Source organism: Peromyscus leucopus, chromosome 1 (assembly GCF_004664715.2).
Source record: "Peromyscus leucopus breed LL Stock chromosome 1, UCI_PerLeu_2.1, whole genome shotgun sequence".
NCBI classification, from domain to species: domain Eukaryota; kingdom Metazoa; phylum Chordata; class Mammalia; order Rodentia; family Cricetidae; genus Peromyscus; species Peromyscus leucopus.
This window is the reverse complement of record NC_051063.1, coordinates 46,372,543-46,437,852: the sequence shown is the minus strand read 5'-3', so window position 1 is coordinate 46,437,852 and position 65,310 is coordinate 46,372,543. Positions and strand designations below refer to the sequence as shown.

The following is a 65,310-nucleotide window of genomic DNA, read 5'->3' as shown; positions in this document are numbered from 1 at the left end:
TCAAATTTCCATCACAATTCTATACAGACTTTGAAAGAACAATTCACAAATTCATATAAAAAAACTCAATAAACTCAAGATAGCAAAAACAATTCTGTACAATAAAAGAACTTCAGGAGATATCACCGTCCTTGATTTCAAGCTATACTATAGAGCTGTAGTAATATAAACTGCATGAAATTGTCATAAAACTAGACAGGCCAATCAATGGATTTGAATTGAAGACACAACAATAAATCCACATATTTATGGATACCCAATTTCTGATAAAGAAGCCAGAAATATACAATGGAAAAAAGAAAACATCTTCAATAAGCAGTGCTGGTCCAATTGGATGTCTGTATGTAGAAGAATGCAAATAGATCCACATCTATCACCCTGAACAAAATTCAAGTCCAAGTGGATCAAGGGCCTCAACATAAAACCATGGTAAATGAAGACCATATGAGAATAGGAAGAAGCAAAGTGCTAGAGAGGCCCACAGAAATCCACAAAGATGCCCCCACAATAGACTGCTGGCAATTTCGAGAGACAGCCCTAACTGACCTACTCTGGTGATAAGAGGGCCAAACACCCTAATTGTCATGCTAGAAACCCCATCCAATGACTGAGGGAACTGGAAGCAGAGATCCATGGCTAGGCCCTGTGTGGAGCTCTGGGAGTCCAATTGGCGAGAAAGAGGAGGGTTTATTTGAGCGAGAATTGTTGAGACCAAAGTTGGATAAAGCACAGGGATTGTTGCTGGAGGGCTTCTCTCCATGTTCCCCAAGCCCCGCAGTTCCACAATCCACTTATAAAATAATCACTCAGATGCTTATATCACTTATAAACTGTATGGCCGTGGCAGGCTTCTTGCTAACTGTTCTTTTATCTTAAATTAACCCATTTTTATAAATCTATACCTTGCCACGTGGCTGGTGGCTTACCAGAGTCTTTACATGCTGCTTGTCCTGGCGGTGGCTGCAGAATCTCCCTCTTCAGCCTTCTGCTTCCCAGCATTCTCCTCTCTCCTTGTCCCACCTACTTCCTGCCTGGTCACTGGCCATCAGTGTTTTATTTATATAGAGCAATATCCACAGCAAGGGACAAATAGCCAAACGAATGGAAACACATGAACTATGAACCAATGGATGAACCAACTGGATCAGGCCCTCTGAATAGGTGAGACAGTTGATTGGCTTGATCTGTTTGGGAGGCATCCAGGCAGTGGGACCAGGTCCTATGCTCAGTGCACGAGTTGGCTGTTTGAAACCTGGGGCTTATGCAGGGACGCTTGGCTCAACCTGGGAGGAGGGGACTACCAGGAGTCTACCAGGTTGATCTCAATTCTCGGGGGAGTCTTTGCCCTGGAGGAGATGGGAATGGAGGGTGGGCTGGGGAGAAGGGGAGGGGGACAGGATGGGGAAAACAAGGGAATCTGTGGCTGATATGTAGAATTAAATTATATTGTAAAATAAAATAAAATAAAATTAAAAAAAACCCAGATACACTGAACCTGAGAAAAGAGAAATTGGGGAATTGCCTTGAATGCATTGGTACAGGAGACAACTTCTTGAACAGCACACATATAGTGCAGGAACTAAGATCAACAATTAGTAAATAAGATGTCATGAAAGTGAAAAGCTTCTGCAAGGCAAAGGACACTGCCAATAGGATAAAGTGGCATCCCATAGACTGGAAAAAGATTTTCTACAATTTTCAGAGAGCTAATATCCAAAATATATGAAGAAAGAAACTAGACCTCAACAAACTAAATAATTCAATTAAAAATTGGAGTACAGTTCTAGACAGAGAATTCTCAACCGAGGAAATCAAAATGTCTGAGAAATACTTAAAGAAGTGGTCAACATCCATAGCCATCAGGGAAATGCTAATCAAAACTACTTCTAGATTCCATCTTATACCAATCAGAAGGTCTAAGATAAAAAACAAAACAAAACAACACAGTGACAATTCATGCTCTCGAGGATGTGAAGCAAGGGAAACCCTGCTCCACTGCTGGTGGGAATGCAAACTTGTACAGCCACTTTGGTAATCAATATGGTATTTTTTCAGGAATAGAACTACCCCAAGACCCTGGCATATCACTCTTGGGCATATACCCAAAGGACACTCCATCCTATCACAAAGACACTTGTTCAGCTATATTCATAGCAGCCTTACTCATAATAACCATAACAACCTAGATGTACCTCAACTGAAGAATGGATAAAGAAAATATGGTACATTTACACAATGGAGTATTACTCAGATGTTAAAAAACAATGGCATCATGAAATGTATTGGCAAATGGATGGAACTACTAAAAATCATCCTGAGTTAGGTAACCCAGATCCAGAAAGAAAAACTTAGTATGTGTTCACCAACAGGTGGATATGAGCTGTAAAATAAAAGATAATCACACTGCAATCCACAGACCCAGAGAGACTAAGTAACAAGGAGGGCTTAAGGGGGGATTCAAGTATCTCCCTGGGTGGATTGGATCAGGTGGGGCTGGAAAAACAAAAGGACCAACTGTGTGGTGGGAGGTAAAAATACTGGAGGAAATGACTGGAATTGAGGAGCATTTGGGAGGTGAAATGGAAACCTAGTGCAAAGAGTCTAGAGTTTTTGAGAGTAACCCTAGAAAAGACTCCTAGTAATGGTGGACATGGACCCTGAACCAGCCTTTTCTGTAACCAGGCAAGGCCTCAAGTGGAGGGATTGGGACACTAACCCAGTTAAACCTTCAACCAACTGTTTTTCATGTCTGCAGAGTGTTCTGGAACAGGAGCCTAGCAGAATTGTCATCAAAGAGACCAGAGAGACTTGATCCAGCAACTGATGGGAACAGATGCAGAGCCCCACAGCCAAACATTAGGTGGACTTTGGGGAGTCTACCCAAAGGGGATGGGAGCAGGAAGGATGGGAAGGAACCAGAGGGATCAGGCACACCATGAGAACATGTCCAACAGAATCAACTGACTGGTACTTATAGGGTCTCACAGACATCAGGGAGTGTGAAAGAGTATGATCCAGATCCTCTACATTTATATTAATGCTGAGTAGCTTGGTGTTTTTGTGGGATTCCTAACAGTGGGAGTGGGTGTTGTCACTATTTTGTCTGCTTGTGATATCCCTTTTTCTCACACTGGGTTGCCTTGTTCAGCCTTGATATGATGGTATTTGCCTTGTCTTATATAGCTTATTATGCTATGTTTGGTTGATGTTCAAGGGAGGCCTGCTCTTTTCTGAGGGGAAATGGAGAGAGGATGGATCTAAGGGTGAGGGGAGGTGGGGGAGAAACTGGGGGAGGTGAAGGGGGGAAACTGTGGTCAGGAAGTAACATGAAAGAAGAATAAATAATATACTAATAATAAAATTAAAAAATATATAGGTCTGAAGTTATGACAGTCAAAAAATGTGTCTGAAGATATGAAAGCTTAAGTAAGCCATACAGGTCTGGGAAAGTCATTTATAGATCCCCAAAGTATTTTAAAGTATATTAAAAGTTGTTTCAGATTCCTTTCCTTCTCTATCTGCGAATGTGTGGGTCCCACTCACCCCTCTACCTCCCCCATAGAGAACTACACTCCTGCATCTCTCCTCCTCCTTTCTTCAGCATCCATTTGCATACTCTTTGACCCTCCAAAAGCCCAAACTCCTTCTTATCCTCTGTGTACTTCTTTAGTTAACCCCATTTTAGGGGAAACCACCTTCCCCTCTCTCAAGGACCCTGCTGCCTATATTTCAAACTCCAATACTCCTTACGCTTAGAAGCCTCAAACCATCTATACCCCACCTCTTCACCCTACATTGACCTCATATTAACAGCCAAACACCAAATGGAGCCTTCCAACTTGTCCAAGACCTTTGCTCCCTTAATCCTGCTGTTTTCTCTTGTATAGTCTTAAGTCTACAATTCTTAGGCTATCATCCCCATTATCCCTGACATCACTCACTTTTCAGTCATAAATCTTAAAAATGCTTTTTATCTCAATACCCCTAGATACTAATTTTCAAGATCTTTTTGCTGTTACTTGGACAGATCCTGATACTCAGTAAAACCGGACAGCTGATTTAGACTGTCTTTCCCTAGGGATTCAGAGACAGTCACCACCTTTTTGCCAGGTACACACCATTGTCTTGCCCTTCTTTCCCCCCTTTTCCTCTCATTGTTTCAGTATATAGATAACCTCTTCCTTTACAATCCTTCCTTCTCTGGTAGAGAACCTGAGTGAGACAACTGCCTCACTCCTCAGTTTCCTCAGGTCCAGAGGTTCAACTCTCCTCTCCTCAAGTCAACTATCTTAAATTCTCTCTCACACTAACCTATAGACACCTCACTTTAAACCACCTTGCCCATCTCCACTCCTTATCTCTGTCCTCATGGCCAGTTTCATCCACTAATGGGTCTCTGGATACCCAATATTAGACATTCCCTATACCATCCCTCCCATCTACAAACAATTCCTTAAACTTAAAATTTCCACAGTGGGCATCCCTGTCTTCAAGCTCTTGCCACAGTCCCTCTGCTCAACTCTAAATCTAACAAACAAACTCTGGGATCCCCTCTCACAACCTATTGATCTCCTCTCATAGTCTATTCCCACCACTCTATCTCCCTCAACTCCTACTTTACAAAGGACTCCAATGTTTGCTATTGACTCAGATTTTATTTGTCCAAACTTCTCTAATCAAAAGCTCACCACTCACATTTCTTACTTTTGCTCCCCTCAGTCCCTCCATGCTTAACCATTTACCCCAACAACATTCCTCAGATATCCACACCTGTTCAAAACTCTCAAAAACCTCTTACCCTACCCCTCTCATACACAGAAGAGTCCTCTAATTACTTCGCCTTACACTTTTTGTACTGATGACAGCTCCTTCCTGTCAGATGGCCACATCACACTGACTCCTCTATTATCAGGAAAGACAATAATTGTGCTGACATGACAGCCAGTCAAGCCACACTTTCACCCTACTTTTATGACTCACTCTACTTTTATCATTCATTCCACTTCTGTCCAATCTACCCTACTATGTAACCCAGATAACAATGTATCTAAACTTCCTTTAACACAAGTTACTCTCCTAGCCCCCACTTTGCATATTCGTCCTCACCCTCTTGTGCCTGTTACCCATTCCTTGCAAATCTCATCTCTTTCCTCACACTCATACTTTTCCTCTGCCCAAATGATTGCCAAACATCCACCAGCAACTGACTTCTCTAAATCTTATACTCCCAACTACAACTCATAACTACACCTAAGCCATCTCCTCTCCAACATACACACATATTCATAGCCAATCCCTCCCTTGGATCAAGGCCATCCAACAAACTCTCTTCTAAACTTCACTGATACCTCCTTCAATGACTTGCAGTACTTTATTTTCACATCTCTTCAAAGCCCTCCATTAGCCACAGTCCCCTTTACTGCTGATACCCCAGTTGCCAGTGCCCTACCCTCACAACTGACTGCTTGTCCCCTTGACAACTCAAGTCCTCCATTGAGAACCAAAGTCAAGTTCTCTCAACCTTTCCACACCAGTCCCCAAAACCTGTTATGGAAAATCCTTCTCACCATTTGCTAAGGACCTCTCCAATCATCCATGTTCCTAAAATATTTCAATTTTAGAACCTACATAAATACTCCAGGAAAGACTATTCTGATGTAGCAAAAGTGTCTCAAATTATATTCTCCCCAACAGGACCAAACTCTACTTTCAGACAATGATTTTTCCACATTTAACCTTATATAGCTAATCTAATTTTTCCTGGCTCCTCTAAAGAACTCGAAACAGACTCCAGATAAGTACTTCTGTCAACCAATAGCCTAAGTTTTTCTAACTTTGACTGTTCCTAAGGGTGAAATCTCTCCTCCATTTCCCCTGTCTTGGAATTCACTTCCCAACTGCCAGGACCATAAACTAAAAGTTTCAAATGTATATCCCAAATAAAACAATTTCTTTTCTAAACTCCTTAACTTTAACTTTCTCTCTAGTTTGTCTGTCCCAACAAATTTCAAGTCAACTACAGACTACTGCAGCAACTCCAGCCCAGCCCTAGATGTTTCATCTGAATTTCCATCCTGGTCCAGCCTTACAGCCTCAGACGGTACTGCAGAACCTGGACACTGACTGAAACAGCCTGTTCTTCTTTGCCTTGACCACCAACCCAGCTTCCTTGGTTGTCGACTTTTCAGCTGACCTATGCGGATCTTGTATGCTGGACCTGGGATCTGAGGACCTGACAGAATGGGATGGACTACAGTCTAAAGCTATAGACAATCTTACTTCAGTTTCAGTGTACTTTATACATGAATGAAACAGTGAAAACAATGATCCAAGGAAGGTTGTTTGAGTTCAGAAAAACATGATTGGAAAAACATGTAAATAAACGTTAGTGTGCACATACTAAATATTAACAGAGCAGCCCCTTCCCAGAACTTCTCAGAACAGACCAATTTAACCACAATTGCTTGACATGTACTATAGATCATGTCTGGAAAAGCATGAAAACAAGACAGAAGGCCATACCTGGATTCAGGTTACACTGACCAGATTGGTTTCTGTAAGTATATTCTAACACCCAACAAGAATAAACATGTCTTATAAATTCAATGTAAATGTTTGTCACAGGAGGCACAAAAACATGTCTAAGAACAATCCAGTGAAAAAATGCACCCAAGGTAAAAGGCTCTCTTCTTTTTTTTTTTTTTATTTATTTTCCCCCCTGGAGCCTCTCTCACAGTTCCTCAAGACATTGTTTGTGATGTATTATTCTTTTGATGGTGTTCTGACACTTGGGTCTCCCAATAATGATGCCCAAATGTCACCAGGAAACAATCAGAGGAATAATGCCCACTTACCTAACACCCAGTGACCTAATAATGAAAGAAAAGGGTGGAAACACAGGAACTCTAACCAGCCCAAGTATGGAAAACATGGCTCTGGCAACCTCGTCCTTCTCCCCCATTCCTCCTGCCTTGCTAAAAACCATTAGATTATATCCTTAAAGCTAGCCACCAAGGTTCACTCCCTTATTTGGCCACTTCCTCCTGAAGCTGACTACCAAGGTCCAGCTATAAAGGAATTGAAGTTCAGCAACCAGAAGCCCCTTTAGCTCACCTAATTAACATGCCCAATCAAAATTAAATACCTCATCCTAACATGGTGTTTCTCCTTTTACCTTTATAAACTGCTATTTTCATATAGGCCACCTCTGTCTCCTCTCTTTCCAGAGGCAGTCCTTTGTCTCCCTCCACCCCAGCCAAATACACCTCTCCCCTCTCTTTTCCTTCCCCCTTTTTCCTTCTCCTCTATCTCTTGCTTTTCTCTCTTTTCCCCGCCTTTCTACTTCTGGGGCAAATAAACCTCCTTTGTGCTGAGAACTTGGTCTTGGGAGTACTGGGCCAATACCATTCCCTTTCATACACCAGAAACCTGAGCAAGGGATCTGTTTTTAATTCCATGTGTTTCATTTCCAAGTTCCCTTAATTTTCTGCCTTTATGACTTGCCTCATTAGGATTTCCACTTTTCTGTTACCACTGTTTTCTGTACTCACTGGCTAACCTGCCTGTGCCCTTAGTTTACCCATCTCCACAAAGGTCAGGAATGAAGTTGGGAGCTGTTCTGCACTTTTGTGGGTGTTGCTTTTCTGCTCATCCATGCTGTTTAGTTTTCCAGTCACCCTTTTCTTAGTTTCTTACTTCTCTTCCTCATCTTAGAAAGTGGTTCTGCCTTTTTGTCCTGGAACTTCTCACCCCGAGTGGCTTGAAAGTGCCTTTGATTCTATCATATTGCCTTCTAAGTCTACCCATGCAATGCTAATGCATAGCATTAAGTGATATATTGAATGTTAGTTCAAAATTAATAACATAGCATGATTCATATTAACACTAAATATTGAAATTCTTAATTTTCAGTCTTAGTTATACCTCAAATATATACAAAAATTATCTTAGGAAATAATGAAGTCATACAAAATCTAACAAGAGAGATTTTCTTTTATGGGAATACAAAGGCTCGTGTTCATTGCCACTATTTCTCATTCAATCTACAGGCATATACACTCCAGACAGACTTAAAATTCTCATTTAATTTTCTTCCAAAAAAATAATGATTTTGTTGTGAGGAAAAACAAAAATACATACTGTTGCTAGATCCTAAAGTCTCTCTCGGGGGAGGGGATGAGAAGGCATGGCATCAATGGCACAGACACCAGGAGTCAGTTGAAGGCAAACAGCAGACTCATTTATTTAATAATGGGGAAAGTCTTATATACCTTCCTCCCAGCACCGAGTCTGTGTCCCAATCTGGTGGCACTGTGTCATTATCCCTCATTGGCTGTGCATGATCAGGAGCTCTGACAGTGATCAAGAACTCTGATAGCACTTGTTGCTAGGCTCTTAGGCAGACTCCAGTTTGGCTCAAAAGGAAGCATATTATATGTATGCCTTGGCAACTGGTTTGAGCCGATTTCCTTCATCCTATGGGCCTGGCCTACTACAACAAACAAAAGCAAAAGCAAAATAATGTTGAAGAGGAACAACATCATAGGACAATTTATCTGCCTTGATTTAAGACTTATCACAGAGCTAACAGTAATTAAGATGGTATGATATTAGTAAAAATGCTGTAAGATGAATGAAAAAATTGAAAAGCAAAAGTAGATTTTCAGAAATAATTAGCTGACCTTTGACCAGGAAGCAAAGGCAATGAAGTCGAGAAGAGATAGTTTTTTGAAGATGCTACAGTAGCTGAAAATTCATATGCAAAAAGGTGACTATAAAAGTAAACAATACACCCTTCAAAGAAGTTAACTCAGACTAGTTCAAGATCAATAGATACACATGCTTACTTTCTTACTTCTATATTCTCCATTATCTTCCATTGGGATATGTTTTTTATTCTTATTTATTTATTTATTTATTAATAAAGAAAAATATGTTGCTTTGATTTCTGTAGCTTTAATGTGTGCCTTACTTTATGTAATGTACTGTCTCATGCTTTGTAATTTTTTTTTTTTTACCTCATTTTGCTTTGAATATTTGGAGTTACTTTTGGGATTCCATATAATTTTGTTAAATTCTTTTTTCTCACTCTGTGAATAAGTCATTGGTAATTTTTTAGTTAGGTCTCACACTGTTTATATATCTAGAAATGAGCTCAAACTGGACTATAGAAGGATTTCTGATGGGTAAATAAAAGGGGGCATTCTCAGATATTTGTGAAATGGATGTTCGATCCTTCAATGGAATCTGTGATTCAGCTACATTTCCTTCTTATAATTCATGTGGTTTGTCCACCTAGCACTCTCTGGACTCTCTAGCTGTGCTCTATCTCTTGTTGTCTCCATTCTTCTCCCAAACTCTCCTGCATTCCTTGCTCTAGCCATATCCAGTGAACTTCTTTTTCTTTCTCCTCTAGACCCTTCCTGATGCCTCTGGATATTTTATCTCTCTTTTCACTATAAAATCCTTCTGCCTAATGAAGCAGTCATGCTGGTAGTTTCTGTACTGCACCCATCTCACAAAATAATTTTGATATAAATTTCTATCAATTGTTAAATATGTTTAGATATGGACATTTAAAATTGATCAAAATATTGATCAGTTCCCATAAATGCAGAATATGTTTTCACTTCTTCCTTCTTCACTTCACTTCATTTCCTAAGTACTTTATAATATCAATCATGGAAACATTTATCTTCTTTGGTTCAATTAATTCACAAGAATTTTGATTATTACACTGCATTATGAGTTGCTCATTCCTTAATTTCATATTAAATTTGGATTAGTTGTTCTGGGAGCTGTTCAGTTTTCAAGTTATTCCTGACTCTGATATTCTACTGGAGGAGACAGCCAGTCTGAAGCATCACCCATATGCAAGGTAGGAAAAGTAGAGGAAAGAGAAACATCTCTGAAGGAATAAAATTATTGCTTTCAAAACATTAACTGAATTTAATTCATGCAGAGTAAGATACTGATATTCTTTAAAAGTTGGACTGGAGATCATCTTAACACCCACCCCAAGCTGGAATTTTACAGGTGTTATGCTGGTAACCACAGATGCTGTGAGTTTGTAAGTGTACTATCCATACCATGTGCAGAAGGCAGCTTTCCATAGCTCTCCTCCTCAGTCTCTAGATCTTATATCCAACTTCCATGATGCTCACTAAGTCTTGAGGAAGGGGTTGACACAGATGTCTTATTTAAGGCTAAGCACTCATTTTCTACATTGACTGATTCTCCTTGCAAAAGGCTGAGACAACTTAGGTCTCCTGAAATAACCTCCTCATAACCATGCACATATGGGCAGCACTAATTGGATTTAGTGGATTATATACATTAAAAAAAAACCTTGAAGTTGGGAGTATGATTTCTTCAGGAGGACATGATAGAATTAGAGGTGGAAAATGGAGGTTAATATGATGATATTTCATTAATATATGTATTAAAATTCAAATAATAATTCAAAGAAGAATTTCTTGCTTTGTGAGTCATGTGGCAAATAATGCTTTTCTCTTCTGTACATAAAGATTTCACCAAAATGCAGATGCAATCAAATTCTTAATGTCATTCACTCTGATCAACATGTGCTCTAAATATTGTCTAATATTTACATTTAAGGATAATGTGGTAAAAATAAAACATTATGGTTCACAATTAATATTTCTGAATCCCATCAAAGTAAATGACTTGCTAGAAGGAAAGTTTAGAAGACTGAGCAGATATTATTTTTGGCTCAGATCTACCATGAGAAGTCTGTGTGTCATCAACCAAAAGACTGAATTTCTGAGTTCTTATTCGTAAACCATACACAGAGAATAGTTTTATTTTAGGAGAAGGTAATTGAGAGAATCCTAAATAATGTTACATGTGTAAAAATTTCCTGTAAGTTGTCAGATTACCCACTGAGAAGAGTGTTAAAATGTTTATATCTGTATCTTGACAAGATTTAATTTTTATCTCTTAAAAATGTATGAGTTGAGGGATTAGAAATAACTGGATTGATTGATGTAGCACACACCTAATAATATCTTTACAAAGTGCTGTTTTTTCTAAGTATTGCCATTGATGACATGGAAACTTGTATCAGAGAGATGCTTAGATCCTTATGTCCACTAAATATTTCCTCTCATTTGTGTGTGAATATTGTAATGACTCAAAGCTTTGGTCCAAAGAACAATTTACTTATTTCCCCATTGTATTGGCTGCTTTTCTTGGTTTGTGACTCAGTATCTGACAGGAAACAGCTTAAGGGAGGAAGGGTTGTTTTGAGTTACAGTTTGAGAGAGTCGTGTTCATCATGGAGGAGTGGAAATGAGGATCCCTATATCTTGGCAGAACAGGAAATACAGAGCAGACAGGAAGTGGGGCCAGGCACAAAAACCTAACAGCTAACTCACAGTTCTCTATTTCTTTCAGAAAGGTTCTAACTCTTAATTCTTCCCACAGAATTCTAAAAGAGTGTCACAAGCTATGGATAATGGTTCAAACACATAGGCCCATGACAGACCTTTCACATTCAAACCACATTTCCTACCTTGGTCCTACCATGAGACAGTCCCTTGGCTGTCTCATAATTCAAAATGCATTCATTGCAACTCAAACAGTTCCTATAGATTTTGATAGTCTATACACTGTTCAATTGTCCAAAGTCTAAAATCCCTTCTGAGCATCAAAGTAATCTGTTAACAGAAACTATGTAAGATAAAAACCAAGTTACACACCTCTGATATGGGATGGGGTAAATATTTCCACTCCAAAGGGGAGGAATGGAAGCAGAGAAAGGAAAGAATGATTAATAAATGAAGAATGAAACCAAGTAGGGAATAAAAAAAACTGCAGCTCAATCTCCAGCACCTGAGCCTCATGATGGAATCCATTAGGTTTTAACACCTTAGGGTAGCCTCAACCCCTGATGTCTGTCCTCCATACTTTATGTGACTAATGTTTTGACTCAGCTACATCCTATGTATAGAAGCTTCTTCAGCAAATGTCCCATAGTACTGGCATTCCAACAGCATGAGGTCTTACTTGCTACAAATGGTTCACCTTCTCAGCTTCATGTAATGGTCTCTTACTTATTTCTTGTGTGGAATTCCATCCTGAGATACATTAATTGGTCTTAAATGTTTGTTGTTTTTTGGAGCCTGTGGCAAGCCTCCATGACTCTCTAACTCCATCTTTTATGCCTACAAGGCTATTAACCATGTAGACAATGCCACCAGGGTCTACTGCAAGATCAAGATAATTTATAGACTTATTTGGGCCACATATGCCATGACTTCTGTGTTCTCTTGAGGTTCCTCATAAGGAAACTCTTCAAAGGCAAGGCTTTTGGAAATGAAAACTGTTGTTTTCTCCTTTAAAATGAATTTGCATTCTTATAAGTTACAACCTATTATCAATGGGGTTTTGTTCCCAGGGAATCTTTTTTATTGTCTCAATGCAGAGCTCCTTGTTTCTAGTTTGTGGTGGTAATATCTTTCCCAGTTACACTGTTTTAGTACCTTCATCCATCAAGTACAGGCTACATTAGACTTGCTTCCCATCCTTTCCTCATGAAACTCTATGTTTTCCTATAGTTCTGTCCCACTTGTTGTTCCTTCTCACTGCAGACTGGGTAAGAACAGTGATCGGCAAGCATGCCACACCTAAAATGCTGTCCTGTCTTGATTTTTTCCTCTACTAAACAAATTTATTACTTTTGAATCCAACCTTACTCAAGTTGTTGTAACATAAATGCAGTCAGAATTTTTGTCCAAATGAAGCATGAATGGCCTTCAGTCCAGTTCCTGAAGAGTAGTTATTTCTCATCAGAAACCTTGTGAAAGAGTCTTCCATGGCCCACATTCCCTCGGCATTCTAGTTCTCCAAACTCCTACCAGATGTCGCATTAAGCTCTGCTATAGCACTCCAAACTTTTCTAGCTCACATCTCCAAACTCTTACAAAATCTTCTAGCAGACCAGTTCCAAACCTCAAGAATGTCACATTTAAGTGGTTTAGAATGACCCCACTCTTCTGTATGAATTTTCTCTATTGGTTATTTTTCTAGTTGCTGTGACCAAATATCTGACAGGAAGCAATTTGTGGATGGAAGAGTTTATTTTGATTCAAGGTATGAGGTATTACAGTTAACTATGTATGGAGAGTGTTATTGGTTATTTTTTACTCTTTGGCGGGGGCTTCCACCCAGCTCCCAAATAAATCACACAGGGAGGCTTTTTCTTACTTATGAATGCCCAGGGTTAGCTTGGCTTGGTTCTTTCCAGCTTTCTTTAACTTAACAGCCCATATACCTTTTGCTTCCAGGTTTTTCCATTTCTCTTACTTCTGTAAAACTTACTCTTACTCCGTGGCTTGCTGTGTAGCTTGGTGGCTGGCTCCTGGAGTCCTCCTCCTTCTCTGGCTACTTCTCCTTCTTTCTCCTCCCGGATTTCTCCTATATATTCTCTTTGACTGCCAGCCTCATCTGTTCTTTCTCCTGTCTTGCTATTGGCCATTCAGCTCTTCATTAGAGCATCAAGTATTTTAAACAGACATAGTAACACAGCTTCACAGAGTTAAACAAATGCAACATGAACAAAAATAACACACCTTAGAATAATATTCCACAATAGGAGAGGCACTGGGAAAGGTGGTTTCTGATAGCAGGAATGTCTAACTGGGAGACATCCATGCTTCATATTTTGTTGGAACACAAAGCAGAGAGCAATGGGAGGTGAATTCAGGTTGGAAAACCTCATCACCCTCAAATACTCTGAAGAAATTAACCTCTGCCTTTGACAAAGTTGTATCTGCTAATGAATCCATATTCTTCAAAATGATGCCTTCAAGTGTTCAAACACATGAGCCAATGGGACTCATTTCATATTTGGATTACAACACTCATCTTCTATTGTACCCAATTGTTCTGCTTATAAGTTTGTTTTCTTATTGTGCATTTTAAAATTTTATTTGTGATTCCACTAGTTTGGCTAGTTGTGTCTGTACTTTTTCCAGTCATGGTCTCGATATCTCTTGCTCATAGAATCCCTCTTCTCTCATTGATTGAACTTCAGCTCTGCCTGGGACCTGGCCATGGATTTCTGCATCTGCTTCCTTTAGTCACTGGTGATCACAGCTAGGGTATTCAGCCATCTGATCACTAGAGTAGGCCAGTTCAGGCACCCTCTCGACTATTGCCAATAATCTATGGTGGAATCATCCTTGTGGATTCCTGGGGACCTCCCGAGCACTCCACTTCTTCTTTTCCCATGGTGTCTTTATTTATCATGGTATCTCTTTCCTTCTTCTCCCACTCTGTTCCCTTTCCAGCTCGAACCTCCTACCTTTCTAAGCTCTCATCCCCTGGCCCTTGACCTCCATTACCCCCCCCACACTCCCTGTTTGCTCATGTAGATCTCATCCATTTCTCCATCACTGGACAATCCATGTGCCCTTCCTAGGATCCTCCTTACTAGCTAGCCTCCCTGGAGCTGTGGGTTGCAGTCTGGTTATCCTCTGCTTTACATCTAGTATACACTTAGGAGTGTGTACATACCATGCTTGTCCTTCTGAGTCTAGGTTAGCTCACTCAGGATGGTATTTTCTAGATCCATCCATTTGCCTGCAAACATCATGATGTTATTGGTTTTCTCTACTAAATAGTACTCCATTGTGTGTATGTACCACATTTTCTTTATCCATTCTTCAGTTGAGGGCATCTAGGTTGTTTCCAGGTTCTGACTATTACAAATAATGCTGCTATGAACATAGTTGAGCATGTGTCCTTGTGGTATGATTGAGCATTCCTTGTGTATATGCCCAAGAGTGGTATAGCTGGGTCTTGAGAAGATTGATTCCCAATTTCCTGAGAAACCACCATACTGATTTCCAAAGTGGCTGTACAGGTTTGCATTAGCCCCCAGGATACTGGACTAGACCCTCTGGATAAGTGAGACAGTTGTTTAGGTTGAACTGTTTATGGTGCCCCAGGCAGTGGCATCAGGACCTGTTCCCAGTGCATGAGCCAGCTTTGTGGAACCTAGTGCCTATGGTGAGACACTTTGCACAGCCTTGGTTCAGGGAGGAGGGGCTTGGACCTGCTTCAACTGAATGTACCAGACTTTGTTGACTCCCCATAGGAGACCTTGTCTTGGAGGAGGCAGGAAAGGGGGTAGGTTGGGGAGGAATGCTGGGGAGCCAGGAGGAGGGAGGATAGGGGAATCTATGGTTGGTATGTTAAATGAATAGAAAATCTCTTAATAAAAGAAAAAATAAAGTAAAATAAAATTTATTTGTGAAAATGACAGAATGAGAATCTCTTAGTAATATTTTGAGGTTGACAATTTTCCAAGTTGTCATCAACAAGTTCTCTTGGATTCCATCTTTCTTAGTTATGGAGAACAAGATTTCTTTTTTTTTTTCTGTTTGTGAGACTATCCTACTGTATTATCCTTGAATTCAAATGGAGTGCTTCTATTTAATGTAAAACTTCTGGCTTTATAACAAGAACAGAGGACATACAATAGGTTAATTCCTATCATGGGGTACTTTTTTTGTTTGATAGACTTATTCTGAGCTGTAAGCAATGGTGAATAACAGTGGTGTAGCCAAAAGTTTTCCTATGTCCTGCCCAGCACTGTGGTCACTCGGACACAAGTAAATATACAGAGGCTTATATTAATTAAAACTCTTCAGCCACTAGCTCAGGCTACCTACTGACTAGTTCTTACACTTAAACTTAGCCCATTTCTGTTAATCTATATGTCACCACATGTCTGTGGCTTTACCTGTGTGCTATTACATGCTGCCCCCTGGATGGCAGGCTGGTGTCTCCTCACTCAGCCTTCCTCTTCCCAGAATTCTCCTTGTCTGCTTTTCCTGCCTGGCTACTGGCCAATCAGCTTTTTATTAAACCAGTGTACAAAAGCATTATCCCACAGCACAGTGGTTATCAGATCTGACTTTAAATATACTTGACATATAAGAGCTTTGTTAGAATGACAGGTCTCCTGACAGAAAGTTCCTTTCTACATTTAAATATAAAATATTATCCCTCATCTTAAAATTTATTTTATGGTAAAAATTGTGCTTATTAGCTTAATTTAAAACTTGATGTGCTGTCATTCACAATATATTATGTTTGATATTTTATGTTGTTTCTTATTAACATTAGTATATTATTTGAAAAAAATATTTTATCAAATTATTGGGGAACAATATTCAGTGTTTTGTATAAATTATTTATTTATTTGCAAGTTGTATAAAATATTAAACTTCTACAATATTATAAGTTCTTAAGTGGTCATTAACTTGAGAATCCATAATTTTGCATAACTTTCCAGTTTCCTACCATTAAATAACTTCATTTTTTTCTTTTTCAATTGCAGCTATGTATGGGAAGTACTTTTCACCCAAATTCTTGGTACCCAGCCCATTACAATTAAGCCACAATCTACAGGATGTGCTATCTTATAAATGAGAGCTGAGAGTTAATATTTTACTTTATTCACTATGTAGGAGCAAAGTCTGTTCTGTACAGAGACTCCCAGGTGGATTAGCAAACTTCACTATATAAGCTTTGTGTTGTAAGCGCACAGTCATGCCAGTAAGAAGAGAAGGCAGCGATGGCTCTAGGTGTGTTTCTGGGGCTTGTTCTCTCATGTCTGCTTCTCCTTTCACTGTGGAGGCAGAGCTCTCAGAGAAGAAAGCTTCCTCCTGGACCCACTCCTCTCCCAGTCATTGGAAATATTCTTCAGATAGATCTTAAGAACATTAGCAAGTCACTGAGGGATGTAAGTATATGTTTGGTTTTCTGAGTAGCATCCAAAGGGAAGTAGTGGACCACTGTTTGGATGAAATGTATGGCTGGGTTTGCTCTATGTAACACACAATTGTAAATTTGTTACCAAAGCTTGATGTACCAGCTGCATTTTCACCACAGCCTTGGCAGAAATCATAGAATGAGGTAATGTGATATGGATAACATGTGATAAATAATAATGTGATAAACATTAGAGGGTGTTTAGTAGAATAAAAATCACAGTGTGGCAGAAGTTGTAAATGTTTTTTCCCCTCCTTAAAACTTTTTGCTGCTGGTTGAAGGTAAAACAAAGGATGTAATTAGACAGAGATTTCCTTCACATATTTTAGCCATGCATTTGTATGTAGAGTTGGTAAACAAATAGAACTTTTGTGAAGGATTTAACCTCTGTTCAATGTCCAGAAATGTCATGGGTCTGAACAGTGTAAGAAATGATGGGAACAAGTAGTGCCAGGGCCTAGTAGTTCCTACTAGAATTCTTTTGAGTCTGATCACACCCATTTTCTGAGGACAAGAATATGGCATGATGTCATAACTTGTTTCTGGAAATACTGCCACTTTGAGAGAGTTTTTCTTTGTAATGTCTCAAATATTATTAAGGACCTGCCTTAATAATCTTCCCAGGGCCCAGAAGAGAAGTTATGAATGGCACAAATTATTTTCTGGAAATGAATCTAAGTACACGAAGCTCTTAGTCTGTCTACTTTATTCCTCTGGGATAAAAGTATATCTACACAGCTACAGTTCTGTTCTTATGCCTAGCTCCTTTCTTTCCTGATTTCTCTCTACCTTTATCTGCTGTCCCCTCTAGGTTCTATCTTAAATCTCTCATCATAGATCTGCCCCATCTTGGTCTTTGTCATCTTGTTCTTACCCATCTGGCTCTTCCTCATCTTCTTTCTCATTCTTCCAGTTCTCCATCTAGTTCTCCAGTCAAAATCCTTTCAATCCTCTCTAAGTCTCTGAGGTTTACTGTTATATACCCATGCAATAGCAGTGCTCTAGCTAAAGCAAAGTCAGAAGGCTTGAATTCTTACAGGGTCATAAAGGCAGACAAGAGTTTTCCTCAGCTAGTGATTATCAGGCTTTCTTTTATAACCCAAAAGGGGAATAATAAAGGAGGCAGTCAACTAAGAGCTAAAAATCATTTAATATATCAGAAAAAGGAAATTTATGTGTTCAAACTATAATCCTAGTGGTTGTGGTGATAATTTGTTCCCCAAAATATTGTGAACCCTAATAAACTTACCTGGGGTCAGAGAACAGAACAATCACTAGACATAGAGGCCAGAAAATAGTGGCACACACCCCTTTAATCCTAGCATTCTGGAGGCACAGATCCATCTGGATCTCTGTGAATTCAAAGCCACGCTAGAAACAGTCAGGCATGGTGACACATGCCTTTAATCCCAGGAAGTGATGGCAGGAAGCAGAAAAGTATATAAGGCATGAGGTCCAGGAGCTAGAGGTTAAGCTTTTAGGCTTTTAGCAGCAGTTCAGCTGAGATCCATTCAGCTGAACATTATACAAGATACCAGAATTACTGATCATATGTTTCTTTTTTTTAAACTTGTTCTTCTCTCATACAATACATCCTGACCACAGTTTCCCCTCCCTTCCCTTCTCCCAGTTCCTTCCCACCTGTCCTCTCCCCCAGATCCACTTCCCCTTCTTTTGTGTTCAGATAAAAGAAGTCCTCCAGGAGACAACAACCAAACATTTTAAAAACTGTTTCATACAAATATCCAGTTTATTTAATCTTTTTATGAAATTCTAAAATTCCCTTTTAAAGAAGTTTAAGATCTCTTAACTATGTGTTCTGCTAATATTAAATGCAAGTACTTTTTCATTTCAAGAAAGAAAACAACCATAATTTGCGCAAGGCAAAACCATGTTTTAACAGTTTAAATAATCCAGTGTCTCTAAAATCAATACCAAGTGGATTACTCTTATGTTACAAAGTTTGGCTGCCTGTAAAACATATTCTTATATATGAACACAATGAGATGCAGCTTTAAAACCCTATTAAACAAACATTGTTTTAAATCCTTTCTTTTATAAACATCGTTTTTAAGACAGGACAGGAATTATACAAAAATCTTGTCCCAATTTAAAGTATCCCTGGAGATCTGTTGTCTCCATGATTGGGCCACACCATGTGGTTACCTCAGTTATGGTGGGAGTGAAACCATGATACCACCTTCTCCAATCCTAGTCAAAATGGCAACTGCCCTTGTGGCTGCTCTTATTTAAGATGGTGGCAAACCATGTATTGTTTCTCATAATGGCTCCAACTCTGAGTTAAGAGTTTTAAGTTAATCTTGTTACAGATATTTCAGATTTTTAACCATACCCAATAACTTATAAGCCAATAAACCCTTAGCTACTCTGCTTTTTTTCTTTCCTCCTAGCAGTTTTGACCTCAGACATATTTTAAAAACCTGACTGAGTCTGAAAAAGGCTGAGCCATAACCCACTTCCAGAGTCAACTTTTAAATAAAGTAGAACAGCATAAAACAAATTTAATATTATTTATACTCTAATGACATATGAATTCCTGTTATTACATTAGATTCAGTGGCCAGAAAGTACAGAGGTAAATTCTGAGCCCAGGTAGCTAGTTGCAACAGTAACAATTGAGCTATTATCAAGACACATGGAACATAGTAAACTTATATCTTCAAGACCAGTCAGAAACAAACATGCAGTGGACATATACATTTCTGTATTTAACTGAGTCTGACACTATTCTGTGCTGGTCCGAGTTTGCAACAAAGCTTATAGGCCCAGATACATTAATATGTATGAAAAAAACAAAACTTTTCCTACCTCTGCTAGTATTGGAATTTCAGAGGAGGAGTAACTTGTGTGCCATTGAATTTAATGTTTTTTTTTTTGGGGGGGCATGAAGGTGTTGCAGCAGGACTACCTATAGGCTTCCCTACTGGAGAAAGTTGTCCATTGGTCCCAAATATTGTATTCTACAAATCCTATGCTCCAAAAGCTCCACCACACCCAGTGCTTTTTGATTTAGAATAGATCTTGGAGTGAGAAAGGGACATGCACCTGGGCAGCTCTCAAAGGTGCCAGAGAAGAAAAGGGATCTGCCAGGATCATGTATGAGAAGCCACAGCAGAGCACTCAGGGGGAGTAGGCCAGTGTGTGGACTTGGACAAGGGTGTGGGTAGTGATTAGTGAGGGCAGAGAAGGCAAAGAGAGGGGAGGAGAGGGATATAGGGGATAGGTTGACCTTGGCGCTGAGGGTGGTAGAGAAGGAGGGGCAGTAGGAGGAGCAAGAAGAAGAAGAGAGAGAGAGTTGGGTAATGGGGAGAGGATGACCCTTGACCTTTGTTTTTAAGGGGAGAAGGAAGAAGAGGTGGATAAAGGGAAGAAGACTGGCCACTAAGTGGAGTATGTGTCAGTGAACAAGGGTTGGGGTGACAATGACTAAGGCGACTCAGTCAGGGAGCTCCTGGTTGAAAGGGCATCTAGAGGTGCCCTAACCCTGGCCAATGAGATTTGGGCTTTCAAGCACTGGCTACAAAGGGAGAAGGGTGGAGCATAGGTCCCAAGAGCCCTGGACATAAGGGAATTCAGACCATTTGTCAGTGTGCCTGCAGACGTTTTCAAGATCAGAGGATGTTGAAATCAAGAGTGCTCTCTGCTGGCCATTTATACTGGTTGTGCTTTGGGCATAAAGTCTTATCCCCAATTTGGAAAATTTTCATAGCAGGCACCCCAGAGGCAACTGAGGATCAGGTTTAGACCTGATGTTGCCCATTCCCGAGCCTGTGCTAGAGACACTAGAGGGAGGCATCCTCCACAGTAGCCTGGGGTCAAGCAGTGGAGGTTCAGTAGCCTGGGGAGGAATGTCTCCCATCTAAGGCTCTTCTGAACAGAGATCATCTCTGTTCCACATTGGGCTTGCGCTGGCTCAGCTGCAACTCTGGGCATGGGATTCCAAGGGCTTGAACCAGAAGAGGTATCTGGTACGTCTAAGGTACCGCTAGGAAAAAGGCGACTGACCCCAAATTAAAAGTCAATTATGTCAGGCAGAGAAAGGGGGAAGGAAGTGGTCCCCAAGTTGCCTGAGACCCAGCTCTCCAGGCTGGGGTCACAACTTCTTTTTTTGGCACCAGATGATATGTTTCTGCCAATCCAAAAGGCCAGATCAGACTATATTAAAAACAGATAATTACAGATATGATTGGTGTCCTTCTGGGTAGGCACACCATCTCAAAGAATGGGGCCAGAGAATTCACAAACCTGGGCAAAGGCAGGGAGATTTTACAGCCCTTAAGTGAGGGGTAATGACATGTCAGCTAGGAGCTAAAACCGTTCACAAGTATGGTCAAAAGCTAATCCCTGGGAAGGCTCCTGGGTGGACTGGCAATGTCAGAAAGGAGGATTTCATTGGCTGCCAGGAATATGGACCTGTGTTTTTGGTGCCATTCCTTTATTCAGAGATTTTTCAGTCTGGGAAGTAGGGCATACAGGGTTTCTCAGCTTGTGGAGGGGCGAGCTGGGGTTCCAACAGAACAGGGAGTGGGCTCTATCTCATGGTTAAACCTCAAGTTAAATAAATATTGGTTGGCCTCTCCTACAAATTCTGCACCATCATTGCCCCAGCACATCTGGCAAGCAGGACAAATTGCATGTCGAAGCTTTTGTGGCTGAGTTTATGTCTAGTTTTCTCTTTCTGTAGTCTTCAGAGTGCCTTTCCACACCAAAGAAAGTAGAATGTAGGGGTGAAGGTTCCATGCCCACACCACCTCTGCCTCTCTATATTCAATGAGCTGTGTGGATGTTGTCCTTAGCAATGGGGCCCTGCTCTCAGTTTTCAGAAAGGGACCTTCTGTCCTAGCATCAACCTGGGTTGTTTAGAGATCTCCACAGGATCCCCTCATGCAAAGGCTCAACCAAATGCAGCCCAGTCCCACCACTGGGAAGCCTTGCCTGGTTAACAGTGACGACCAGGTTCAGGCACTGTATCCTCTATTACTAAGAGGCCTCAGTAGGCTCACCCTCATAGATTCCAGGAAGTTTTCACTTCATTAGGTTCTCCCTACCCCCAATTCCAGCTGTCACTCCCTACATTCTCTCCCAATACAAGCCTTCTTCTTCTCATCCCCAACTGCCCACAGTCCACTCACAAAATTTATTCTATTCCTTCTTAACAGGGAGGTCCATGCAGCCCCGTTAGAACCCTTCTTTTAATCTACCCTTTCTTTGTGAATTGTAGATTGGTTATCATTTACTTAAAAGTTAATATCCACTTTTAAATGAATATATAACATATTTGTCTTTCTGGGTCTGGGTTACCTCACTGAGGAGGATTTCTTTTTCTAGTTCCATCTATTTGTCTAAAAAATTTCTGATGTCATTTTGTTAACAGCTGAGTAATTCTTCATTGTATAAATGTACCACATTTTCTTTTTTTTCTATATTTTTTTTTCCATCACAGGCAATTTATTTTGTTCTATTCATTCACAGTTAATACAGAAAATACTTGGAAACATTTCCATATAATGTTTGACACAGAAATCATCAAATAGAAGTATACAATGTTGACAGGAGGCAGTACATTTATAATTTATAACCCCAAATGTATTTATAAATTAGAAATGGAAAGATCTACAAATGAAATTATGAAGGTTCACCAAAGTCATTTAATCTGTCAGTTTCTCATTCATTTTTATGTCTTAATAATATTCTATTGTATGAATAAGCCACATTTTATTTCTCTCCAATATTTGATAGCTATTTGAGTTGTTTTAACTTTTTTACTATTAGCAACACACTGCTGTAAACCTTCATGTACATGTTTCATAGGTGCACATTTTCAGTAGTTTGAGGATTTATTCCTAAGGGTAGAATTGTTGAGTAACAGAGTAACAATGTTTTGCATTTTGACCAACCACCAAACTGTTTTGCCAAAGTGGCACACCATTTTACAATCTCACCAAATCCTTGTTTTTTAAGGCTCTGATTTTTGTACAAAAGCATTCAATCATTCTGTCAGACCAAACCAGGAAAAGTAAGCTATAGTTGAGAGCTGTTCTATTCCATTTACTATGCAAAGCCATTCTTGGCGTTTGCAACTCTCAGCCCTTTTGAGTATTCTTGCAGTGTTCACACTTTTCCTCCACCACTTTTTTTTCTTCTTTTTTTCTGGTTTATTCCTATCTATTACAAATGTATAAAAAATCCTCCATCAATGCTGTTGATAGCAGCAGAACCTTGAGAAATATACCTTTGGTTTGCCTCAGAAAAGGAACACATATTGTACTGTAAACTTTATAAACATATTGAACATAGTTGAGCAAGTATCCTTGAGGTATGATGGAGAATTCTGTGGATATATGCCAAAGGCTGGTATAGCTAGATCTTGAGATAGATTGATGCACAATTTTCTGAAAACCACCATATTGATTTCCATAGTGACTGAATAAGTTTGCACTCCCACCAGCAATGGAGGAGTGTTCCCCTTACTCCACATTCTCATCACCATGAACTCTCATTTGTGTTATTGATATTAGACATTTTGACAAGTATAAGATGGAATCTAGAAGTAGTTTTGATTTACTTCTTTTTTTTTTTTTTTTTTTTTGTTTACAATTCTCCTGATAATAGCTAAAGGATGCTGCATATCTGAAAAAAATCATTTCTTTAATTTTTCTCAGCCATTTGAGATTCATCTGTTGAGACTTCTCTGTTTAGATCTGTACTCTATTTTTAAAATTGGATTATTTGGCTTTTGATTCTTGAGTTCTTTACATATTTTGGGTATTAGCCCTCTATCAGATGTGGTGTTGGTGTAAATTTCTTCCCACCATGAAAGCTGTCATTTTGCCTTATTGACAGTGTCCTTTGACTTACAGAAGCTTTTCAGTTTCATGAGGTCCCATTTTTTTTAATTGTTGATCTTAGTGCCTGCAATATAGGTTAGGTGTCATGTTCAGAAAGTTGTCTCCTGTGCCAATGTGTTCCAGGATGTTCTCCACTTTCTCGTCTATCAGATTCAATATATATGGTTTTATGTTGAGATCTTTGACCCACTTAGACTTGAGTTTTGGGTAAAATGACAGTTACAGATCTAGTGGCATTCTTCTCCATGCTGACATCCAGTTTTAACTGCACCATTTGTTGAAGATGTTTTCTTTTTTTCCTATTGTATATTTCTAGCTTCTTTATCAAAATCAGATGTCCATACATATTTAGATTTATGTCTGTGTCTTCAATCTGATTCCATTGATCAATGTGTCATATTTTATGGCAATCCCATATGCTTTTTATTACTATAGCTCTGTAGCACAGCTTGAAAAAAGTGATTGTGATACCTCCAGCAGTTCTTTTATTGTTCAGGATTGTTTTAGTTATCCTGGGTTTTTTTTATTTTTTCATATGCAGTAGAGAATTGTCCTTACATCATCTGTATAATGTTGTCTTGGAATTTTGATGGGATTGCTTCAAAATTCCAACACACTCTATAGATTGCTTTTGGTAGAATAGCAGTTTTTACTATTTTAATCTTACTAATCCATGGGCATGGGAGATCTTTCCATCTTCTGATATTTTCTTCAATTTGTTTCTTCAAAGACTTGAAGTTTGTATCACATAAGTATTTCAGTTGCTTGTTTAGAGTTACCTCAAGATATTTTATATTATTTGAGGTTGTTGTAAAGGGTGCTGTTTCCCTTAATTCTTTTCAACCTGTTTATCATTGTATATAGGAGACCTCTTGGTATTTTTTACTTAATTTTGTATCCTGCCATTTTACTTGAGATGTTTATTAGCTATAGATGCTCTCTAGTGCAATTCTTAGAGCCATGTGTGTATGCTATTATACTATCTGCAAATATTGATTCTTTGACTTCTTCCTTTTCAATTTATATCCCCTTAATATCCTTTAGTTGTCTTATTGCTCTAGCAAAACTCAAGTACTATATTGAAAAGATATGGAGAGAGTGGACGGCCTTGGCCTTGTCTTGTTCCTGATTTTGGTGAAATTGCTTTGAGTTTCTCTCCATTTAATTTGATGTTGGCTACAGGCTTGCTGTAAATTGCTTTTATTATGTTCTGGTATGTCTCTTGTATTCCTAATTTTTTTCTGTTTTTTTTTTTTTAATTTTAAGGGGGTGTGGAATTTAGCAAACTACTTTTGTGGCATCTATTGAGATGATCTTATTGTAGCTGGAAGTTTTCCTGTGTCCTACCTGGTCCCACAGCTGCTTGTTGCCAAGTAAACACACAGAGGCCTATATTAATTATAAACTTATAGTCTATGGCTTCAGTTTCTTTCTAGCTAGCTCTTTCATCTTAAATTAACCTATTTCTATTAACCTATATGTGGCCATGTGGCCGTGGCATTACCAGTCTTCTGGCATCTTGTTACTCCTTGGGCAGTGGGCTGGTATCTCCTCTTCTCACCCTGTCTCTTTCCTCTCTCTCTGCTTGGATTTCTCACCTGCCTTTAAGCTGCCTTGCCATGGGCCAAGCAGCTTATTTATTAACCAATGGAAACAACATATATTCATATCATTCAGAAAGACATCCCACAACACTTCCCCTTTTCTGTATAATCTAGAAGGAAGTTATTAATTTAACATAATAAAATTATATAGAACTAAACTGTTATCAAGCAAGAATTACAGTTATTATATCTAGTCTATTTGTATTTGGTAAAATTAAAGAAAATATTTTATAATCTATCCTACTTTTGTGAGTCTAAAGTTTCATATTTAATTTACCTTTTATTATGATTAAGGAAAGCTATAACTGTAACTATCTAGTTTTTAACTACATCAAAGACCCTAGAAGGATATAATAGTATCTAAGTAAACAGGAAATGCTTTGTAAGCAACTTCCATAATTCTAGAAATGACAGAGACATCTGGCTTCCTGGACAGTCATCCAAATTTCCTCTGCAGTGTTGGGGCATCTTTCTTCAGCCTATAGGCCTAGAGTTTCTCAGTCAGTTTTCCCTGTGTCTTGCAGAATGTCTGGCAGTCTCCTCTGCTGAGCAGGAACTTGAAGGACTATCTTGCCTTGTTTTGGCAAAATTCACTGGTCATTTTTCTATGGGTCCTACATGTCCACTTTATATAACATATTGTCAAGCAGTCCAGGCAAGAGCATTTCTTTGCCCAGCAGGCCATTTTGTACCAAAAAGAAGAGAAACTCCATATGGAGTGTCTTCCATGCCCATCTTCCTCTTTGAAGTAAATTGGTGCAGCCAGGAGGAGATGTGTCTCACTGTCTAGAAAGTCCAAGTTTTTAAAACATTTTAAATGCCATATTCTATAAGTCTTTGAGGTGTTTAAAGATTACCTTCCTGGGACTGGACCTGCCTGGACTGAGTCTACCAGATTGATCGCAGTCCTCGGGGGAGGATTTGCCCTGGAGGAGGTGGGAATGGGTGGTGGACTGGGGATAAGGGGAGGGGGTGGGAGGGGGGAGAATAGGGGAACCCGTGGCTGATATGTAGAACTGAATGGTATTGTAAAATAAAATAAAAGAAAAGAAAAGAAAAGAAAAGAAAAAAAAGATTACCTTCCTAATTGGAATATACCTTTATTACGTAAAAAACTTAATTAACATGACTATAAGTTTGATTATCCTAGATGACTATTAATCTGTATTCTTAGTTATATATTACAATTTTAAATGAGCTGCATAAACATAATACCTTAAACAAGAGTAGAAATATAAATACAGTATAACAAAATTAACTTTGAATTTGTAATAAACTAAAATCTCAAGCAATGAATATAAAACATTTTAACCTCCAGTGACTGTCCAGGCAGCCAGCTGTTTCTGCCATTTCTCACATTTTTTGGAAGTTGCTTGTTTGCACTTCCTCCTTACTCAGACAAAATTATCTCCTTCTCAGGTCTCTGAGGGAGTTAAAGATTAAATAGATATAGTTTTCCTTGTTAAGATTCAGAACAGAAACTTGCTAAAGCAATGTAAAGCATGTAAATTTGAAAGACATCAAAGGATTGTTTTTGATTGGTAATACAATTTAGGCTATAAAGTGATTTAAGTACGTTTTAGACTCACCAAAATATAATAGATAATGGAATATTTTCACTGAATTTGTCAAATGCAAATGGACCAGACATTGTTGATATATTTATTGCCAGTATATATTGTATATAGTTATTGTACTTATTATGTATAGCTTTTATTATATTAATTATAGTCTTCTTTTATTATTTTAGATAATAAAGGGAAAATGTGGTGATATATTTTGTACTCCAATAAGGCTTGTCTGGGGATCAGAGGACAAAGTCAGCCACTATATCAAACATAGAGGTCAGGCAGTGGTAACAAACACCTTTAATCCCAGTGTTCAGGAGGCAGAGATTCATTTGGATCTCTGTGAGTTCAAGGCCACACTGTGAACAGAGCCACGTGTGGTGGCATATGCCTTTAATCCTGGCACTAGTTAACCATAGAGGTTTGGAGGTCTGTATAGACAGACAGGAAGTGATAGAGCTGGGTGGAAATAGGAAGTTATGTAGCTGGGCAGAGAGAGGAAGTAAGATGGCAGGGCACAGAAAGGTGTAGGGCCCTGGCCCCCATTTTGAGCAGCTGCCGCCTTGCTTGCTGACCTTGACCTTGATGTCCTCGCTATGCTGATTCCCTGCCAGTTTCCTTCTTACTGAATGTTCACCAGAGGTTCTTTGTTCGTGTATCCTGCATTTGGTGTAAACAGTTAGATGCTGGATATATCATTCCTTCCACTTCACCTTGGAACTCACATATATTTGTTATTAAAAAGAAGTCAGGAAAATGGAGGCTATTACAGGATCCTAGAGCTGTAAATAAACCATGCTTCTCATGGGAACAACACAGCCTGGCTTGCCTGCCCCTGTGGCAATTCCTAAACATTGGCATTTAATTGTGATGGACTTATATTTTATGGCTGCTAAAGATTTAAAAAAACTTGTTTTCTGATGCCTTTTTTCTAAATTACAAGAGGTTCTTAGCCTGGCTAATTTACAGATAGCCCCAGAAAAGGCACAGGCATCTTTTCCCTATCATTATTTAGGTCATGAGTATTTTGTTTTATTCATTCACCTACTGGAATGTTTTGGCAAACAGGTCCTATTCTATGGGTACATTCCCCAGCTTCTCCAGCAAAAACCATTACTCCTTATCCACAGTCTGTTGCTCAGATTATATCTAAGGGAATCAAGATCAGTGTTCAAACTTTTGGTAAGAAGCCAGATATTGTGGTGACCCCATATACCCAGTCTCAAATAGCATGGTTGCAAGCTAATGATAATGATTAGAGAAATATTGACATGCTCCATGCAGGGTCAGTTTGATACTCACTACCTCTCCAATGATGTGTGTCGATTTTTTAAATTGCATCCTGTTATATTTCCCAAGATAGTACAGATGACTCCTATTCCTCAGGCCTGGGTGTTATTTATTGATGGCACTTCACGTGGTTTTGCTGTGGTGGTTTCTGGTAACATAGTGAAGAGAATGGAAGTCCAGAGCACTTCTGCCCTGATGTCGGAGGTACAGGCACTGTTGCTTGCTTTACAGATGTTTTCTGATGAGAGTGTAAATATTTATACTGATAGCCAATATGTGGCACATGCAGTTATGCCTTTGGAGACAGCAGCCTACATACCATCCATTTCTCCCATTCATGAATATTTATTGCAAGTGCAAAGACTGATAATGGTCCCGCCTACAGCAGTATGGGATTTTCAAAATTCTGCCAAGACTTTTCTATTGTTAATAAGACTGGTATTCCTTATAATCCTCAAGGACAGGCTATAGTAGAACGCTGCCATCGTACCTTAAAAACATATATTGCTAAAGTAAAAAGGCGGGAAGCTAGGGGCTCATCTCTCCTCTCCACATTCTATTCTTTCCCTTGTTTTATATATTTAAAATTTTTTATCGGTGGATTCTGCTGGAGTATCCACTGCAGATAAGCACTGGACGGTTCCTGTTGCAAATCATCCTCTGGTGTGATGGAAGTATCTTTTTACTGGCACTTGGAGGGGACCCAATCTGGTGTTGGTGTGGGGCTGGGGATCTGTTTGTGTCTTTCCGCAGGACAATGAGGTTCCTCTTTGGGTGATTGCTTCTATTTCACTAGGGTTTATAGGTCTATTTAAATTGTTGATCTGATCTAATTATCCATTTCTTTTACATTTTCCAATTTGGTGGAGTACATGTATTTAAAGTATGACCTAATGATTCTTTGAATTTTCTTGGTATCTGTTGTTATGTCCCCTTTTCATTTCTGATTTTATCAATTCAGATGTTCACCCTCTGTCTTTTAGTTAGTTTTGTTAAGGGTTTGTCTACTTTGCTGATTTTCTCAAAGAACCAACTCTTTTTTCCATTGATTCTTTGCATTGTTCTCTGTGCTTCCATTTTATTGATTTCAGCCTTCAGTTTGATTATTTCCTGACATCTACTCCTTTTGGCATGGTTACTTCTCTTTGTTCTAGAGCTTTCAGGTGTGCTGTTAAGTTTGTAGTATGAAATGTCTCAATTTCTTTCATGTAGACACTTAGTACTATGAACTTTCCTCTCAACGCTGCTTTCATTGTGTCCCATAAATTGGGTATGTTGTGCATTCATTTTCATGGAATCCTAGAAATCCTTTAATTTCTATCTTGACCCAGTTTCCATTCAGTAGAGAGTTGCTCAGTTTCCATGAGTTTGTAAGCTTTCTGTTGATTCTATTGTTGTTGATATCCAGCTTTAATCTGTGGTGGTCTGATAGAATGCAGGGAGTAATTTTAATTTCTTTGTATCTATTGACACTTTATTTGTGTCTAAGTATGGGGCCAATTTTGGAGAATGTTTCTTGAGGTGATGAAAAGAAAGTATAATTTTTTTGTGTTTTTGTGGAATGTTCTTCAGATGTCTGTTATGTTGATTCAATTTATAATGTCATCTAGCTCCAGCATTTCTCTGTTTAGTTTTGTCTGGCAGCCTGTCCATTGGTGAGAGTGGAGTACTGAAGTCTTTCACTATCATTATGTGAGGGTCAATGTGTGATTGAAGCTGTAGTAGCGTTTCTTTTACAAATGTGGGTGCCCCTTTAGTGCACAGATGCTAAAAAATTCAAATTCATCTTGGTGCATTTTTCCTTTGATGAATATGTATTGTCCTTCCCCAGGTCTTTTGATTCATTTTGGTATGAAGTCTATTTTGTTAGGTATTAAAATGGCTACACCAGTTTGTTTTAAGTCCATTTGCTTGGAATATCTTTATCCAATCCTCTACACTGAGAAAATGTCTCTCCTTGATGTTGAGGTGTATTTATTGGATGAAGCAGAAGGATAGATTCTATTTTGTTACCCATTCTGTTAATCTGTGTCATTTTATTGGGGAATTGAAGCCATTGATATTGAGAGATATCAATGATCAATGATTGTTAATTTCTGTTATTTTGGTGGTGGTGGTGGTGGTGATGGGTGTGTGTGTGTGTGTGTGTGTGTGTGTGTGTGTGTGTGTGTGCTTCCTTTATTTTGGCTTTGCTGGTGTGAAATTATTTCCCATGTATCATGAGTGTCGTTAACCTCCTAGGTTTGGATTTTTCTTTCTAGCAACTTTTGTAGGCCTAGATTGTAGATCAATACTGTTTAAGTTTGACTTCATTGTGTAATATCTTATTTTCTCTCCTATGGTTATTGAAACTTTTTCTTGGTATGGTAATCTGGGCTGGCATCTACAGTCTCTTAGAGTCTGAAGCACATCTTTATAAGCCCTTTTGTCTTTCAGAATCTCCATTGAGAAATCAGGTGTAATTTGAGTAGTTCTGCCTTTATATGTTACTTGATTATTTTCCTTTGCAGCTTTTAATATTCTTTCTCTGCTCTGTATGCTTAGTGCTTTGACTATTCTTAGTGCTTTGATTATTATGAGGCAATGGAAATTTCTTCTCTGGCCCAATCTCTCTGGTCTTCGGTATGCTTCTTGTACTTTTATAGGCATCTCCTCTTTAAGTTAGGAAATTTTTTGTCTATGATTTTGTTGAAAATGTTTTCTGGGCCATTGAGTTGGCATTCTTCTCTTTCCTCTATTTCTATTATCTTAAGTTTGGTCTTTTCATAGTATTCCATATTTCATGTATGTTTTGTGTTAAGAAGTTTTTAATTTAACATTTTCTTTGACTGATGTATTTATTTTTTCTATTGTATCTTAAATGCCTGAGATTCTTTTTCATCTCTTGTATTCTATTGGTGAAACTTGCCTCTGTATTTCTTGTTCATTTACCTAGACTTCCCATTTTTAGAATTCCCTTATTTGTGTTTTCTTTATTGCTCTATTTCCATTTTCAGTTCTTGAACAGTTTTATTTGTTTACTTAAACTTGTTTGTTTTTTCTGGCTTTATTTATTCATCTCCTCCAATTGTTTGTTTGTGTTTCCTGGCTTTCTTTGAGGGACTCATTTATTTACTCCAATTGATTGTTTTTGTTTTCCTGAATTTCTTTAAGGGATTTATTTATTTCCTCTAAACACCTCTATCATCTTCACATATTGGTTTAAGGTTTTTTACTTGTGCTCTAGCTATGCTGGAATAATCAGGATCTGCTTTGGTAGAACAGCTGGGCTTCAGTGAAGACATTGTCCTGGCTGTTATTGATTGTGTTCTTTTTTTTTTTTTTTTTTTTTTTTTTTTGTTTTGCTTTTGTACTTGTAGGTTGTCTACAGAGATCGCTGGCTTGTCCGAGTGTGGATTAAGGCTGCACCCGCGCTTTGATTGTGTTCTTACACTAGAGTCTAGGCATCTGGGTTTGAGATTATAGGTCTAAGTGATAATTTCTAGGTTTATCTTGGTTGGCTGGTTGTTTTGTACCTTTGTTTTTGTTTCTACTCCAGATTTTCAGAGTGTGTTGTTTCTTTTCCTAGCCTGCTCATCTGCTGTACTCATTGGAATGTTTACTGATGTTGGAAGCTGGGGGAGAGGAAGCCAAAAAGAGTTAGACTGTTGTAGTGCTAGACATGACCTGGGTAACAGTGAGAGTGAGGTAGGCCCATGGGCATCCTACCTGGTCTGCTGGGAGATGTGGCCTGTGGTTTAGTTAGGGTATAGGATATAGCCAAGAGGCAGAGAGGAAAAGGTGGATATGGATGGTCTGTGGGATCCACAGGAGATGTGGATGGGGGTGCAGGAGAGGAGGGGAGAAGCTGCAGCTGGTGTTCTGCTGCAGCACTAGTTGCAAATTTGATAATTGGTTCTGGTCTCTTGGTAGGCATGGCCTCTCAAACACTGACATCTTTTTGCTTCATCTTAATTCCTTTTTTATTTTTCAGTTTTCAAAAGTCTATGGTCCCATGTTCACTCTGTACTTGGGCAGGAAGCCTGCTGTGGTGTTGCATGGATATGAAGTTGTGAAAGAAGCCTTGATTGATCATGGGGAAGAGTTCGCTGGAAGAGGAACCTTTCCAGTGTTTGATAAGATTGCTAAAGGCCGTGGTAAGTGTCCTCGTGCCTACATGTCCATATATCTTCATGTCTGTGCACCTATTTGTCCATGTGTATATATATTGGGACGTGGTCATAGGGAATTTGAGGATGGAATGTAATCTTGAAAACTTGTTCAGACCCAGCTTGACTTTCTATGCTGCAACTACCTATTAGCTCATCTTCCTTACTTGGTATGTCCCTACTCATTTCTGCTCTTTCTTTTAGGCATTGTTTTCAGTGATGGAAGGATCTGGAAAGAGATGAGGCGCTTCTCACTCATGACTCTACGGAACTTTGGAATGGGAAAGAGGAGCATTGAGGACCGTGTTCAAGAGGAAGCTCGCTGTCTTGTGGAGGAATTGAGGAAAACCAATGGTGAGTGTTACTCATCGTAGACTTCTGTCTTGTTATTAGGTCCTTGAGAAGTTTTGAGGATGGCCAGAGCTTTCAGAGCTTTCATTCTGTGTTCTGGTTCAGTCTTCACATGGAAAGCGTGATTTGTAGTTAAAAAAAAAAGTTTTTATATCTGTGACTTTTGTTTTATGGTGAGATTCTATCTGTTGTAGATGGTCTAAGCCATCATTTAATCTAGATCTTTTTCAACTGTTTTGTTTTCAAAAAACAAAATGACTATATGAATTTGGGTTTTAAGCTCATTTTTCTGATGATTTAAGGGACAATAATTTCCCTCAGCATAAATATTAATTTCACTAGCAAATATTTGGTCTGTGAATATGATGACAATTACTGTATCACACTTGTATAGAAAAGTAACTAGATGGTATAATTGTCTTTAATTGGATTATGTTGTGCAACTGACATATCTCAGGTCCATGCACAAAGTTCTGGTGGATGTTGCAGTGTAAACAAAAAAGATTTGCAAAACTTAGTAAAGATTTATCAGTTCATTCTCTTCTAAAAGCACAGAATAATTTATATAAGACAGAATGAATTATTTCTAATCTTTTATTCTATTGATTTATATTTTTGAATAAATATATGTTATTACATGATTCTGCAAAGTTAATGTTAAGTTTTCAGTGATGCATACAACTAGCCTTCACTATTGGCTCATCTTCATTTATTTATTTCATCTCCCTCTGTTTGTTGTATTTGGGATAATATATTTATGACAATAGTTGTCTTCTTTCACTCTCAAGTTTACAAACACTTGAAATACTTCTCACAATGAAACATGACCTTGTTTAAATGTCATCTTTCAAATTAAGTGAAAGAAAAGGAAAAAGCCAGATTTCTTCTCTGTTACATACACATGCCCAGTCTCACATATTCTCCTAGCCATTTACCCATACTCATGAACATAATACACTTCTTAAATAAACTTCTTCCTCCTTTGACATAATAAAATATGTATTGATATAGCATTTCCATGAATGCTATGGTGTTTAAAAGCATGTGACATTTAAACAACTAAAACAGTTTCTTATTGTCAATGTCCTAGACTTTATCCAAAGTACTTTTGATTCAAGTTATTTTTATCTTAGGGTCTATGGATTTTAGTTTTGTGCACACTTTCTATATGAAGTGTAATCATTTGATTTTAGTAATTTGATTATAGAGACCTCCTCAAAGAATACAGAAATGGTAAAAATGTAAGGAATTTAGACGATGATGGAAAACACGTTAGTTACTTCTCCTTTTGCTATAATAAAATACCTGACAAAAGCCACTGAAGGAAAGAAGAGATTATCTGGGATTCTTGTTTTTGGTTTTAATCTATCGTAATGGGATGCCACAGAAGGGGAGCCTGAACCAGGAAGGTGTCCTGGTCACACTGTCAGCTCAGTGAAGACTGGAGGATAAGAATGCTCCTGTTTGCCCAGCTTCCTTCCATGTATGCGACCTAGCAGCCAAGTCCAAGGAATGGTGCCTTCCTCAATTAGGATGGATCTTCTCATCTCCCTGACACATAACAAGCCTCTATCCCTGATGATGCTGACGAGTTGACAATCAATATTAATCATCACAGGCATTTTCTTCCTTTTAAATTAGAAAATCATAGGGAGTTTACACATAGAATTGAGAATTAAAAACTTTATCTATTTTCTACTTTTGTTTGCTTTCTTTTGGAGGCATATTTCAAACAAAGGTTCTCATCTTAATTTTACCCTAAGAAATCTTTTTTATAATTAATGTTTATTTATACAATTTTCATTTCACATAACATAGATGTGTTTCCTTTTCATGTTAGTTTTCTGAATGCATGAACTTAACACAATTTCTCTGTTTATTATACTCTACTGGCTAAAGACATGAACCTTTCAACGCCTATGTATAAGTTTTCTTAAGTTCCTGTTATTCTTTCCCTTTCCTCTTTTTTGGGAGAGATTCATTTCCCCTTCATTTTCATTTGTTCTTTGAGAAGTTTGTACAGTGTATTTTGATTATATTTACACCCTCACCTCTTCCCAGATCCACCTGCCTTCCATCCCCATGCATCTTTGTATCATATTGTTTAGAGGCTTCACAAACAGACTTGAATCCCCCAGAAGTCGTGAATTGCTGAAGATTTAAAAAATCCCATTACCCCTCTCTAAACAGCAGACCCCTGGGGTGACAGGCAAATCAATAAAGGTATGAGATGAAAACTGAGTATACTCAGTTTCATAAATTGGATAGATGACCAGATGACTGAAATCATATTAAACATAAAAATGATGCACAGATGTAAGGCATATTGTTATGTCTACCAGGCCACTTGTGGGGAAGTCTTGCTTAAATTGTCATAAGTTCTTTTACTTGTTAAGAGATGCAGTGTTTTACACACATATATTTCAGTAGCATTTTACAATTGTTCCCAACTCTTTCAGGCTCACCCTGTGATCCCACCTTCATCCTGGGCTGTGCTCCATGCAATGTCATCTGCTCCATTGTTTTCCAGAATCGTTTTGATTATAAAGATCAGGAATTTCTTACCTTCATGAACATTTTAAATGAAAATGTAGAGATTCTGAGTTCCCCTTGGATACAGGTGAGTTCAAGCTTTTTCCTTCAAAACAAAACAAAACAAACAAAACAAAACCAACAACCCCCCAAAACACCTAGAGGTATGTGTTCCCCAAAGTTCCAAAAAATTCTTTAAAAATGATGGGTTAACTGTGGGCTATTAGAACTCTGTTCATTGACTTTCCATTAAACCTCAAATCACTTTCTCTAATCTCTAAAAATCATCAGGTCAATGCTCAGAGATACCTCCATAACTCAGTGGATATCTGTTTCATTTTGAAATCTGTTAGCAACAAGGCTTATGCTTTGTTCAGTACTTTAGAGATCTTGCCATCAAAACACTTAGAAATATAATTTGCAATGAGACTATTTTCTTCAGTTAGAGATAGTGTTTGGAATCATTGAATCTAACAGCATTCCTGGAGTATGACAGTGATATTTAATAAACAGTTGACATCCTAAGTAGCAATATATCTGTCATAGGAGTTACAAAATGAGTAGTGTCTGGATCCCATCAAATTTTTCCCTGTGCGGAGCTGAACTAGACAATTTGTTTAATGGTCTTGAAAAAAAAAATCACTAGCTGGTCTGCCCAGGTTCACTGTTGTACTTCAAGAATTCTTAAGAATCTCACTGCTAAAATTCTTATTCTGTATCTGAGAGCTGCTGACAGAAACAAAGTAGCAAGGATGATGTCTATGCTTTCAATCAGGATACCCCAAGTTCCTTCATCTTTGTTGCAGTCTACACAATGTAGATCACATCATTTCGTGCCATTTTGTATTCAAGGTTGTATTGAAGAGGTTGTGTAGAAAATGAATAAGCTATGTAATATTCATATAAGGAATAATGATTGTGTGAGAATTTAAACAGTGGTTATCATGTTTGAACTCGTTCATTATGTTCTTGTGTTTACATCTCTTTTTTTTTTTTTTTTTTTTTCGAGACAGGGTTTCTCTGTGTACTTTGTCTTTCTGGACTACTTGTAGCCAGGCTGGCTGACTCACAGATCGCTGCTCTGCTCCAAGTGCTGGGATTAAAGGCGTGTGCCACCACCGCCCGGCATTGTGTTTACATCTCTACAAGCAAAGAGGATTTCTATATACACTGTAAAAATCACTCATCAAGATGAATGACATATATTATTTATTTTTGTATTTATTCTTTTTGGCCAAGGTCCACTATATGGTACACATATAAATATCTTGTGTTTTAATCTTTTATTATTTTTCTTTTGTAGATTTGTAATAATTTTCCTGCTTTGATTGATTATCTACCAGGAAGTCACAGAAAATTACTTAAAAATTTCACCTTTTCAAAACATTATTTTTTGGCAAAATTAATAGAACACCAAAAGTCACTGGATATTAACAATCCTCGGGACTTTATTGATTGCTTCCTGATCAAAATGGAGCAGGTAAATTGTTAATAAAACTCAATTCAGTTATTTGATTATTTGAGTATCTTTTGTTCCATTAATAGTCTCTGTTTTACAGGCATATTTAAATGGTTCAGACCAGTAATGTTTGACAGCCACTTTGTCTGCCTAATGTGTACATGAATTTGTAGTAAGCATCCCAGAAAATATAAAGTTAAGTAGTTTGAATATATTAACCCTAATTTTTTTTCCAAATTGTATCCAGCTTTATTAAAGATACTTCCATAAACAATCATGGTTTTTCAGGCAGGACATGGGGAGACTGTCATTAACAGTATACAAGAACTTCCAAACTCCCTTCTTGTATAGACTACCAAAATCAGAAAGCCACTATAAAACCCGATGAATCTTCATTCGATGCTTTGAAAAGGGGCAAGAGTTTAGAGTGAGGGCTGACAGTTCGCATTGAGGATGTTGTTTAACAACTTTTCACAAGCTGACCCTGACTTTTAGGAACCCAAACGAACACAGCAGAATTATCAATCTGAAAATCCACAATCTTTTATAAAAGGAACTGCTGCTCTTTTGAGGACACAATGATACCACTGCAAAGTCCAGATTGCCTCATAGACCAGCAAAACCAATTTTGGGGATCAAGTTCCAACAGGTCTCTCGTTTGAAGGGAGTTAAGTCTATGTTGACGCCACAGAGGAGAAGACACGAAAATGAATTTAGAGTTTCCCACACAAGCATTTTGTGCCATGGTGGCACATATGTCAACCCCAGGACGTCTCTCCTGAGAGCCAAGAGAGTCTTTCAAAATCATCAGGGAAAGATGTTTTCCAACATCAACCATCACCAAACCAGCTTGGGAGACATTTTGTTAGTGACACATGTTCCTTCCCCCAACAAAACAGTGAAGTGTTCTATGTGCTAACAACATAGCTTAAAAAAAGAAAAAGTAAACCAAAATTCTGCATTTTTATAAAACTTGATAAAAACAGTATTTCAAACTGTACAGTCACCAGAAGTACACAGTTATCAAAAGTGCACACGTTTCACTTGGCATCTCCAGCACCTTCAGCTTTTTGTGCCTGGTCTGTTTTGGCATCTCCATTTTCTGCAGTATTCGCATCCTTCCTGGCATTGGCCTTCCCCTTTTTCTCCTGGAGGACCTTCTCTCCCTTCTTTGCAGGGGCCTTTTTAGGCTTGGGCTCTGGCTTTGGAGGAGCAGGTTTAGCAGACAACTTGGCAGATCTCTCTGACTGGTCCTTCACCTTGGCTTTACTTCCTTTAGTATCCGCTTCAGCCTTTCTTTTGGGCATGGCGGCGGCTGGGGATGTCGGCCCTGAACGCAGGATGCAGCGGTGCGTGGGTTTGGTCCGTCCGGGGGTCATTCTCGCTGCTTCCTCACACTGCTCGGGCTCCGAAGGGTTTATAAAGTTTTTTTTAGCTTAACCCTAGTTTTATTAGACAAAAATAATCTAGCTGAAAAGTCATATAATACAACGGGCTCATGGAATGCAAATATTTCCAAAATGCTCAGAAAAAAATGTCATAACATGATATAAAGATGAATGTTGTCTTTGCAGACAATGTATGGAAACTTAGAAAAGCAGCTCAAGTTAGCCAGAATTCCTATAGCATCTGTAGATTGAACTAAATCTTACAGTATTAGCTGTGGACAGGTGAGGGAATTTCAAATGAATTATAAGGTGTAGGTTGTGGTGTGAGAAGGGAATGATTAGTGCCAAGGATGAAAGGAGCCTTGACTGAGTGTAATTTCAAGTGGACTGACATGGACATGGAATAAAGGTGGATGTCTGTCAGGCACCTATAGGAATAAATGCTACTGTCATGGCTTCATTTATTGAAAGCCACTTATTTTCATTGGATATTGTTAGCACTCATCATAATAAGGTGTTTGTTTGTTTTGTGAGTTCTCCATTCTGCTTCATTGAACCATACCCTTATGCTATCTGAGTCCTGGATTTACTTTATTCATGCAGTATACTTCCCTCATGAAAGTCAGGGACCTTTCATCTTTCTTTACCACTTTTACAATTGAGACCTTCATCTTTGTGACTAGCCCTCATATAACATGCTGTCTGCCTTTTCTTCTCCTTATGTGTGTTTTGAGTAAAACATTTTAAAAAATGAAATGGGCATCAATTATTTGGTTTATGTCTCTGGGAAGATGTTACACTGCATAGCTCACTGCCTGAGGAGTCTCATGAAGGATATTTTTCAAGACTAGAAAAATGGGTGTGGACAGTGAAGATGGGTCTGGGGGTCTACATGTCTCTTGAACACACGTCATTTTCTTCTCCTGCTGCACTGTCATTTTAAACTCCTCACATGTAAGTCATTTTATTCACTGTAATAAGTATACTGACAAATAATTTTCTGGCTAATACAGTCAAACTATTCCTAGGAGAAGCACAACCCAAAGACGGCGTTTACTTCTGCAAACTTGGTCTTCTCAGCAGGTGACCTGTTTGCTGCTGGGACAGAAACAACAAGCACAACACTGAGGTACTCTCTGCTGCTCCTGCTCAAGTACCCAGAAGTCACAGGTAAGGACACAGGTGGGAAGCTAGTGAGTTTCAGAAAAGAATTGGAAGACACCCCAGGAGTCCTTGATTTTGTTTGTTTCATGGAAGACTCAGAATTTAACATTCTGTACCCCAACAATCTGCTACATTTATCAGAAGGACTGAAGTGAGATGTCTTAGCCCATAACAGAGGAGGATGCTTCATAGAAGTGAAGAAGGAAGGCAGGAGGAGAGATCAATAAAGTATTGTGCTAGTGCCTGGATTTTAAGAGAAGTGATTTTCTCCACATAAACTTTTTAAAATGCAAATTATCCTGCAAGCCTCATGATGTAATTGTTTTTCTCTGCTGAGTAGTATTCCATTGTGTATATGTACCACATTTTATTTATCCATTCTTCAGTTAACCTCATGATGTCATCGTTTTTCTCTGCTGAGTAGTATTTCATTGTGTATATGTACCACATTTTATTTATCCATTCTTCAGTTGAAGGGCATCTAGGTTTTTTCCAGGTTTTGGTTATTACAAACAATGCTGATGTGAACATAGCTGAGCAAGTGCCCTTGTGGTATGATTGAGCATTCCTTGGGTATATGCCCAAGAGTGGTATAGCTGGGTCTTGGGGGAGATTGAGTCCCAGTTTTCTGAGAAAGCACCATATGGATTTCCAAAGTGGTTGTACAAGCTTATATTCCCACCAGCAGTGGAGGAGAGTTCCCCTAGCTCCACATCCTCTCCAGCTCCAGAAGTCCAAATGGCGAGAAAGAGGAGGGTTTGTATAAGCGAGAATTGTTGAGACCAAGATTGGAAAAAGCACAGGGACAAATACCAAATGAATGGAAACACATGAACTATGAACCAATACCTGAGGAGCCCCCAACTGGATCAGGCCCTCTGGATAAGTGAGACAGTTGATTAGCCTGAACTCTTTGAGAGGCATCCAGACAGTTGGACCGGGACCTGTCCTCAGTGCATGAGCTCGCTGTTTGGAACCTGGGTCTTATGCAGGGACACATACATAGCTCAGCCTGGGAGGAGGGGACTGGACTTGCCTGAACTGAATCTACCAGGTTGAACTTAATCCCCAGGGGAGTCTTTGCCCTGGAGGAGATTGGAATGGGGGGGTGAGGAGAAGGGGGTGTGTGCGGGAGGGGGGAAAAAGGGAATCCATGGCTGATATGTAAAATTAAATTAAATTATAAAATAAAAATACAACATAAAATGCAAATTAGCTTAAATTGGACAAAGCCATATTGAATAGAAGATATATTCTTGAGGATATTTTTCCTTATTCTGACAATCCTTTTGTTGGAATAGAAACTCTCCTTAGAGAAGAAGAAATACCAATTCTAGAATTTAGTGAGACATAATCCTGGAAATTATTCCAAAAGCTTAGATCCATAAAAAAGATACTCCTATTTGGGCAGAATTTCTAAAGGAATTTCATTTATTATTTTAGAAATAAATTTCCATAAAATACTATTTAACATAGGATGGATTATTGGGGGAGTGTTCTAATTTTATTTTAAATTAAAAATATTCTATGTATATGAAAGTTTTGCCTGAATTTATGTGTGTATACAATGTGCATGCCTGATTTCCACAGAGATCAGAAGAGGACATGAGATACCTAGAACTGAAATTACAGGTGGTTATAAGCCACCATATGATTGCTGGGAATTGAACTCGTGTCCTTCAGAAATCTAGAGAACCCAGGTCCTGTAGGAGTTCAGAGAACTCAAGGGGAAGGATGAGACTGTCAGGAAGGCTGCTTAGCATCACATAGTCTGAGACTTCTCCGTGATTGGACAAGTGTTGGAAAGACTTTGAATCATCTACCTGAATATTGCAAAATATTTCCAGTAGAAGGAAAAAATGTAAACTGATAAAGAGAAATAGAGTTAAGTCCAAGAAAGCAACAACAATGACTAAGCCACAGATTTAATGTAGTCACAAAGGTTTCAGCAATGTATAAAGCCAAAGTTGCCCTATGAGGATTGGACTGAGGAATATTTATATTTATTACATCTAGAGAGTATGAAACCATTATTTCCACATGAAGAAGAATTTAATTTCTCCAATGATGGATAAGAAAGAAATAGTCATTACATATAAATATAAACATAAATTTCAGGAGAAATTGTTTGTATGTGGCCATATTTAAGAAGTAAGAGGGTATTACATACCTTTGGAAACTACAAACAAATATGCACACAATACCATTATAATTTATTTTTCAATGTACTGCATTGTTTTGGTACAAATAATGTTTGATCAATAGTTTTCTTCTGTAAGAGTTGATATTCTTGACTTACTGTTCTGTTTATTATTTATTAATAATATTTAATGTTGATTTAAGTATGCTAAATGATACATAAGGGCTGTGTATTTTGACACTTAGTATATATTATAGAAGTATTTATATCATAGCAACCATCACTTCATTAGCAAAACTTATGCTTTCATAATGCTGCCAGGCACCTAAATCTTGCTACAGGTAGCCCTGACTTGTGACTAATGTGCCACTTCCTTTTCTGTCTTTTGTCTACTGTGTTGAACCAGCCAAAGTCCAGGAAGAGATTGACCATGTGATTGGTAGACACAGAAGTCCCTGCATGCAGGACAGAAGTCACATGCCCTACACTGATGCTGTGTTGCATGAGATTCAGAGATATATTGACCTCCTTCCCACCAGCCTGCCCCATGCAGTGACCTGTGATATTAAATTCAGAAACTATCTCATTCCCAAGGTAAGTTTCCTTTGTCTACACTGCACTTTAATGCTGTTGATCTCAAATGAGTGAGTGAAATAAAATCATAAGCCCAAGATACTGGGCCTTGCAAATTTAGACTACCAGTGTTGAAAAGAAAGTTATAAAAACCTTCAGGAAGGTTAAACAAACAAAGCCATATATCATATATTCCCAATCAGACTGTATTAGAATTCTTAAGAATTTACAGTGTGATTGGTCCCAATTTACTGTCTCCACAAGATGAGAGAAATACAAACACCTTAAATCTGGAATCTGGATGGACTTTATGATATTTCCAGTAGGATTTTAGAACAAGTCTCAGTTTGTGGAATTGAAGGTCTTCCAAATTTACATTCCATTTAAAGCCTCTCTTGATTGTTTACACTTTCAAGTAAAACTTGAAGTTCACATTGTCACTCTCTGAAAAGACTCTTCTAGGATTGCATCAGGATGCTGAGAAGTGTATAGGCACATTTAGGGAATTCACATATTGACCCACTAAACCTTTCAGTTCATGTATTCAGTTTCAGGGTTGGTTTGTGTATCATTGTCCTCTAGCAGTTTGCTTCCACTTACAACTTTAGAAGAAAAATGTACAAAGGACACCCTATAGGACTCACATATTTTAAGGAGGGTTAGCATATGTTAACTATGCTATTGGTAGATATGCCTACTTCTTCCTGTCTTGAGATGATATTCAAATCTCTCCATTGTATAGGTTCTGCTCTTTGTGTAATTAATAAAATCTCTGGCATGGCCCATTAACAGCTCATGAATATCCTGCTTAGTGAGTCATCTGATCAGTTTCAATATTTATTCTCAAGTAAACTGATGACCCTGACTGGAATTCTTACAAAAGTAGAAAATTTCTAAGTTTGTCATCCTTTAATTTTTTTCAAGTAATCCTAAATATAATAATCTCTCATTCATAACATCTCATCCACATTTTAAAATGAAGGCAAATAAACTGTGTGTCAGGAAAAAAACTGAATAATGTTTTATTTGGTTTGGCCATGTTATTCCAGAAGACATTGTTAATTTTATCAGATATGTACATGCAACATTCCTATGAGCAGATACCTCTGGTATTATACATAAAATCTTACATTTGAAGCCACATTCCACATATGCCTGATGCAATAGCAGCAGTGGTAAAGTCCAACAGTAGGTGGCGATAGACAGCAGTGTTAAGTTTTTCGATAAATGAATATCCCATTACTTAGAACTTCAAAAATTATTGGAGGACACTGTATCAAGATCACTGCCACTGGATCCCAACTCATTCCTGTGTGTTACATGATCTGTCTGTCTAGATATGCCTCTGCTCTTGTTTAAACATGATTTCCTTAGAAGCTTTGACTATGCCATGCCCGTTATGTCTCTTACCTCTGTAACATTTATATAACTTGACTTGTCTATGCCTCTTGTTTCCAGGGTACCACTGTCATAGCATCACTGACATCTATGTTACATGATAACAAAGAATTCCCCAACCCAGAGAAATTTGATCCCAGTCACTTTTTGGATGAGAATGGAAAGTTTAAGAAAAGTGACTACTTTTTTCCTTTCTCAACAGGTAATCAAAACGATTTCCTGCTCTTTTCAATCTTACAACAGACCCCTCCCCGACTTCCTCAATGTTCCCTGAGCCTCAGCTGCAGCAGTTGTGTGGTAGATGTGTCCACTGGAGCTAGGCACACATTGATAAATAGTTCTCTGCATTTTGATCAGTTGTGGTTTTTCTATAAAGGTCTCTCTTTGTTGCTAATATAAATTTCTTTTATGAATATGAGAGCTACACTTCTCTGTGGGTATAAAGAAATGTAGATCTTTGACCTCCCTAGCCCAGGAAAGTTGGGAAAGATTTCTAGTACTGGGCAATATTTCCTTCCTGTTGAGGGGCTTTATGACCATTTGAACAGCCACTGGTTACCAGGACTTGTGTGCCACTATTGCACTCGGGGATAGTTTATATTCTGGCCATGACTGTGCATCATGGGTGTCATAACTAGGTCTAGTATATTGGTTGCCTACCTCCCTTCTGAAATCATGTCTCCTAGAAATGACATGGAAAGAACCACAATACCGATGTGTATGCTAAAATGGAAGGGGCAAATCTCATGGGGTTCTTTCCATAAACAAAGAGCAATAGACAACTAAAGAATACTAAGAGTGGGAGAAAACTTTATACCCATTATGACCCTCCTAATGGTCTTATAATACTAATTGGTCAGCCCTGAAATCATATAAAACATATACGAACAAGTAACACTAATGGACTCAGCAGGTTGTATTTTTATATCTATATACATAGATGTTACATATACATTCAATGGTATTTATTTATATATAACTACATGGTACATTTATATGTATCAATATAATTGCAAAAAAATATTTCTAAGGTAACAAGGTAAACTGTGGGTATCCCTTGAACATTACATGTTGGTTTCTCTTGGCATGGTAGATCTGATCACCATTCCTGATGTCCATGCACTGTCTCTGAGATGAAATTATCTGCTGAGCCATATTAGTGGTCCTTTAGAGTGTTCACTCATTCTTTCTGATTCACAATTCTAGACCACAGTTCAGTTGGATTGTGTGTCTAGATATATCACTGGGCTACAATTGAAGTCTTCTTAGACAAGAAAACAACTTGCCCTCTGTGAGGAAGGCAGCTAGTTTTATGATAGTCTACTCTTTGGCACCAGTTTTTTGTACAAGTTACTTTTCTTGTTCTTGTGAACAAACACTTAACAAGAAGCAATTAAGGGTTTATTTTGGCTAAAGTTTGAGGGAGTATAGTCTATTATGGAGAAGGAAACGTGGAAGTAGGTGACTCTGTGGTGGTTGGAGAGAGCAGCTGAGACCACTCACATCCTCACATCTTGGCTGAACATGTAGCAGATAGCAGGCTGGAATTGGTGGAGACTATAAACCTGGAAGATCTACCTTCAGTGACTGATGTTCTATTGTGAGGCCCTACCTGCTAAAGTTTCCACAACATTGAAAAATAGCATTACCAACTAGATAATGTATTTAAATACAGAAGCCAATGAAGGACATATATTCAATACACACCAAATATTCTTTTCTAAGCAACTGTCTCTGGTGGCCACTGCATATCCAGTTATAGCTGTGGACTGTCCATGGGGACTCTGTGATTATGTTAGGACTTCCAGTACCACAAACGATTTAATTTCTACAATTTAGGGCCATTCTCAAGATGGCTGCTGGCTTTAGTACTCCGAGTGTTTGCTGATTGATATGTGAAGGTTTTCTTTCAATCGTCTCAGCTGGGAAGGATCCTGATTATCTGCTCAGTTAAGCTATTTCTTTTTCTATAGGATGGAGAGCCTTCTGCCTAGGCTGTGAGACTTTCTTTTTCCTTTTCCCCTTTCAGTGGGAGTCTCTCCCATATCCTGGTGTTGGGTTTCAAAGCAGTGGTACTCTGCCTCTTCTGCTGCATCCTCTATTCTGTGGAGTACACCAGCTCTACTTTTGTGCTCCATCAAATCCCAGAGCTCACTATGGCCACTCACTTGCATGAACAGTTAAATGAATGCTCCTAATTTTTCACCCTGCGGATGAGAAGTCTAGTATTCAGTATTACTATTGCACCTTCTAAAGCTTTGTATCCAAGAATTTTAAATCTGTGTTTCCCAATGTTAAAATGATGGAAAATGTGTCCTCTTTTCTCCATTTATCTACCCAACCATCCATCCATCTATCTATCCATCTACCCACCCATTCATCCACCCACCCACCACCCGTCCGTCTGTCCATGCATCTATCCATGCATTTGTCCATCCATCCATCCATCTACCCATCCATCCAATGTATCAAAGACTGACAAATTCTCTATTATAGTTGCAACACAGTGCTTGTATCAGCCAAACACAAGGAGTAATTATACTCAGTTTTTTTTTAAAAAAAAAAAACATTTTTTTATTCATTTTACATACCAACCACAGGTCTCCCTTTCATCCCTAATCCCATTCCCCCAACCCCCATTCACTCACCATCCCCTCCATCAAAAGGGCAATTACTCGGGTGCGGGGACAGCAGGTAATGGGATCCAGAAAGCCAGCTCAGGCACGAGGGATAGATCCTGATCACACTGCCAGGGTCCTCCACCAACAGACCCAGCTGCACAACTGTGTAGAGTTGTCCAGTCCTATGCAGGTTCCACAGCTGTCAGTCTACCCGCCTGTCATCTGAGAGACCAGGGTTCAATTCTCCAACATGGAGGTTGAGCTACTCAGTTTGTTTGTTTGTTTGTTTTAATTTTCAGGAAAACGGGTTTGTGTGGGAGAAGGCTTGGCCCGAATAGAGTTGTTTTTATTCCTGACCACCATTTTGCAGAACTTTAATCTGAAATCTCCAATTGACCCAAAAGACCTTGATACCACTGCAGTTGCCAATGGATTTGTTTCTGTGCCACCCAAGTTCCAGATCTGCTTCATTCCAGTCTGAATGTATGTCCCCCTGAAGCCCCCTCCTCCAGGGCACAGTTGACCTCTTCTGTCAGGCATGCCTCTCTGGCCTCCCATCTCACATTGCCTCATTCCCCCAAAGTTCAGAGAATGCCTGTCTTCTACTTGGGGCAAATTTTAGGCTCACCACACAAACACAGCTACAGCTCTCTGTGCTGTGCAGTGATTTATTGATGTCAGCATGGCTAATGCTTATCTAATCCTGAGTTATTAATATATTATTACTATAAAACTGAGACAATGTGACCCTTCAGCATTACCTAGCCCTGTGTGTTTTAAATAAAATCGTCATAATTCTCGTCTATTTTCAAAATTTCCTTTATCTTTTTTAAAATATGAACTCACATAGTCCAGGCTGTCTCTAAAGTTGCTGTGCAGCTGAATGTAACCTAAAATTTTCCTATCCCACCACCTGAGTGCTGGGATTCCATGTATATACCTGCACAACCTGATCCAGTGTCATATTTTTCTTCATAAGGCAAGCAGTAATAAATCAATGTCCCAAGATGTTTTTGTTTCTTCATCATACTATGTGCAAAGAAAGTAAGAGTGGGTGACAGAAAGGCTCTTTAGCTGAGCACCACTAATAATGACTACAAGTTTGGACCCGAGAGAGAAAAATGATGCTGTAAAAGGAAATATAGAAAGGACTAGATGTAGGGAGGATTCTACTCTAAGTGTTATGACTCCTGTTCCTGAGTTGGTGGTACTCTACATAAACACTTGGTATGGTCTTTTCAGTTTATGATTATTACCTAGAACCAAATATGCATCCATTCTCTGGATGGAATTCCTGTACTCCATGTATAACCCTTCTCTCCCAAACAAGACCAGAGTTCTTGAAAAGTCTCATCAATTTATTTTTTTTAATTTCCACACATTGCTTTTCACCCTTAAGTATGATGACAACTTGATGCTATGATTGTAAAGTCATTGTCCTTATTGGATCACTGGAAAATACACTGATGTACACCTAGATATGATTACATTCTTGTCAATATTTTCCTTTCTTTCAATCTTACATCAGTCAGTGGCCTTTTAAAGTTTATTTCTCAGAGGAGCTACCTGCCATTCTCTCTGTTATAGCTACAAACACATTGGCTGTCCCAGGATTTAACTATATTCTGTTTTCTTTTTTTGCAGGAAAATGATTTTGTGTGGGAGAAAGCCTGCTGGCTCAATTGGAGTTATTTTTATTTATGACCACAATTTTATAGAATTTTAATCTGAAATCTATAGTTGACCAAAAGGAACTTGATACCGCTCCTCCATGTAAGATATTAGTGCCTAGAAGTATATATATATTCATATATATATATATATATATATGTGAATATAGTTACAATTTATGCCTAGTACATACCATATATACATAGGCATTTATACGGAATTGAGCTCATGTAGCATGCATCTTGCCATTTGCTATATTTGTACAAAATTCTGTTCTAGGAAAAGCCTCAGGATAACAGAGTGATGGGAAATGACCTAAACTGAGAACAAAAGTTTAAAAAAACCTGCAAATTCAACCCAAGCTGTGTACCTTTTACATTTTTTATTGGAAAATAAAAATGTCATAGGACAAGTATGGGCAAAGGCATGTGCTGTCCTTGAAATAAAGTCAGAGTCAGAGACACCTGAGTGTGATATTAAAATTTATCTTCTCTTACCTCAATGATTCATCTTGTAATTTCACTTCTTGTGAGTCTGGTTATTGGTGTTTTTGTTACTTGACTGATTTCATGAACTTAGGAAGAAAATGTCATTGATATTAGCTCCCATAATTACTGTAATAAAGTAATATAAGCTCACCAACATCAAACAATAATGATTTTTGTTCTGAAGTTCCTGAGTTTAAAAGTCCAATATCAATTTACTACATTAAGACCAGCGTGTGGACAATAGGTTCCATCTGGAGGGTCTAGATCAGTGGTTCTGAATATATGTAGTACTATGACCCTTTAATATAGTTCTTCAAGTTGTGATGACCCCTCCATAAGATTATTCTTGTTGCTACTTCATAGCTAATGTTATGAATCATAATGTAAGTATCTGTTATGCAAAAATCTGATATGTGACCCCTGTGAAAGGGTCATCCTATTCTAAAAGGGTCATGACACACAGGTTGAGAACCACCTGTCTAGAGGAAAACCCATTTCCCTGACATTTTACTTCTTGTGGCCTTCAACATCCTTGACTTATTTTGTACCATTAAAATGTTTTGTTTGGTATAGCACAGAATCTACTACTGACTTATTTTCTTATGGGGATTTTTCTGATTACACAGTATAACCTATAAAACTTATCTGCATCGAGGTCTTTACACAGTCATAAATTTCTCCTGTTTTATCAATGCAGTGCCCTTTCAGCATATAAATTAGCATGGGTACAGGGTTACAGGTCCCAAACATTGGGCAGGGATAGCTTTGAGAGGGTCATAATATAACTATGTCATTGACCACTCTGCTATTATAATGCCCATTTTACCACTGAAATACAGAGGTGGTATTTTGTTCAGCATTGTGATATATGAAAACTGATTCAGAGAGAAATGATGGACAAAAAATGTCTAGGAGAAATCAGGCAGAAATTTCCAAGAGTTCTTTTCCAGTAAATCTCCTTACTTTATCTTATAACACCACCACAAGAACCAATTCCTTTTCAAGGGTCTTCTTGGTAGGTATGTAACACAATTTTGCTTAAGTCATTGTTCAAAAAGTAGGTTGCCATAACTATGTAAAGAGTATTCCCCAAAGAACCCAGAAATCTATATAATTTTTTGCTTTAGTTTTACCCCATTTTATCTCTGTAGTTGTTTAAATGGCTTTGTATATGTGTTAATTAGGGTTTGTATTGCTGTGAAGAAACACCATGAACATGGCAACTCTTATAAAGAGAATATTTAATTGTGGTGGCTTGCTTACAGTTTCAGAGTTTCAGTCAATTATCATCATGGTTTGGAGCATGACTGTGTGCAGGCAGACATAGTGCTGGTGTAGTGGCTGAGAGTCCTATATCTTGCAGGCAACAGTAAGTTGACTGAGAGACTGGGTGGTATCCTGTGATAGAAACATCAAAGCCTGTCCCTATAGTAATACTATTCCTCTACCAAGGTCATACACACTTCAATAAAGCCACATCTCCTAAAAGTGCCACTTCTTGTGAGATTATGGAGGTCAGTTATATTCAAACTGCCACATTCCACTTTCTGGTACCCATAAGCTTGTAACATTATTATAATGCAAAATTAATTTAATCCAACTTCAAAAGTTCCCATATCTATCCCAGTCCTAAGAGTATTTTAATGTCCAAAGTACAAAATCTCTCCTGAGATCCATGTATTCTCTTAACTGTAATCTCCTTTAAAATCAAAAAAGTAGATCTCATACTTCCAACATATAATGGCACAGGATATACATTACCATTCCAAGGCACAGAGAAGGGAGCATAGTGAGGAAATACTAGAACAAAGCAAGAGTGAAAAACAGCTGTGCATGACACAATTTTGTTTCTTCATTTCTTTGTCAAAACACTCTTCAGATCTCCAAGTCCATTCAGTTTTGTTGACTGCAATACACTTCCTTCTCTTGAGCTGGTTCCATTCCCTGTTAGCTGCTCTCCTCAGCAGATATCTCACAGCTCTTGCATTTCTATTATCTTGGAGTCTGTAAGGCAATCCAGGCTTCAATTTCACAGCTTCACACAATGGTCTCTCTAGGCCTCTGTTCTGGAATAACCCTGACACATGCCTGGCCTTAGCAGCTTTCCTTATTGGCAAATTCCATAGGCCCTTTCTTCTATCCTTAATCCCAGAACTACATGACGAAATCTGCCAAGTTCTACTGCTTACTGGGGCTGGAACATGGCCTCCTTGTTCAACTATGTTTTTACCAGCTATCTGTACTTTGCTGCCTAAACTTGGCTGTCCTGAAACTGGAACTTTAGACCAGGCTGGCCTCAAACTTAGAGATTCATAGCCTCTGTCTTCTGTGATTAAATTTAATGCTGTGATTAAAGATGTTTCTCACCACACCTGGCCTTAAAATTCCTTTAGTTTATTTCTACAAGTTGAAAACTTAGCTGGGTGGGATGTTGTCCTAAGGTCATCACTCCCTATATTACATTTCCTAATCTATTTATCTCCTTAAACACAGGACTTAGTTCCATTCCACTCCCTGGTGCTTTTTCTCCTCAAAATTTATATTTTGTAATTTACCCTGCTCACCTTGCACTTTTCCATCATAAATCTTCATTAGAGTTACCACTAATAACCACAGGATAGAGTCTATATTACGGTGTTTTAAGATTTCTTCTGCCAATGGAATTAATCCCAAACTCTTAATGTTAGCTTCTGGCAGACTCTTTGGACAAGGACAAAAAGCAGCTGCTTTTAGCTATATCAAAATATGACAAGACTGATGTCTAGGCCATCTACAAACATTCTTCTCCTCGGAAACCTCTTGATCCCCACAGTTCATCAATCACATTCAGCACCACTGTCTTCCATGCTCCTACTAGAATGGCCCATCAAGCATCACTTCAAGCACTCCACTGCTTTCCTAACCCAAACTCCCAAAGTCCATATTACTCCAGATAAAAACATGGTCAGTCCTATCACAGCAATACTCTTCTGACTAAGGTTTTCTATTGCTGTGAAGAGACACTGACCTTGGCAACTTGTATAAAGAAAACATTTAATTGAGTTGACCACTTACAGTTTCAGAGGTTCAGTCCATTATCATCATGACAAGGAACACGGTGGCGGGCAGTCAGACATAGTGCTGGAGCAGTAGTTGGAAGTGCTACATCTTGCAGCCAACAGGAAGTTAACTGAGACACTGGGAAGTATCCCGAGCATAGGAAACATCAACATCCACCACCACAGTGACACACTTCTTTTAACAAGGCCATACCCACTTCAAAAAGCCATACCTCTTAATAGTGCCACTCTCTATGAGATTGTGGAGGCCAATTACATTTAAATTACTACAGTATTCACATGCTTAATTCTCTAAAACAACTAAATATTTAACTCTTGGTGAGAAAAATCAGTAATGCTACAAACAAATCTACTTCATATTCCATCAAGTTTCTCTTCCTAAAGAAACATATGCAACTTTGTACCTCTCCCTAAGGAGTCTGTTATTTTTTAATAGTTTAATTATAGCACCAATTGGGGTTGTTGTTTTATTTCTTTTAAGTTATTTTTTGAAATTTTCATACAATATATTTTTATTATATTTTTTGGTTTTGTCTGAAATACTTTTCTTTCTTTTATGGAAAATACAGTCTTTTCATAAGATATAATCTGATAACAGTTTCTCTCCCCCTACTCTTCACAGAACCTCCATAACTCTGTACTCCTCAAACTATATGCCTTCTCTCTCTCTTTCTCTTTATAAAGCAAACAGGCAAATAAGACAAACAAATCAATATTTAAAACAACAACAACAACAAAAAGCATAAGAAACCCAAACAAGCACACACACATAGAAAAACAAAACCATTAAAATGCAAAGGCAGACAACATGATACACATACAAAAGACCAATAAGATCAAAAGAGAATCCAAACAAAGCATTGTGAGACACAACACATTTACAAAAATATCATTGCATCTATTTCGTTTTGTCATCTACTGCTAGGCATGGGACCTATCATTAAATGTGGCTTATATACTCAATGAGACTCCATTGGAGACAACTAATTTTTCCTTTACAAGCAATTGTCAGTTAGAGATAGCTTCTTGGTGCCCACTTTTCCCTCTCTGTGCTGCAACCCTGTCCAGCCTCAGCTGGTTCAGGCAATGTGCATGCTGCCATAGTCTCTGTGGTGAACTGATGATCTATACAGGAATTAAGAGGAAATTATGATATTTCAAATATCCTGTTGTTTTTGTCAGCTAGCTCATTCTTATAATAAAAAACTTCTCTGTGCTTTCCAATTCAGATAAACCACTTAAGTGGTAATCATTCAGTAATTGTTTGGATATGTTTTTATCCCAGGTGAGAACATTGTTAACTAGATGAAGGTGGTCATTCATAAAACCAATGTGAATAAACTAGAGGGCATTTCAAATTCAAAAAGAATTTTCCATTTAAAACCAGATAAGCTCCAGGGTGAGAGAGTGGATTAGAAGTTGGCACTGGAGGGTGGAGCCTACATGGTGAGAAGAATCCTTGTAAGGTGAATCAGGTATGGTTAACAGAAGAACACCAGAAATCACAAGGGGCAAAAGGCAATCAAAAAGGAGTTCAGTTAGGCAAAGTGAGTAGAAGAACAAAAGTAAATGAATTTAAAAAATCAAAAGAAAATAACACAAAACAGCAATAAACCAACAAAACCCCGAGACTACATGTGCTGTGTAAAAACTGACATGATGACCTAGACATACCTTGACATTACCAGTGTCAAGTGCCATATAAGGGGAACTGGTTCAGAAGTCTTGACAACAAATACCCAGGTTCTCTATAATTCAAATGCTGCTGGAGAGCAAGTTAATGAGAGCCCTGCTACTGGCCACAAGCTGATCCTTATTTGTTATGTGAGGTTACTGGCTCTCAATGTCACCTTCCTTCTTTGGACTTAGTGTCCCTTCACAGATGAAAAAGCTGAGCAAAATGATTTCCTTTCTCTCCTCCAATTCCATGACTTCTTTGCAACTCAGTTTGTCTGTGTGTTATTTCCAGAGTACAGCAGTAGTACTAAGCATCACTGATGTCCATGCTGAATGAGAATGGGCATTCCCCAACCCCAAGACCTTTGACCCTGCTACTTTGTAGATGAGAGTGGAAACTTTAAGTAAGAAAACAGAAACTCATTTCCATCTGTACATCAGGGGACAGAAACATATTTAAGGATCAGATGCAGTTTATGTAGCAACTTTTGCATGAATTTCTAAAGGTCTTATTCAAAAAAAACCCAGAGCCAGATATTGGGGTAAATGCTGGAGGATCAGAGAGACAAAGGAACAAGCCACTGCCATGTCTCATCTTGCCAACTCCACCAATCCTCTGTCTGAATTTTTCTGAGTCCTCAGCCGAAAGGGGTGTCAGCCAAAATGCTAAGCTAAGGGCCTCAGTTCCTGTCTCCTCTCACCTTATATACCTTTCTCTACCCAGCTATTTCACCTCTTTTCTAGTGTTGGGACTAAAGGCATGTGACTCCCAAGTGTTGGAATTAAAGGTGTGTCCCACCACTGCCTAATCTCTATATTTAATCTAATGGCTGGCTCTGATCCTCAGGACAGCTTTATTTGATAAACACTATATCACCACATTTCCTCTATTTTGTCCAAAACAATAAAAGAACGACGTAACTAATATAAGAAAAACTATAGATAATAAGTACAATAATTATATATACTATACACAGTCAAGAATTATGTTAGTAATGTCCAGTCCATGAACATTTGATAGATTCAGAGAAAATACTCCATTATTTATCATATTTTGGTGAGTCCAAAATGTTGTACCTAATTCACTTTCTATCCTAACTTGTATTACCAACTGAAAACTGTCTTTTGATATCTTTCAGACTTACACACTTTATACTTTGTTAGTGAGTTTCTTTTCTGAATTTGTTAACAAGGAAAACTATAACTCTCTAGTCTTCAACTCCCTCAGAGACCTGAGAAGAAAATAATATTTACTGAGTAATCAGCAAGTGAAAACAAGTGAATTCCAAAAAATGTGAGAAATGACAGAAACAGCTGGTTGCCTGGACAGTCACCCAAGCTTCTTCTGCAACATTGTGAAAGACCCTAACCCTTAAGGCTTTCACCCCCAAGCCTCAGGAAAAGAGAAACTTCAAGCACCAGGAAATGAGAAACTAAAAATCTAGTTCTAAGAGCAAGCTGACTCAGCCATTGTTCAATCTCCCCTGCAACCATATAACAATGTAAAGAGATTTCTGTTAAGAGATGTGCTCAACTGAGACTGGGATAGTTGCAGGTGTTCCAGGAAGGACCACCATGATCTGTGTGTAAACTCCACTCCCGCCTTGATACCCCCCCTTGAGGTTTCAGGAAAAATGTACCTGTTGATGTAACTGTACCCACTCTGTGATCACTCTGTGTACCCAGACCATGATCTTGTGAAACGAAATTGTATGGGAATTATAATCTTGTGGGTTTTGTGGGTTTTTCCTTTATAAGCCCTTATGGGGCTGCAGTAAGATGCGGCTCTTGCTCTTAGGAGCTGAGTTTGCCCTTCTATATAGAAGATTAATAAATCCTCATGTTGTTGCATCAACTGGACTGGAGTCTGGGTTCTTGGGGCACCCACTTGAGACCCTAAACTTTGGGGCCCAACAATTGGAGCATCCATCTTTGGCCTGTAGTCGTAGCATATTTGACAGACTCATCTGTGAAGCAGAATTATCTGAAGGGCCTTCCTACCTTGTCTTGGCAAGGTTTAGCAGTCTTTTCTTTTGTGTCTTGCTTCTTCATTTGGACAGCATACTGTCAGAAGTTGAGGCAAGGGCACTTTCTTGTCCAATGGCTAACTTTGCAACAAAGAAATTTAACTTCATGTGGAGTTTTCTTCAATGCCCATCATTTTCTCTGAAGTAGATTGATGCTGCCAGGAGCAGACATGGCTCATTGTCACTAAAAAAAAATGAATCTGTGTTATTAACACATCTTAAATGCCATATTCTGTAGGTCTCTGAAGTGTTTGAGGATGACCTGTTTATCTAAAACATATCTGTTTGACATGAAAACCTACCTAGCCTGACAGGTTCCATTGTAATAAGTGACTAACCACTAAACTGCATTTCTTTATTATCATAAATAATTTGTAATAATAATTGTCAAGGACTAGAAAATAGCATTACATTGTTAAATGAGTTATATAGGTACAATACCTTGAACAAGATTTAAAATGTATGTAGAATATATTCCAACAAAATTAATCTCAAATTTGTATCCATATGTAAAGTTTGTATACAATATACAAAAATCCAATCCAATGTAAAATATTTAAAACTAGTAGAGGTATTTTAAAAGTAAATTCAATAATCTACTGTTTTATCTTAGCATATCTATATCTTCCTTTTTTTCTTTTTAGAGTAGATTCAATAATCTAACTTTTTACACTTTCAATTCTATATCTTTTATTTCAGAGTAGATTCAATAATCCACCTGTGGTGATATTGTGTTCCCCAATATATTGTGCACCCTAATAAGTTTATCTTGGGTCAGAGAACAGAACAGCCACTAGACAGACATAGAGGCAACAAAATGGTGGCACTCACACCTTTAATCCTATCACTTGGGAGGCAGAGATCTCTGTGAGTTTAAAGCCACATTAGAAACAGCCAGGCATGGTGACTCACACCTTTAATCCCAGGAAGTGAGGCTTTAATTCCAGGAAGTGATGGCAGAAAGCAGAAAAGTATATAAGGCATGAGGACCAGAAAGTAGAGCTGGTTAAGCCTTTAGGCTATTGAGCAGCAGTTCAGCTGAGATCCATTCAGATGAGGACATAGAGGCTTCTAGTTTGAGGAACCAGAATCAGCTGAGGAATTGGCAAGGAGACACAGGTGGTTGATTACTGAGGGCTGTCAATAGTAAAAAGTTACACTGAAGTCTGTTCTGTAAGTTTATGCTACATCCACCTTTTATCTTATCATATCTGTATCCTTTTTTTTCTTTTTAGAGTAGATTCAATAACCTACATTTTATCTAATCATATCTATATCCTCTTTCTTTTTTCTTTCTTTTCAAACAAGAACTCTGAATCTAATCTCCTTTGTTTATTTTTTCTTGAAAATTACATTACCAATAACAACTTGTAACCAGCCATCCTAAACAATGACAATTATCCACAATTAATTGAACAACCAAAAACCACCCACCTCACATGTTGTGAATGTGGTCATCACATTCTTAAAATTACTTTTTGCTGTCTGGGAGCAATGGCATCTTTAGGGGATCCTGAAAAGAAAATTTTGCTTTAATTGCCAAGTCCTAGGAGAGGTAGCTATATCATTTGTTGTCCAGTCTCAGGGCAATGAGAAAGTGCAGGACTTAACTCAAGTCCTGGCTAGAGTAGTCTGTGAGGCTGGGTCATTTCAGGTAGCCATCTCAAAATTATCCTGAGCAGGATGTAGTCCAAAGCCATTCTTTGGGTGGTGTTTGTCAGCTTAATAGTACTATCATTTATGGTGATATTTTATTTGTATTCAAATGCTATTTGTATGTTAATAAATAAAGTTGCCCAGGGGTCAGAGCTATTAGCAAGCCATAGGAAAGCAGGGCAATGGTGGCATACACTTGTAATCCCAGCACTTGGCAGGCAGAGCTAGGTAAGTCTCTGTGTGTTCAGGGATACAGCCAGTATTGGATACACATGCCTTTAATCTCAATACCAATCATAAAAACCTGGAGGTCTATACAAACAGGCCATGATGAGGTGGTCATGTGATTGGGTTTACAACCAATGAGAAGGCAGAACAGAAACACTATAAAAAGACAGACACACAGGAAATAGCTCTGGTTCGGAGAGGTAGGACCACCGCAGGAGGAAGTGTAAGGTTTTGGCTCTTAGCTCTGACCTCCTGGCTTTCTTCTTTGCATTGGTTCTGTGTTTCTTATTTAATAAGACGGTTGGTTACATCTACAATCATTGTCCTGATGGAATCATCATTGTGGGGCTCAAATTATATTATAGAGCTATAGTGATATATACAGTCTGGTATTCACATAAGACAGACAAATACACCAATGGAATATATGAAATGATGTAGAAATACAGCAGCAAAGCCAGGCCCACTTATTTTGAAATGTAAATTCATAAGTCATCACAAATGATTCTGTTGAATATGTCTAGATTATTTACAGGGTACCTGTGGTGATATGGTGATATATTTTGTATCCCAATAAAGCTTACCTGTGCATTAGAGGGTAAAGCCAGCCACTATATTAAACATAGGGGTCAGGCAGTAGTAGCACACACCTTTAATTCTAGCCTTCAGGAAGCAGAGATCTATCTGTACTATGTGAATTCAAGGCCACACTGGGAACAGAGCCAGGCATGATGGCACATGTCTTTAATCCCAGCACCAGGAAGGAAGTAAGAAGGTAGGGCACAGAAAGGTCTATAAGGCATGAGTAAACAGCAAGTCTCTCTCTTGAGGCTGAGAATTTCATAGAGGTAAGAATGTCATTGGCTTGTTCTGTTTCTCTGATATTTCAGATTTCACCCCAATATCTTGCTCCAGATTTTTTTCTTATTAATAAGACCTTTTAAGATTCATGATACATCTGACTACTCAATACATTTGTGACATGAATTTATGAAAAAGCAACTTGACTGTGGCCTCGGGCATGAGCTGCACATGGCCAGAGTCTCCACCCCACATGGGCCAGAGTCTCTTTGGTTTCTTTTCTCCTGGTGGATTGTGGGATTTCTCTGGATCTCCATCTCAGACTGCTACCACACTTAGTAGCTGCCTTGAAATTCACTCAGGGTTCTACTGTTCTACACAAAAGCAGTCACATTCACATCTGAATCCTCATTGTCAGCAAATTTCTCAAAGGGAAGAATTAATTAAAAGATATTTTTCCCACATTAAAAAATGGGAAACATTTTTACAATGGAGTGAATTTGGTCTCTGTTTGATAACACATTAGGTGGTCTGAAAATGGAACAATTAAATGAGAAGATAATGTTAATGAGATTTACATAACTTCAATTATGAATATTATTTGTTTGATCATTTTTGTTTTAGCATTTAAAAAGTTGGTTAATATTAGTACCAGTATAAAAGTTTCAGAAAAAAATTGTCAAAACAGATCATAGAGAAATTCAAACCCAGAGGAATTTAAAGGTGAACCTATCTTAACACTGCATTATATGGTTACAGAGAAATAGCCTAAGGCTTTCAAACAGCCAAACTTAATCTATCTGGTAATCTTACAGGAACTGCTATATGCTCAATGCTGTGTATGATCTGATTGGATTCCTGTGCAAATATTAGATTTGAGGAGATTCATAGAAGCTATAGTCTCATATGGTATGCATTCTTCTCATATGGGAAGCAAATGTTAAACTTATGGTCAACTTGTAATAGAATTATCCCTCAAGACTGGAAAGATATGGTTACAGCTGTTTAGAGGTTGGTCCCCAGTTACAATGGAGGACCTGATGGAAAGAGGAGGCTAAGACCATTGAACAATGATGTAGGACTAGTGGTATGAAAATTTCCTAAGATCACCTTCTTGGAGAAAGTAAGTATTCTGATATACAAAGACAATCTTTATATGATGACCACACCCTAATTCTATGCTGCATGGAAGCCATGAATGTGTGAGACAAAATTGAAGAAGCAGGGAACAAAACTGAGTGTGTGAGACAAAATTGAAGAAGCAGGGAACAAAACTGAGTCATTTACAAATGTTTTACAGGGCCCAAAAGAAACCTTCATGGATTTCTTACAAAGGCTGTCTTCATTAGTAAGTAGAATGATAACAAATTCAGAAGCTAGACAGATAATGATTGAATCTCTGGCTTTTGAGAAAGCTAATGCAGCATGCAAAGGGGTAATTAGACTGTTAAAAGCAAGATCAGCACCCTCAGAGTATTTGATCCGAGAAACAATTAATAGTGAATCTCATGACCATGATGATACATGGATAGAAGAAGTGATTTCAAGAGGTTTGAACAAAAATAATAATGGCAGATGCTGTAATTGCAGTAAAGAAGGCCACCTAAAAAGTGACTGTAAACAGGGTGTTCCTAGAAACAATGTTTCTTCAATGAACAATGGCAACAGAATGTCCCTCCCTTCTGGATTATGCATAAGGTGTGGTAAAGGCAAATTTGGACTAATGAATTAGATCAACAAGGGACAGACAAGGTAAGCCTTTGCTTTTGCCTTTGGGAAACTCCCTGAGGGGCCACTCACAAGCTGCCATGGCAAATTCAGTTCAGTTCTTTCCTGCCATCATAGAAGAAACCCCTTGTCAGAGCAATTAAATAACCAAATGCCTATTGTAATATACCATTCTGCTTGGGGTGATAGATCAGCTATAGCAGAGAGAACAAAAAATTCAGAAGAAACCATAAAGCATTTTTTGGCAAACTTTTCTAAATGAAAAAAGACCAAAATTAAAAATACTAGTAAGTGGCATTCTTATTGAGGGTCTTGCAGACATCACAATAATTGCAACAGAATCTTGGCTTCCAAATTGGCCTCTTCATGAGGTAAATGTTCAGCTGTTAGGGATTGGAACATTATCTCAAGTGAAACAGATCACAAGTTGGAACAAACATATAAGGCCAGAAGGACAAAGAGGAAAATTAAAGTCATATGTGGCTAATATAGCTATGAATTTATGGGGCCATGATCTATTACAACAATGGAATACCCAGATTAACATTCCTCTAACCTCAGAAACAAGCCATAAACTAACATGTTTCTGAGAGGAATATTACAAGATATTAGAAAGAACAGTCACCAGTCATCCAGATTGTATAAGAACAGGGCACAACAGCTGCTGATCTTTCAAAGATACCAACAGCTCTAACTTTAAAATGGTTAACAGACAGGCCTGTATGGGTTCAGCAATGGTCTTTAACAACAGAGAAACTGCAGGCCTTGTAAGAGCTGGTACAAGAGCGGTTAAATGCTGAGCATATTGAAGAGTCAACCAGCCCTTTGAATTCTCCTGTATTTGTTATTAAAAAGAAATCTCTTAAGCAGAGAATAGTAACAGATCTAAAAGCATTTAACAAGGTAATTCAGGCAATGATTTCTCTACAATCTGGAGTTCCTTTGCTCTGTTATCTAAAGGATGGCTTTATATAGTTCTGCTTCTCATTGGCTCTTAACCCAGACACCTCACTTCCTCTTCACTGCCTGTCTATACAGTCCTTCAGGTCTCCTGGGTTGGTATTGGGATTAAAGGCATGTGTCACCATGCTTGGCTGTGTCCTTGAATGCACAGATACACTGCCTGCCATGTGATTGGATTAAAGCCATGTGCTACCACCACCTGACTTCTGTTTATGGCTGGCTATGACCTCTGATCTCTAGGCAAACTTTATTTATTAACATACAAATAAAATATCACATTTCAGCACAAATAATGGGAGTGACTTGGACCTGCCTCCATTGAACATGACTGATTGTAATGAGCATTGATTTGTTTTATTTCTGAGCAATACAAATGTAGCTTTAATACTTTCTTGTCAAGTTTGATACCTTAAGAAGGTTTGGAAAGACTTATTGATCATGTAGGGTTGAACAAAATGCAATATACATGAAGAATCTAATTGGGAACCTCTGATCTCACAACCCAAGTATAAAGATACATAAAAGGGGGAGGGAGAGATAGGAGAACATGTGTCACATCAAAGAACGAAGAAGATGCTGGGAGAACATGGGATGTTCTGTATGGCAAATGTGTTGCTCTGATTGGTTAGTAAATAAAACACTGATTGGCCAGTAGCCAGGCAGGAAGTATAGGTGGGACTAACAGAGGAGAATTGAGGGAACAGGAAGACAGAGGGAACAGGAAGACAGAGGGAGAGGCCTGTCAGCTGCCACCATGACAAGTGAGATGTTAGGTACCGGTAAGCCATGAGCCACATGGCAACTTATAGATTAATAGAAATGGGTTAATTTAAGATAGAAGTAGATAACAAGAAGCCTGCCACAGCCATACAGTTTATAAGTAATATAAGTGTCTGAGTGATTATTTTATTCATGAGTTGTGGGAACGGTGGGGATTGGTGGGACCTGGAGAGAAGCTCTCCAGCTACAGGTATGGATTTTAATCAAGAAAACATGTACCTTCTTTTCAGATATGTTTTCTGCACCCATTTTTATGATTCTATATATTGACTATATTTTCATCATTGAGTGTAATTATTATAAGCACGTGCATACATTTAGATTTGCTTGGCCACACATTTTATGACTTCTCTGTTACAATTTTAGAGGTTTTCTACTTTTTTAAAATTTAAAACTTGAAAAATTCATACATTTATACAATGAATCTTGATCATACCAAACCCTCACCCCTCTCATTCCTTGCCATGACACCCCATCATACCTCCATCCCTATCATGTCTTGCATATATTTATTTATTTATTTATTTATTTAACCTACTGAGTCCAGTTAATATTGTCCATATATGCATATAGGTGTGGGTCATCCTAAGGTGTAGGTATCATACCAATTGCCACACACTTAAAAAATGGTGACCCTCTTTGAGTTGCTTTAGTAGAGTTGAGGTCTTAAGAGCCATTTCACAATCCATGTTGAATTGTTAGTTGGCTTAATCTTGTGAGGACCTTTCCTCCCAACTCCCTATCCATGTTTAAACTTTTAGCTCCCAGCATCTTCTCCGTTCTTTAATGTGACACATGTTCTCCTATCTCTCCCTCCCCCTTTTATGTATCTTTATACTTGGGTTGTGAGATCAGAGGTTCCCATGTAGATTCTTCATGTATATTGCATTTTGTTCAACCCTACATCTTGCTGCCCACTCTCCCATTTATGCCACTACACTACCTGCTTGAACCCTGCCTCTAGTATTCCCCTTTCTACTTTCATTTTATCTACATTCTACTCCCCCTCCCAATGTGTCCTCTGCTGTTAATGACCTGTTTTTACTTTCCTACCTTCCACATGTAACTCAAGTTAGATATAAAAAACAAACAAATAATTTTAAGCTAAGACTCTCAAGTAAGAGAGACCATGAAGCATTTGTATCTTTGAGGTGGGTGACCTCACTAAGTATAATTATTTTTCCTCATGAGTATGAGAGGTATTTTCATCTTGTATGTTGTCCAGACCACTATCCAGACCACTATCTCTGGAATTAAGCCAATTTGGTTGTAGTAAATGATGTTTTTGATATGATCAACACTCAACTATGGAATTCAAATTGTACTGAAAGTACTTTAACAATATCTCTGTGACTGGCCTCATACTCCTCCACGCTCTCTACATGCTCTGACTGTTAGAAATGTCCCTGCTAGTCTATACTTAATTCCATCTATGGAACAGAAGATTGAACTATGGCTCCATGATTTCTTTGTAACCTACTTTTTTTCTGTGTGTCATTGCAGGGAACAACAGTAATAACATCACTGTCATCAGTGCTATGTGATAGCAAGAAATTCCCCAACCCAGAGATATTTGACCCTGGCCACTTTCTAGATGGGAATGGAAATTTTAAGAAAAGTGACTACTTCATGCCTTTCTCAGCAGGTAATAGAAACTCATTATCATGGTTACAGTGCCCTAAGGGTCTGTGAAGACTTACACAGTGACTCCACAGGAGTGGTAGATTTGCAGTTTATGCATGATCAGGAACATGACTTCCATTGCCCATGCACTGTCCTTTTAAGGAGCACCCTCCCTGTCCAGGCACAAAATTGAGACATTTTATTGTTCCATCATTATTCAAAATTGAAAAAGGTAGAGTGTAGGCCACTTGTTATCTTCCTTTAGATACATCACAGAGATACGAAAGATGCCATCCTAGATAGCAAACTTCATTTATACTTTACTCACTCACCAGGAAAATGGAGATTTCTTCATTATTTAAATTAATGTCTTTTTGCTGTGCTACTCACCTCCAGGCTGAACTGCGTATCCAAAAACACAGAAAAACATAAAAGGGACTGAAGCACACTTGGGAAACCGATGAGTGAATAACTCATGTTAATGTGATTGGACCATGTAGTGTGAGATTATCACTCATTCCAAGGTCAGAGGGTTCTTGGGGAGAAATTTAGACTTTGCTTTTTCACATATCACACTTTGAGCACAAAATAGAGCAACCTTTCCATTAAAGACTTTTTAGCTGCTTCAAAGTGCATAGGTATGGAGAATTTTCAGAAGAAGGACATGAACCACTGGAGGAGGATGTTTCCTCTAAGTTCAGAATCTTCCAGATCACCTTGGGATGATAGAGACATTGTAGATGGACCATGATGCCCAGAAGTGGTAACAGGCTCCCTTCCCCCAAATTAAGTGTATGAGCTATGAACATTGGGTCCATACCTGCAATATGTGTGCTATTTGGATACTGAGCTCCCTTTCTTGATTTTGTGATCTTTGAAAAAAATTATTATTTTTTTATTAAGATTTTTTTCATTCATTCTACACACCAATCCAAGATCCCTGTCATCCCTCTTCCCACTCCCCCAGCCTCCCTTCCTAACCCAACTCCCCACTTCTCCCCACCAGAAGGTAGAGTCTCCCATGAAGAGGCACATCCAGCAGAGGCAAGTCCAAGCCCTTCTCCCTGCCGCAAGGCTGCAAGAGGTTTCCCATCATAGGTAGTTGGCTCCAAAAACCCCTTCATGCACCAGGGATGGATTCTGACTCTACTGTTGGGGACCCTCAAGATGTAAAGCAAAGGATAACCAGACAACAACCCACAACTCCAGAGAAGCTAGCTAACAAGGAAAACCCAAAGAGGGATGTATGGATGGCCCTGGGAAGGGGAATAGATGAGATATCCACAAGTGATTTGGGGGTAAGGGATGGACAATGGAGGGCAGGGGGTGAGGGATAAGAACATAAGGGAAGGGGATGGTCGAACTGGAACAGGGAAGGAATGGAAAGCAATGAGAGAGATACCATGATGGAGGGAGATATCATGGGGATAGAGAGAAACCTGGTGCTAGGGAAATTGCCAAGAATTCCCAAGTATGACCCCAGCTTGGACTACTAGAAATAGTGGAGAGGGCACCTGAACTGAACTGGTTTGCCCCAGTGGTCAGATAGGTGAATGCCCTAACTCTCATCACAGAGCCTTTCTCCAATGACTGATTTTGGGATCTTTATAACAGATTCATAACCCCACTCCACAGCCTCCCTGGTATTTTAAATGCAGGTGTGAGCAAATATGTCTAGCTGAAAAATATTTTTGAGTGACATATTCCTTAAGATTATATGTTAAATAGAAATATGCCTCCCTTAATCTATTTTTATACCTGGTTTTCCCTTCATGCATCCTTTTATTTAACCACCTACCCAATAACTCATCAGTTACTATTATTTTCTTGTATCTGTGCCGACACAGTGCATCTCAGAGTAATACTTGCATACAAGGAATAATTACCTTCTTTGGTCTTTCTACCTCTCCCCACCAGGAAAACAGATGTGTGTATGAGAGGGCCTGGCCCACATGGAGCTGTTTCTATTGCTGACCACCATTTTATAGAACTTCAAGCTGAAATCTCTGCTTCACCCAAAGGACATCAATATGACCCCAGTGAGCAATGGATTTGCCTCTCTGCCACCCCCTTACGAGCTCTGCTTCATTCCTCTCTGAAGAGAACAGAATGTCTGGCTCCTGATGTGTTGTCTTCTGCAATCCCCTCCAGGCCCTCATATACCTCTTTCCACATAGAGGACTGTGGTGATATTTTATTTGTGTACCCCAATCCAATAAAGCTTGTCTAGGGATCAGAGTAAAAAAGCCAGCTACTATATTAAACATAGAGGTCAGGTGGTGGGAGCATACGCCCTTAATAATTTTACCAATACTTAACCCTAGCATTCAGGAGGCAGAAATTCATCCAGATCTCTTTGAGTTCAAGGCCACACTGGGAACAGAGCCAGGCATGGTGGTACATGTCTTTAATCCTAGCTCTAGTTAGCCATAAAGATCTGGAGGTCTGCACAGAAAGACAGGAAGTGATAGAGCTGGTCAGAAGGAGGAAGTGATGTAGCTGGGTGGAGAGAGGAAGTGAGATGGCAGGGCATAGAAAGGTATATAGGTGTGAGTATACAGGAAGTAGCTCTCTCTTGGCCTGAGGATTTCTTTACAGTAAGAACTTGTGGCTGTGGTTGGCTTGTTCTATCCCTCTGATCTTTCAGCTTTCACCCCAATATCTGGCTCCTGGTTTTTTTTTATTAATAAGACCATTTAGC

The 65,310-nt window shown here is 38.5% G+C and overlaps 2 protein-coding genes across 2 annotated transcripts; one reads left to right on the top strand and one right to left on the bottom strand.

The window, feature by feature from the left end:
• The first annotated feature begins 16,581 nt into the window (after nt 1-16,581).
• LOC114687277 (cytochrome P450 2C42-like) lies at nt 16,582-48,081 on the top strand. Its single transcript, XM_028861967.2, has 10 exons — nt 16,582-16,774; nt 32,108-32,270; nt 32,487-32,636; nt 35,093-35,253; nt 36,469-36,645; nt 39,041-39,182; nt 41,723-41,910; nt 43,348-43,489; nt 46,208-46,391; nt 47,553-48,081. The coding sequence occupies exons 1-9, from the start codon at nt 16,607-16,609 to the stop codon at nt 46,387-46,389; spliced, it is 1,473 nt and encodes a 490-aa protein (XP_028717800.1). The 5' UTR covers nt 16,582-16,606; the 3' UTR covers nt 46,390-46,391; nt 47,553-48,081.
• Nucleotides 37,665-37,931, bottom strand: LOC114687278 (non-histone chromosomal protein HMG-17-like). The gene has a single exon (XM_037206711.1). It carries the CDS (start codon nt 37,929-37,931, stop codon nt 37,665-37,667), a length of 267 nt encoding a protein of 88 aa, XP_037062606.1.
• Nucleotides 48,082-65,310: the final 17,229 nt, after the last annotated feature.

Coding starts and splice junctions, on each gene's coding strand:
- LOC114687277 (XM_028861967.2), top strand. CDS start 16,607: ATGGCTCTAGGTGTGTTTCTGGGGCTTGTTCTCTCATGTCTGCTTCTC. Junction 32,637..35,092: donor GGAATTGAGGAAAACCAATG/GTGAGTGTTACT, acceptor CAACTCTTTCAG/GCTCACCCTGTGATCCCACC. Junction 36,646..39,040: donor TCCTGATCAAAATGGAGCAG/GTAAATTGTTAA, acceptor AACTATTCCTAG/GAGAAGCACAACCCAAAGAC.
- LOC114687278 (XM_037206711.1), bottom strand. CDS start 37,931: ATGCCCAAAAGAAAGGCTGAAGCGGATACTAAAGGAAGTAAAGCCAAG.